Raw genomic sequence first — 72,089 nt, forward strand, 5'->3', positions numbered from 1 at the left:
TTTCAAGCCCCTTTCGCCCAACCAGAAGTGCCCCCAAAGGAAGGCTTTGGGTACAAGTGAACTCCCCAGGGGAGCCTTTATGCAGCCCCACATGCAACTGGACCCTCCGTATTCGCTCTTTCACAGCAACCCTAAATATAACCCTGGCCCGCCTGGCAGTCGACTTGAAACTCGGGCCCCAGAAAATGAATTAAAAGCCTAATTCTCCCATCCAAAAGTGCCCCCAGAGGAAGGCTTTGGGTACAACTGAACTCTCCAGGGGAGCCTTTACGCAGCCCCACATGCAACTGGACCCTCCTTGTTCACTGTTTACGAGCAACCTTAAATATACCCCTAGCCACCATGGCAGAAGACTGAAAACTCGGGCTCCAGAAAATGCGTTTCAAGCCCCATTCACCCATGCAGAAGTGCCCCCAATAGAAGGCTTTTGGGTACAACTGAGCTCCCCAGGGGAGCCTTTATGCAGCCCCACATGCAACTGGACCCTCCGGGTTCACTCTTTCACCGCAAGCCTAAATATAGCCCTAGCACGCCTGGCAGTCGACTGAAAGCTCGGGCCACATAAAATGTGTTAAGAGCCCCATTCTCCCATCCAAAAGTGCCACCAAAGGAAGGCTTTGGGTACATCTGAACTCCCCAGGGGAGCCTTAACACAGCCCCACATGCAACTGGACCCTCCTTGTTCACTGTTTACGAGCAACCCTAAATATACCCCTAGCCACCATGGCAGCAGACTGAAAACTAGGGCCACAGAAAAAGCGTTTCAAGCCCCATTTACCCATCCAGAAGTGCCCCCAAAGGAAGGCTTTGGGTACAACTGGACTCCCCAGGGGAGCCTTAACACAGCCCCACATGCAACTGGACCCTCCTTGTTCACTGTTTACGAGCAACCCTAAATATACCCCTAGCCACCATGGCAGAAGACTGAAAACTCAGGCCACAGAAAAAGCGTTTCAAGCCCCATTCACCCATCCAGAAGTGCCCCCAAAGGAAGGCTTTGGGTACAACTGAGCTCCCCAGGGGAGCCTTTATGCAGCCCCACATGCAACTGGACCCTCCGGGTTCACTCTTTCACCGCAAGCCTAAATATAGCCCTAGCACGCCTGGCAGTCGACTGAAAGCTCGGGCCACATAAAATGTGTTAAGAGCCCCATTCTCCCATCCAAAAGTGCCACCAAAGGAAGGCTTTGGGTACATCTGAACTCCCCAGGGGAGCCTTTATGCAGCCCCACATGCAACTGGACCCTCCGGGTTCACTCTTTCACCGCAAGCATAAATATAGCCCTCGGCGCAATGGGAGAAGTCTTAAAAAGCGGGCCTAAGAAAACGCATTGCGATTCCCCTTGGACCATCCCAAAGTGCACCCAGAGGAAGGCTTTGGGTACAAGTGAACTCCCCAGGGGAGCCTTTATGCAGCCCCACATGCAACTGGACCCTCCGGGTTCACTCTTTCATAGCAACCCTAAATATAGCCCTGGCCCGCCTGGCAGTCGACTGAAATCTCGGGCCACAGAAAATGTGTTAAAAGCCTAATTCGCCCATCCAAAAGTTCCCCCAGAGGAAGGCTTTGGGTACAAGTGAACTCCACAGGGGAGCCTTTATGCAGCCCCACATGCAACTGGACCCTCCTTGTTCACTGTTTACGAGCAACCCTAAATATACCCCTAGCCACCATGGCAGAAGACTGAAAACTCGGGCTCCAGAAAATGCGTTTCAAGCCCCATTCGCCCATCCAGAAGTGCCCCCAAAGGAAGTCTTTGGGTACAAGTGAACTCCCCAGGGGAGCCTTTATGCAGCCCCACATGCAACTGGACCCTCCGTATTCGCTCTTTCACAGCAACCCTAAATATAACCCTGGCCCGCCTGGCAGTCGACTTGAAACTCGGGCCCCAGAAAATGAATTAAAAGCCTAATTCTCCCATCCAAAAGTGCCCCCAGAGGAAGGCTTTGGGTACAACTGAACTCTCCAGGGGAGCCTTTACGCAGCCCCACATGCAACTGGACCCTCCTTGTTCACTGTGTACGAGCAACATTAAATATACCCCTAGCCACCATGGCAGAAGACTGAAAACTCGGGCTCCAGAAAATGCGTTTCAAGCCCCATTCACCCATGCAGAAGTGCCCCCAAAGGAAGGCTTTGGGTACAAGTGAACTCCCCAGGGGAGCCTTTATGCAGCCCCACATGCAACTGGACCCTCCGGGTTCACTCTTTCACCGCAAGCCTAAATATAGCCCTAGCACGCCTGGCAGTCGACTGAAAACTCGGGCCCCAGAAAATGCGTTAAAAGCCTAATTCGCCCATTCAAAAGTGCCCCCAGAGGAAGGCTTTGGGTACAACTGAACTCCCCAAGGGAGCCTTTACGCAGCCCCACATGCAACTTGACCCTCCGTATTCGCTCTTTCAGAGCAACCCTAAATATACCCCTAGCCACCATGGCAGAAGACTGAAAACTCGGGCTCCAGAAAATGCGTTTCAAGCCCCATTCACCCATCCAGAAGTGCCCCCAAAGGAAGGCTTTGGGTACAACTGAACTCCCCAGGGGAGCCTTTATGCAGCCCCACATGCAACTGGACCCTCCGGGTTCACTCTTTCACCGCAAGCCTAAATATAGCCCTCGGCACAATGGGAGAAGACTGAAAAAGCGGGCCTAAGAAAACGCATTACGATTCCCCTTGGACCATCCCAAAGTGCACCCAGAGGAAGGCTTTGGGTACAAGTGAACTCCCCAGGGGAGCCTATATGCAGCCCCACATGCAACTGGACCCTCCGGGTTCACTCTTTCATAGCAACCCTAAATATAGCCCTGGCCCGCCTGGCAGTCGACTGAAATCTCGGGCCACAGAAAATGCGTTAAAAGCCTAATTCGCCATCCAAAAGTGCCCCCAAAGGAAGGCTTTGGGTACATCTGAACTCCCCAGGGGAGCCTTTATGCAGCCCCACATGCAACTGGACCCTCCTTGTTCACTGTTTACGAGCAACCCTAAATATACCCCTAGCCACCATGGCAGAAGACTGAAAACTACGGCCACAGAAAAAGCGTTTCAAGCCCCATTTACCCATCCAGAAGTGCCCCCAAAGGAAGGCTTTGGGTACAACTGGACTCCCCAGGGGAGCCTTAACACAGCCCCACATGCAACTGGACCCTCCTTGTTCACTGTTTACGAGCAACCCTAAATATACCCCTAGCCACCATGGCAGAAGACTGAAAACTCAGGCCCCAGAAAAAGCGTTTCAAGCCCCATTCACCCATCCAGAAGTGCCCCCAAAGGAAGGCTTTGGGTACAACTGAACTCCCCAGGGGAGCCTTTACGCAGCCCCTCATGCAACTGGACCCTCCGTATTCGCTCTTTCACAGCAACCCTAAATATAGCCCTGCCCCCCTGGCAGTCGACTGAAAACTCGGGCCCCAGAAAATGCATTAAAAGCCTAATTCTCCCATCCAGAAGTGCCCCCAGAGGAAGGCTTTGGGTACAACTGAACTCCCCAGGGGAGCCTTTACGCAGCCCCACATGCAACTGGACCCTCCTTGTTCACTGTTTACGAGCAACCCTAAATATACCCCTAGCCACCATGGCAGAAGACTGAAAACTCGGGCTCCAGAAAATGCATTTCAAGCCCCATTCACCCATCCAGAAGTGCCCCCAAAGGAAGGCTTTGGGTACAAGTGAACTCCCCAGGGGAGCCTTTATGCAGCCCCACATGCAACTGGACCCTCCGGGTTCACTCTTTCACCGCAAGCCTAAATATAGCCCTAGCACGCCTGGCAGTCGACTGAAAGCTCGGGCCACAGAAAATGTGTTACGAGCCCCATTCGCCCATCCAAAAGTGTCCCCAAAGGAAGGCTTTGGGTACAAGTGAACTCCCCAGGGGAGCCTTTATGCAGCCCCACATGCAACTGGACCCTCCTTGTTCACTGTTTACGAGCAACCCTAAATATACCCCTAGCCACCATGGCAGAAGACTGAAAACTCGGGCCACAGAAAAAGCGTTTCAAGCCCCATTCACCCATCCAGAAGTGCCCCCAAAGGAAGGCTTTGGGTACAAGTGAACTCCCCAGGGGAGCCTTTATGCAGCCCCAAATGCAACTGGACCCTCCGGGTTCACTCTTTCACCGCAAGCCTAAATATAGCCCTGGCCCGCCTGGCAGTCGACTGAAAACTCGGGCCCCAGAAAATGCGTTAAAAGCCTAATTCGCCCATCCAGAAGTGCACCCAGAGGAAGGCTTTGGGTACAACTGAACTCCCCAGGGGAGCCTTTATGCAGCCCCACATGCAACTGGACCCTCCGGGTTCACTCTTTCACCGCAAGCCTAAATATAGCCCTAGCACGCCTGGCAGTCGACTGAAAGGTCGGGCCACAGAAAATGTGTTACGAGCCCCATTCGCCATCCAAAAGTGCCCCCAAAGGAAGGCTTTGGGTACATCTGAACTCCCCAGGGGAGCCTTTATGCAGCCCCACATGCAACTGGACCCTCCTTGTTCACTGTTTACAAGCAACCCTAAATATACCCCTAGCCACCATGGCAGAAGACTGAAAACTACGGCCACAGAAAAAGCGTTTCAAGCCCCATTTACCCATCCAGAAGTGCCCCCAAAGGAAGGCTTTGGGTACAACTGGACTCCCCAGGGGAGCCTTAACACAGCCCCACATGCAACTGGACCCTCCTTGTTCACTGTTTACGAGCAACCCTAAATATACCCCTAGCCACCATGGCAGAAGACTGAAAACTCAGGCCCCAGAAAAAGCGTTTCAAGCCCCATTCACCCATCCAGAAGTGCCCCCAAAGGAAGGCTTTGGGTACAACTGAACTCCCCAGGGGAGCCTTTACGCAGCCCCTCATGCAACTGGACCCTCCGTATTCGCTCTTTCACAGCAACCCTAAATATAGCCCTGCCCCCCTGGCAGTCGACTGAAAACTCGGGCCCCAGAAAATGCATTAAAAGCCTAATTCTCCCATCCAGAAGTGCCCCCAGAGGAAGGCTTTGGGTACAACTGAACTCCCCAGGGGAGCCTTTACGCAGCCCCACATGCAACTGGACCCTCCTTGTTCACTGTTTACGAGCAACCCTAAATATACCCCTAGCCACCATGGCAGAAGACTGAAAACTCGGGCTCCAGAAAATGCATTTCAAGCCCCATTCACCCATCCAGAAGTGCCCCCAAAGGAAGGCTTTGGGTACAAGTGAACTCCCCAGGGGAGCCTTTATGCAGCCCCACATGCAACTGGACCCTCCGGGTTCACTCTTTCACCGCAAGCCTAAATATAGCCCTAGCACGCCTGGCAGTCGACTGAAAGCTCGGGCCACAGAAAATGTGTTACGAGCCCCATTCGCCCATCCAAAAGTGTCCCCAAAGGAAGGCTTTGGGTACAAGTGAACTCCCCAGGGGAGCCTTTATGCAGCCCCACATGCAACTGGACCCTCCTTGTTCACTGTTTACGAGCAACCCTAAATATACCCCTAGCCACCATGGCAGAAGACTGAAAACTCGGGCCACAGAAAAAGCGTTTCAAGCCCCATTCACCCATCCAGAAGTGCCCCCAAAGGAAGGCTTTGGGTACAAGTGAACTCCCCAGGGGAGCCTTTATGCAGCCCCAAATGCAACTGGACCCTCCGGGTTCACTCTTTCACCGCAAGCCTAAATATAGCCCTGGCCCGCCTGGCAGTCGACTGAAAACTCGGGCCCCAGAAAATGCGTTAAAAGCCTAATTCGCCCATCCAGAAGTGCACCCAGAGGAAGGCTTTGGGTACAACTGAACTCCCCAGGGGAGCCTTTATGCAGCCCCACATGCAACTGGACCCTCCGGGTTCACTCTTTCACCGCAAGCCTAAATATAGCCCTAGCACGCCTGGCAGTCGACTGAAAGGTCGGGCCACAGAAAATGTGTTACGAGCCCCATTCGCCATCCAAAAGTGCCCCCAAAGGAAGGCTTTGGGTACATCTGAACTCCCCAGGGGAGCCTTTATGCAGCCCCACATGCAACTGGACCCTCCTTGTTCACTGTTTACGAGCAACCCTAAATATACCCCTAGCCACCATGGCAGAAGACTGAAAACTACGGCCACAGAAAAAGCGTTTCAAGCCCCATTTACCCATCCAGAAGTGCCCCCAAAGGAAGGCTTTGGGTACAACTGGACTCCCCAGGGGAGCCTTTATGCAGCCCCACATGCAACTGGACCCTCCTTGTTCACTGTTTACGAGCAACCCTAAATATACCCCTAGCCACCATGGCAGAAGACTGAAAACTCAGGCCCCAGAAAAAGCGTTTCAAGCCCCATTCACCCATCCAGAAGTGCCCCCAAAGGAAGGCTTTGGGTACAACTGAACTCCCCAGGGGAGCCTTTATGCAGCCCCTCATGCAACTGGACCCTCCGTATTCGCTCTTTCACAGCAACCCTAAATATAGCCCTGCCCCCCTGGCAGTCGACTGAAAACTCGGGCCCCAGAAAATGCGTTAAAAGCCTAATTCTCCCATCCAGAAGTGCCCCCAGAGGAAGGCTTTGGGTACAACTGAACTCCCCAGGGGAGCCTTTACGCAGCCCCACATGCAACTGGACCCTCCTTGTTCACTGTTTACGAGCAACCCTAAATATACCCCTAGCCACCATGGCAGAAGACTGAAAACTCGGGCTCCAGAAAATGCATTTCAAGCCCCATTCACCCATCCAGAAGTGCCCCCAAAGGAAGGCTTTGGGTACAAGTGAACTCCCCAGGGGAGCCTTTATGCAGCCCCAAATGCAACTGGACCCTCCGGGTTCACTCTTTCACCGCAAGCCTAAATATAGCCCTGGCCCGCCTGGCAGTCGACTGAAAACTCGGGCCCCAGAAAATGCGTTAAAAGCCTAATTCGCCCATGCAGAAGTGCACCCAGAGGAAGGCTTTGGGTACAACTGAACTCCCCAGGGGAGCCTTTATGCAGCCCCACATGCAACTGGACCCTCCGGGTTCACTCTTTCACCGCAAGCCTAAATATAGCCCTAGCACGCCTGGCAGTCGACTGAAAGGTCGGGCCACAGAAAATGTGTTACGAGCCCCATTCGCCATCCAAAAGTGCCCCCAAAGGAAGGCTTTGGGTACATCTGAACTCCCCAGGGGAGCCTTTATGCAGCCCCACATGCAACTGGACCCTCCTTGTTCACTGTTTACGAGCAACCCTAAATATACCCCTAGCCACCATGGCAGAAGACTGAAAACTCAGGCCCCAGAAAAAGCGTTTCAAGCCCCATTCACCCATCCAGAAGTGCCCCCAAAGGAAGGCTTTGGGTACAACTGAACTCCCCAGGGGAGCCTTTATGCAGCCCCTCATGCAACTGGACCCTCCGTATTCGCTCTTTCACAGCAACCCTAAATATAGCCCTGCCCCCCTGGCAGTCGACTGAAAACTCGGGCCCCAGAAAATGCGTTAAAAGCCTAATTCTCCCATCCAGAAGTGCCCCCAGAGGAAGGCTTTGGGTACAACTGAACTCCCCAGGGGAGCCTTTACGCAGCCCCACATGCAACTGGACCCTCCTTGTTCACTGTTTACGAGCAACCCTAAATATACCCCTAGCCACCATGGCAGAAGACTGAAAACTCGGGCTCCAGAAAATGCATTTCAAGCCCCATTAACCCATCCAGAAGTGCCCCCAAAGGAAGGCTTTGGGTACAAGTGAACTCCCCAGGGGAGCCTTTATGCAGCCCCACATGCAACTGGACCCTCCGGGTTCACTCTTTCACCGCAAGCCTAAATATAGCCCTAGCACGCCTGGCAGTCGACTGAAAGCTCGGGCCACAGAAAATGTGTTACGAGCCCCATTCGCCCATCCAAAAGTGCCCCCAAAGGAAGGCTTTGGGTACAAGTGAACTCCCCAGGGGAGCCTTTATGCAGTCCCACATGCAACTGGACCCTCCTTGTTCACTGTTTACGAGCAACCCTAAATATACCCCTAGCCACCATGGCAGAAGACTGAAAACTCGGGCCACAGAAAAAGCGTTTCAAGCCCCATTCACCCATCCAGAAGTGCCCCCAAAGGAAGGCTTTGGGTACAACTGAACTCCCCAGGGGAGCCTTTATGCAGCCCCAAATGCAACTGGACCCTCCGGGTTCACTCTTTCACCGCAAGCCTAAATATAGCCCTGGCCCGCCTGGCAGTCGACTGAAAACTCGGGCCCCAGAAAATGCGTTAAAAGCCTAATTCGCCCATCCCAAAGTGCACCCAGAGGAAGGCTTTGGGTACAAGTGAACTCCCCAGGGGAGCCTTTATGCAGCCCCACATGCAACTGGACCCTCCGGGTTCACTCTTTCATAGCAACCCTAAATATAGCCCTGGCTCGCCTGGCAGTCGACTGAAATCTCGGGCCACAGAAAATGTGTTAAAAGCCTAATTCGCCCATCCAAAAGTTCCCCCAGAGGAAGGCTTTGGGTACAAGTGAACTCCACAGGGGAGCCTTTACGCAGCCCCACATGCAACTGGACCCTCCTTGTTCACTGTTTACGAGCAACCCTAAATATACCCCTAGCCACCATGGCAGAAGACTGAAAACTCGGGCTCGAGAAAATGCGTTTCAAGCCCCATTCGCCCATCCAGAAGTGCCCCCAAAGGAAGTCTTTGGGTACAAGTGAACTCCCCAGGGGAGCCTTTATGCAGCCCCACATGCAACTGGACCCTCCGGGTTCACTCTTTCACCGCAAGCCTAAATATAGCCCTAGCACGCCTGGCAGTCGACTGAAAGGTCGGGCCACAGAAAATGTGTTACGAGCCCCATTCGCCATCCAAAAGTGCCCCCAAAGGAAGGCTTTGGGTACATCTGAACTCCCCAGGGGAGCCTTTATGCAGCCCCACATGCAACTGGACCCTCCTTGTTCACTGTTTACGAGCAACCCTAAATATACCCCTAGCCACCATGGCAGAAGACTGAAAACTACGGCCACAGAAAAAGCGTTTCAAGCCCCATTTACCCATCCAGAAGTGCCCCCAAAGGAAGGCTTTGGGTACAACTGGATTCCCCAGGGGAGCCTTAACACAGCCCCACATGCAACTGGACCCTCCTTGTTCACTGTTTACGAGCAACCCTAAATATACCCCTAGCCACCATGGCAGAAGACTGAAAACTCAGGCCCCAGAAAAAGCGTTTCAAGCCCCATTCACCCATCCAGAAGTGCCCCCAAAGGAAGGCTTTGGGTACAACTGAACTCCCCAGGGGAGCCTTTATGCAGCCCCTCATGCAACTGGACCCTCCGTATTCGCTCTTTCACAGCAACCCTAAATATAGCCCTGCCCCCCTGGCAGTCGACTGAAAACTCGGGCCCCAGAAAATGCGTTAAAAGCCTAATTCTCCCATCCAGAAGTGCCCCCAGAGGAAGGCTTTGGGTACAACTGAACTCCCCAGGGGAGCCTTTACGCAGCCCCACATGCAACTGGACCCTCCTTGTTCACTGTTTACGAGCAACCCTAAATATACCCCTAGCCACCATGGCAGAAGACTGAAAACTCGGGCTCCAGAAAATGCATTTCAAGCCCCATTTACCCATCCAGAAGTGCCCCCAAAGGAAGGCTTTGGGTACAAGTGAACTCCCCAGGGGAGCCTTTATGCAGCCCCACATGCAACTGGACCCTCCGGGTTCACTCTTTCACCGCAAGCCAAAATATAGCCCTAGCACGCCTGGCAGTCGACTGAAAGCTCGGGCCACAGAAAATGTGTTACGAGCCCCATTCGCCCATCCAGAAGTGCACCCAGAGGAAGGCTTTGGGTACAACTGAACTCCCCAGGGGAGCCTTTATGCAGCCCCACATGCAACTGGACCCTCCGGGTTCACTCTTTCACCGCAAGCCTAAATATAGCCCTAGCACGCCTGGCAGTCGACTGAAAGGTCGGGCCACAGAAAATGTGTTACGAGCCCCATTCGCCATCCAGAAGTGCCCCCAGAGGAAGGCTTTGGGTACAACTGAACTCCCCAGGGGAGCCTTTACGCAGCCCCACATGCAACTGGACCCTCCTTGTTCACTGTTTACGAGCAACCCTAAATATACCCCTAGCCACCATGGCAGAAGACTGAAAACTCGGGCTCCAGAAAATGCATTTCAAGCCCCACTCACCCATCCAGAAGTGCCCCCAAAGGAAGGCTTTGGGTACAAGTGAACTCCCCAGGGGAGCCTTTATGCAGCCCCACATGCAACTGGACCCTCCGGGTTCACTCTTTCACCGCAAGCCTAAATATAGCCCTGGCCCGCCTGGCAGTCGACTGAAAACTCGGGCCCCAGAAAATGCGTTAAAAGCCTAATTCGCCCATCCAAAAGTGCACCCAGAGGAAGGCTTTGGGTACAACTGAACTCCCCAGGGGAGCCTTAACGCAGCCCCACATGCAACTGGACCCTCCGGGTTCACTCTTTCACCGCAAGCCAAAATATAGCCCTAGCACGCCTGGCAGTCGACTGAAAGCTCGGGCCACAGAAAATGTGTTACGAGCCCCATTCGCCTATCCAAAAGTGCCCCCAAAGGAAGGCTTTGGGTACAAGTGAACTCCCCAGGGGAGCCTTTATGCAGCCCCACATGCAACTGGACCCTCCTTGTTCACTGTTTACGAGCAACCCTAAATATACCCCTAGCCACCATGGCAGAAGACTGAAAACTACGGCCACAGAAAAAGCGTTTCAAGCCCCATTTACCCATCGAGAAGTGCCCCCAAAGGAAGGCTTTGGGTACAACTGGACTCCCCAGGGGAGCCTTTATGCAGCCCCACATGCAACTGGACCCTCCTTGTTCACTGTTTACGAGCAACCCTAAATATACCCCTAGCCACCATGGCAGAAGACTGAAAACTCAGGCCCCAGAAAAAGCGTTTCAAGCCCCATTCACCCATCCAGAAGTGCCCCCAAAGGAAGGCTTTGGGTACAAGTGAACTCCCCAGGGGAGCCTTTATGCAGCCCCTCATGCAACTGGACCCTCCGTATTCGCTCTTTCACAGCAACCCTAAATATAGCCCTGCCCCCCTGGCAGTCGACTGAAAACTCGGGCCCCAGAAAATGCGTTAAAAGCCTAATTCTCCCATCCAGAAGTGCCCCCAGAGGAAGGCTTTGGGTACAACTGAACTCCCCAGGGGAGCCTTTACGCAGCCCCACATGCAACTGGACCCTCCTTGTTCACTGTTTACGAGCAACCCTAAATATACCCCTAGCCACCATGGCAGAAGACTGAAAACTCGGGCTCCAGAAAATGCATTTCAAGCCCCACTCACCCATCCAGAAGTGCCCCCAAAGGAAGGCTTTGGGTACAAGTGAACTCCCCAGGGGAGCCTTTATGCAGCCCCACATGCAACTGGACCCTCCGGGTTCACTCTTTCACCGCAAGCCTAAATATAGCCCTAGCACGCCTGGCAGTCGACTGAAAGCTCGGGCCACAGAAAATGTGTTACGAGCCCCATTCGCCCATCCAAAAGTGCCCCCAAAGGAAGGCTTTGGGTACAAGTGAACTCCCCAGGGGAGCCTTTATGCAGCCCCACATGCAACTGGACCCTCCTTGTTCACTGTTTACGAGCAACCCTAAATATACCCCTAGCCACCATGGCAGAAGACTGAAAACTACGGCCACAGAAAAAGCGTTTCAAGCCCCATTCACCCATCCAGAAGTGCCCCCAAAGGAAGGCTTTGGGTACAACTGAACTCCCCAGGGGAGCCTTTATGCAGCCCCAAATGCAACTGGACCCTCCGGGTTCACTCTTTCACCGCAAGCCTAAATATAGCCCTGGCCCGCCTGGCAGTCGACTGAAAACTCGGGCCCCAGAAAATGCGTTAAAAGCCTAATTCGCCCATCCAAAAGTGCACCCAGAGGAAGGCTTTGGGTACAACTGAACTCCCCAGGGGAGCCTTAACGCAGCCCCACATGCAACTGGACCCTCCGGGTTCACTCTTTCACCGCAAGCCTAAATATAGCCCTAGCACGCCTGGCAGTCGACTGAAAGGTCGGGCCACAGAAAATGTGTTACGAGCCCCATTCGCCATCCAAAAGTGCCCCCAAAGGAAGGCTTTGGGTACATCTGAACTCCCCAGGGGAGCCTTTATGCAGCCCCACATGCAACTGGACCCTCCTTGTTCACTGTTTACGAGCAACCCTAAATATACCCCTAGCCACCATGGCAGAAGACTGAAAACTACGGCCACAGAAAAAGCGTTTCAAGCCCCATTTACCCATCCAGAAGTGCCCCCAAAGGAAGGCTTTGGGTACAACTGGACTCCCCAGGGGAGCCTTAACACAGCCCCACATGCAACTGGACCCTCCTTGTTCACTGTTTACGAGCAACCCTAAATATACCCCTAGCCACCATGGCAGAAGACTGAAAACTCAGGCCCCAGAAAAAGCGTTTCAAGCCCCATTCACCCATCCAGAAGTGCCCCCAAAGGAAGGCTTTGGGTACAACTGAACTCCCCAGGGGAGCCTTTATGCAGCCCCTCATGCAACTGGACCCTCCGTATTCGCTCTTTCACAGCAACCCTAAATATAGCCCTGCCCCCCTGGCAGTCGACTGAAAACTCGGGCCCCAGAAAATGCGTTAAAAGCCTAATTCTCCCATCCAGAAGTGCCCCCAGAGGAAGGCTTTGGGTACAACTGAACTCCCCAGGGGAGCCTTTACGCAGCCCCACATGCAACTGGACCCTCCTTGTTCACTGTTTACGAGCAACCCTAAATATACCCCTAGCCACCATGGCAGAAGACTGAAAACTCGGGCTCCAGAAAATGCATTTCAAGCCCCATTTACCCATCCAGAAGTGCCCCCAAAGGAAGGCTTTGGGTACAAGTGAACTCCCCAGGGGAGCCTTTATGCAGCCCCACATGCAACTGGACCCTCCGGGTTCACTCTTTCACCGCAAGCCAAAATATAGCCCTAGCACGCCTGGCAGTCGACTGAAAGCTCGGGCCACAGAAAATGTGTTACGAGCCCCATTCGCCCATCCAGAAGTGCACCCAGAGGAAGGCTTTGGGTACAACTGAACTCCCCAGGGGAGCCTTTATGCAGCCCCACATGCAACTGGACCCTCCGGGTTCACTCTTTCACCGCAAGCCTAAATATAGCCCTAGCACGCCTGGCAGTCGACTGAAAGGTCGGGCCACAGAAAATGTGTTACGAGCCCCATTCGCCATCCAGAAGTGCCCCCAGAGGAAGGCTTTGGGTACAACTGAACTCCCCAGGGGAGCCTTTACGCAGCCCCACATGCAACTGGACCCTCCTTGTTCACTGTTTACGAGCAACCCTAAATATACCCCTAGCCACCATGGCAGAAGACTGAAAACTCGGGCTCCAGAAAATGCATTTCAAGCCCCACTCACCCATCCAGAAGTGCCCCCAAAGGAAGGCTTTGGGTACAAGTGAACTCCCCAGGGGAGCCTTTATGCAGCCCCACATGCAACTGGACCCTCCGGGTTCACTCTTTCACCGCAAGCCTAAATATAGCCCTGGCCCGCCTGGCAGTCGACTGAAAACTCGGGCCCCAGAAAATGCGTTAAAAGCCTAATTCGCCCATCCAAAAGTGCACCCAGAGGAAGGCTTTGGGTACAACTGAACTCCCCAGGGGAGCCTTAACGCAGCCCCACATGCAACTGGACCCTCCGGGTTCACTCTTTCACCGCAAGCCAAAATATAGCCCTAGCACGCCTGGCAGTCGACTGAAAGCTCGGGCCACAGAAAATGTGTTACGAGCCCCATTCGCCTATCCAAAAGTGCCCCCAAAGGAAGGCTTTGGGTACAAGTGAACTCCCCAGGGGAGCCTTTATGCAGCCCCACATGCAACTGGACCCTCCTTGTTCACTGTTTACGAGCAACCCTAAATATACCCCTAGCCACCATGGCAGAAGACTGAAAACTACGGCCACAGAAAAAGCGTTTCAAGCCCCATTTACCCATCGAGAAGTGCCCCCAAAGGAAGGCTTTGGGTACAACTGGACTCCCCAGGGGAGCCTTTATGCAGCCCCACATGCAACTGGACCCTCCTTGTTCACTGTTTACGAGCAACCCTAAATATACCCCTAGCCACCATGGCAGAAGACTGAAAACTCAGGCCCCAGAAAAAGCGTTTCAAGCCCCATTCACCCATCCAGAAGTGCCCCCAAAGGAAGGCTTTGGGTACAAGTGAACTCCCCAGGGGAGCCTTTATGCAGCCCCTCATGCAACTGGACCCTCCGTATTCGCTCTTTCACAGCAACCCTAAATATAGCCCTGCCCCCCTGGCAGTCGACTGAAAACTCGGGCCCCAGAAAATGCGTTAAAAGCCTAATTCTCCCATCCAGAAGTGCCCCCAGAGGAAGGCTTTGGGTACAACTGAACTCCCCAGGGGAGCCTTTACGCAGCCCCACATGCAACTGGACCCTCCTTGTTCACTGTTTACGAGCAACCCTAAATATACCCCTAGCCACCATGGCAGAAGACTGAAAACTCGGGCTCCAGAAAATGCATTTCAAGCCCCACTCACCCATCCAGAAGTGCCCCCAAAGGAAGGCTTTGGGTACAAGTGAACTCCCCAGGGGAGCCTTTATGCAGCCCCACATGCAACTGGACCCTCCGGGTTCACTCTTTCACCGCAAGCCTAAATATAGCCCTAGCACGCCTGGCAGTCGACTGAAAGCTCGGGCCACAGAAAATGTGTTACGAGCCCCATTCGCCCATCCAAAAGTGCCCCCAAAGGAAGGCTTTGGGTACAAGTGAACTCCCCAGGGGAGCCTTTATGCAGCCCCACATGCAACTGGACCCTCCTTGTTCACTGTTTACGAGCAACCCTAAATATACCCCTAGCCACCATGGCAGAAGACTGAAAACTACGGCCACAGAAAAAGCGTTTCAAGCCCCATTCACCCATCCAGAAGTGCCCCCAAAGGAAGGCTTTGGGTACAACTGAACTCCCCAGGGGAGCCTTTATGCAGCCCCAAATGCAACTGGACCCTCCGGGTTCACTCTTTCACCGCAAGCCTAAATATAGCCCTGGCCCGCCTGGCAGTCGACTGAAAACTCGGGCCCCAGAAAATGCGTTAAAAGCCTAATTCGCCCATCCAAAAGTGCACCCAGAGGAAGGCTTTGGGTACAACTGAACTCCCCAGGGGAGCCTTAACGCAGCCCCACATGCAACTGGACCCTCCGGGTTCACTCTTTCACCGCAAGCCTAAATATAGCCCTAGCACGCCTGGCAGTCGACTGAAAGCTCGGGCCACAGAAAATGTGTTACGAGCCCCATTCGCCATCCAAAAGTGCCCCCAAAGGAAGGCTTTGGGTACATCTGAACTCCCCAGGGGAGCCTTTATGCAGCCCCACATGCAACTGGACCCTCCTTGTTCACTGTTTACGAGCAACCCTAAATATACCCCTAGCCACCATGGCAGAAGACTGAAAACTACGGCCACAGAAAAAGCGTTTCAAGCCCCATTTACCCATCCAGAAGTGCCCCCAAAGGAAGGCTTTGGGTACAACTGGACTCCCCAGGGGAGCCTTAACACAGCCCCACATGCAACTGGACCCTCCTTGTTCACTGTTTACGAGCAACCCTAAATATAACCCTAGCCACCATGGCAGAAGACTGAAAACTCAGGCCCCAGAAAAAGCGTTTCAAGCCCCATTCACCCATCCAGAAGTGCCCCCAAAGGAAGGCTTTGGGTACAACTGAACTCCCCAGGGGAGCCTTTATGCAGCCCCTCATGCAACTGGACCCTCCGTATTCGCTCTTTCACAGCAACCCTAAATATAGCCCTGCCCCCCTGGCAGTCGACTGAAAACTCGGGCCCCAGAAAATGCATTAAAAGCCTAATTCTCCCATCCAGAAGTGCCCCCAGAGGAAGGCTTTGGGTACAACTGAACTCCCCAGGGGAGCCTTTACGCAGCCCCACATGCAACTGGACCCTCCTTGTTCACTGTTTACGAGCAACCCTAAATATACCCCTAGCCACCATGGCAGAAGACTGAAAACTCGGGCTCCAGAAAATGCATTTCAAGCCCCATTCACCCATCCAGAAGTGCCCCCAAAGGAAGGCTTTGGGTACAAGTGAACTCCCCAGGGGAGCCTTTATGCAGCCCCACATGCAACTGGACCCTCCGGGTTCACTATTTCACAGCAACCCTAAATATAGCCCTGCCCCCCTGGCAGTCGACTGAAAACTAGGGCCCCAGAAAATGCATTAAAAGCCTAATTCTCCCATCCAGAAGTGCCCCCAGAGGAAGGCTTTGGGTACAACTGAACTCCCCAGGGGAGCCTTCATGCAGCCCCACATGCAACTGGACCCTCCTTGTTCACTGTTTACGAGCAACCCTAAATATACCCCTAGCCACCATGGCAGAAGACTGAAAACTCGGGCTCCAGAAAATGCATTTCAAGCCCCATTCACCCATCCAGAAGTGCCCCCAAAGGAAGGCTTTGGGTACAAGTGAACTCCCCAGGGGAGCCTTTATGCAGCCCCACATGCAACTGGACCCTCCGGGTTCACTCTTTCACCGCAAGCCTAAATATAGCCCTAGCACGCCTGGCAGTCGACTGAAAGCTCGGGCCACAGAAAATGTGTTACGAGCCCCATTCGCCGATCCAAAAGTGCCCCCAAAGGAAGGCTTTGGGTACAAGTGAACTCCCCAGGGGAGCCTTTATGCAGCCCCACATGCAACTGGACCCTCCTTGTTCACTGTTTACGAGCAACCCTAAATATACCCCTAGCCACCATGGCAGAAGACTGAAAACTCGGGCCACAGAAAAAGCGTTTCAAGCCCCATTCACCCATCCAGAAGTGCCCCCAAAGGAAGGCTTTGGGTACAACTGAACTCCCCAGGGGAGCCTTTATGCAGCCCCAAATGCAACTGGACCCTCCGGGTTCACTCTTTCACCGCAAGCCTAAATATAGCCCTGGCCCGCCTGGCAGTCGACTGAAAACTCGGGCCCCAGAAAATGCGTTAAAAGCCTAATTCGCCCATCCAAAAGTGCCCCCAGAGGAATGCTTTGGGTACAACTGAACTCCCCAGGGGAGCCTTAACGCAGCCCCACATGCAACTGGACCCTCCGTATTTGCTCTTTCACAGCAACCCTAAGTATAGCCCTGGACCGCCTGGCAGTCGACTGAAAACTCGGGCCCCAGAAAATGCGTTAAAAGCCTAATTCGCCCATCCAAAAGGGCCCCTGAGAAAGGCTTTGGGTACAACTGAAATCCCCAGGGGAGCCTTTACGCAGCCCCACATGCAACTGGACCCTCCTTGTTCACTGTTTACGAGCAACCCTAAATATACCCCTAGCCACGATGGCAGAAGACTGAAAACTCGGGCCACAGAAAAAGCGTTTCAAGTCCCATTCACCCATCCAGAAGAGCCCCCAAAGGAAGGCTTTGGGTACAAGTGAACTCCACAGGGGAGCCTTTATGCAGCCCCAAATGCAACTGGACCCTCCGGGTTCACTCTTTCACCGCAAGCCTAAATATAGCCCTGGCCCGCCTGGCAGTCGACTGAAAACTCGGGCCCCAGAAAATGCGTTAAAAGCCTAATTCGCCCATCCAAAAGTGCCCCCAGAGGAAGGCTTTGGGTACAACTGAACTCCCCAGGGGAGCCTTAACGCAGCCCCACATGCAACTGGACCCTCCGTATTTGCTCTTTCACAGCAACCCTAAGTATATCCATGGCCCGCCTGGCAGTCGAATGAAAACTCGGGCCCCAGAAAATGCATTAAAAGCCTAATTCGCTCATCCAAAAGGGACCCAGAGGAAGGCTTTGGGTACAACTGAACTCCCCAGGGGAGCCTTTATGCAGCCCCACATGCAACTGGACCCTCCTTGTTCACTGTTTACGAGCAACCCTAAATATACCCCTAGCCACCATGGCAGAAGACTGAAAACTCGGGCCACAGAAAAAGCGTTTCAAGCCCCATTTACCCATCCAGAAGTGCCCCCAAAGGAAGGCTTTGGGTACAACTGAGCTCCCCAGGGGAGCCTTTATGCAGCCCCACATGCAACTGGACCCTCAGGTTTCACTCTTTCACAGCAAGCCTAAATATAGCCCTAGCATGCCTGGCAGTCGACTGAAAGCTCGGGCCACAGAAAATGTGTTACGAGCCCCATTCGCCCATCCAAAAGTGCCCCCAAAGGAAGGCTTTGGGTACATCTGAACTCCCCAGGGGAGCCTTTACGCAGCCCCACATGCAACAGGACCCTCCTTGTTCACTGTTTACGAGCAACCCTAAATATAACCCGAGCCAGCATGGCAGAAGACTGAAAACTAGGGCCACAGAAAAAGCGTTGCAAGCCCCATTTACCCATCCAGAAGTGCCCCCAAAGGAAGGCTTTGGGTACAACTGGACTCCCCAGGGGAGCCTTAACACAGCCCCACATGCAACTGGACCCTCCGTATTCGCTCTTTCACAGCAACCCTAAATATAGCCCTGGCCCGCCTGGCAGTCGACTGAAAACTCGGGTCCCAGAAAAACTGTTAAAAGCCTAATTCGCCCATACAAAAGTGCCCCCAAAGGAAGGCTTTGGGTACAAGTGAACTCCCCAGGGGAGCCTTTACGCAGCCCCACATGCAACTGGACCCTCCTTGTTCACTGTTTACGAGCAACCCTAAATATACCCCTAGCCACCATTGCAGAAGACTGAAAACTCGGGCCACAGAAAAAGCGTTTCAAGCCCCTTTCGCCCATCCAGAAGTGCCCCCAAAGGAAGGCTTTGGGTACAAGTGAACTCCCCAGGGGAGCCTTTATGCAGCCCCACATGCAACTGGACCCTCCTTGTTCACTGTTTACGAGCAACCCTAAATATACCCCTAGCCACCATGGCAGAAGACTGAAAACTCGGGCTCCAGAAAAAGCGTTTCAAGCCCCATTTACCCATCCAGAAGTGCCCCCAAAGGAAGGCTTTGGGTACAAGTGAACTCCCCATGGGAGCCTTAACACAGCCCCACATGCAATTGGACCCTCCGGGTTCACTCTTTCACCGCAAGCCTAAATATAGCCCTCGGCGCAAGGGGAGAAGACTGAAAAAGCGCACCTAAGAAAACGCATTGGGAATCCCCTTGGACAATCCAAAAGTGCCCCAAAAAAAGGCTTTGGGTACAACTGGACTCCCCAGGGGAGCCTTAACGCAGCCCCACATGCAACTGGACCCTCCGTATTCGATCTTTCACAGCAACCCTAAATATAGCCCTGGCCCGCCTGGCAGTCGACTGAAAACTCGGGCCCCAGAAAATGCATTAAAAGCCTAATTCGCCCATCCAAAAGTGCCCCCAGAGGAAAGGCTTTGGGTACAAGTGAACTCCCCAGGGGAAACTTTACGCAGCCCCACATGCAACTGGACCCTCCGTGTTCGCTCTTTACAGCAACCCTAAATATAAACCTAGCCAGCATGGCAGAAGACTGAAAACTCGGGCCAAAGAAAAAGCGTTTCAAGCCCCTTTCGCCCATCCAGAAGTGCCCCCAAAGGAAGGCTTTGGGTACAAGTGAACTCCCCAGGGGAGCCTTTATGCAGCCCCACATGCAACTGGACCCTCCTTGTTCACTCTTTCACCGCAAGCCTAAATATAGCCCTCGGCGCAATGGGAGAAGACTGAAACCTCGGACTCCAGAAAATGCCTTTCAAGCCCCATTCACCCATGCAGAAGTGCCCCCAAAGGAAGGCTTAGGGTACAACTGAACTCCCCAGGGGAGCCTTTATGCAGCCCCACATGCAACTGGACCCTCCGGGTTCACTCTTTCACCGCAAGACTAAATATAGCCCTAGAACGCATGGCAGACGATTGAAAGCTCGGGCCACAGAAAATGTGTTACGAGCCCCATTCGCCCATCCAAAAGTGCCCCCAAAGGAAGGCTTTGGGTACATCTGAACTCCCCAGGGGAGCCTTTACACAGCCCCACATGCAACTGGACCCTCCGTGTTCGCTCTTTACAGCAACCCTAAATATAACCCTAGCCACCATGGCAGAAGACTGAAAACTCGGGCCCCAGAAAATGCTTTTCAAGCCACTTTCGCCCATCCAGAAGTGCCCCCAAAGGAAGGCTTTGGGTACATCTGAACTCCCCAGGGGAGCCTTTATGCAGCCCCACATGCAACTGGACCCGCCGGGTTCACTCTTTCACAGCAACCCTAAATATAGCCCTGGCCCGCCTGGCAGTCGACTGAAAACTTGGGCTCCAGAAAATGCGTTAAAAGCCTAATTCGCCCATCCAGAAGTGCCCCCAAAGGAAGGCTTTGGGTACAACTGAACTCCCCAGGGGAGCCTTTACGCAGCCCCACATGCAACTGGACCCTCCTTGTTCACTGTTTACGAGCAACCCTAAATATAACCCTAGCCACCATGGTAGAAAACTGAAAACTCGGGCTCCAGAAAATGCGATTCAAGCCCCATTCACCCATCCAGAAGTGCCCCCAAAGGAAGGCTTTGGGTACAAGTGAACTCCCCAGGGGAGCCTTTATGCAGCCCCACATGCAACTGGACCCTCCGGGTTCACTCTTTCACCGCAAGCCTAAATATAGCCCTAGCACGCCTGGCAGTCGACTGAAAACTCAGGCCACAGAAAATGTGTTACGAGCCCCATTCGCCCATCCAAAAGTGCCCCCAAAGGAAGGCTTTGGGTACATCTGAACTCCCCAGGGGAGCCTTTACGCAGCCCCACATGCAACTGGACCCTCCGTGTTCGCTCTTTACAGCAACACTAAATATAACCCTAGCCAGCATGGCAGAAGACTGAAAACTCGGGCCACAGAAAAAGCGTTTCAAGCCCCATTCGCCCATCCAGAAGTGCCCCCAAAGGAAGGCTTTGAGTACAAGTGAACTCCCCAGGGGAGCCTTTATGCAGCCCCACATGCAACTGGACCCTCCGGGTTCACTCTTTCACCGCAAGCCTAAATATAGCCCTCGGCGCAATGGGAAAAGACTGAAAAAGCGGGCCTAAGAAAACGCATTACGATTCCCCTTGGACCATCCCAAAGTGCACCCAGAGGAAGGCTTTGGGTACAAGTGAACTCCCCAGGGGAGCCTATATGCAGCCCCACATGCAACTGGACCCTCCGGGTTCACTCTTTCATAGCAACCCTAAATATAGCCCTGGCCCGCCTGGCAGTCGACTGAAATCTCGGGCCACAGAAAATGCGTTAAAAGCCTAATTCGCCCATCCAAAAGTGCCCCCAGAAGAAGGCTTTGGGTACAACTGAACTCCCCAGGGGAGCCTTTATGCAGCCCCACATGCAACTGGACCCTCCGTATTCGCTCTTTCACCGCAAGCCTAAATATAGCCCTAGCACGCCTGGCAGTAGACTGAAAGCTCGGGCCACAGAAAATGTGTTACGAGCCCCATTCGCCCATCCCAAAGTGCCCCCAAAGGAAGGCTTTGGGTACATCTGAACTCCCCAGGGGAGCCTTTACGCAGCCCCACATGCAACTGGACCCTCCGTGTTCGCTCTTTACAGCAACCCTAAATATAACCCTAGCCACCATGGCAGAAGACTGAAAACTCGGGCCACAGAAAAACTGTTAGAAGCCTAATTCGCCCATCCAAAAGTGCCCCCAGAAGAAGGCTTTGTGTACAACTGAACTCCCCAGGGGAGCCTTTATGCAGCCCCACATGCAACTGGACCCTCCGTATTCGCTCTTTCACCGCAAGCCTAAATATAGCCCTAGCACGCCTGGCAGTCGACTGAAAACTCGGGCCACAGAAAATGTGTTACGAGCCCCATTCGCCCATCCAAAAGTGCCCCCAAAGGAAGGCTTTGGGTACATCTGAACTCCCCAGGGGAGCCTTTATGCAGCCCCACATGCAACTGGACCCTCCTTGTTCACTGTTTACGAGCAACCCTAAATATACCCCTAGCCACCATGGCAGAAGACTGAAAACTACGGCCACAGAAAAAGCGTTTTAAGCCCCATTTACCCATCCAGAAGTGCCCCCAAAGGAAGGCTTTGGGTACAACTGAACTCCCCAGGGGAGCCTTTATGCAGCCCCACATGCAACTGGACCCTCCGGGTTCACTCTTTCACCGCAAGCCTAAATATAGCCCTCGGCGCAATGGGAGAAGACTGAAAAAGCGGGCCTAAGAAAACGCATTGCGATTCCCCTTGGACCATCCCAAAGTGCACCCAGAGGAAGGCTTTGGGTACAAGTGAACTCCCCAGGGGAGCCTATATGCAGCCCCACATGCAACTGGACCCTCCGGGTTCACTCTTTCATAGCAACCCTAAATATAGCCCTGGCCCGCCTGGCAGTCGACTGAAATCTCGGGCCACAGAAAATGCGTTAAAAGCCTAATTCGCCCATCCAAAAGTGCCCCCAGAAGAAGGCTTTGGGTACAAGTGAACTCCCCAGGGGAGCCTTTACGCAGCCCCACATGCAACTGGACCCTCCTTGTTCACTGTTTACGAGCAACCCTAAATATACCCCTAGCCACCATGGCAGAAGACTGAAAACTCGGGCTCCAGAAAATACGTTTCAAGCCCCTTTCGCCCAACCAGAAGTGCCCCCAAAGGAAGGCTTTGGGTACAAGTGAACTCCCCAGGGGAGCCTTTATGCAGCCCCACATGCAACTGGACCCTCCGTATTCGCTCTTTCACAGCAACCCTAAATATAGCCCTGGCCCGCCTGGCAGTCGACTTGAAACTCGGGCCCCAGAAAATGAATTAAAAGCCTAATTCTCCCATCCAAAAGTGCCCCCAGAGGAAGGCTTTGGGTACAAGTGAACTCTCCAGGGGAGCCTTTACGCAGCCCCACATGCAACTGGACCCTCCTTGTTCACTGTTTACGAGCAACCTTAAATATACCCCTAGCCACCATGGCAGAAGACTGAAAACTCGGGCTCCAGAAAATGCGTTTCAAGCCCCATTCACCCATGCAGAAGTGCCCCCAAAGGAAGGCTTTGGGTACAACTGAACTCCCCAGGGGAGCCTTTATGCAGCCCCACATGCAACTGGACCCTCCGGGTTCTCTCTTTCACCGCAAGCCTAAATATAGCCCTAGCACGCCTGGCAGTCGACTGAAAGCTCGGGCCACAGAAAATGTGTTAAGAGCCCCATTCTCCCATCCAATAGTGCCACCAAAGGAAGGCTTTGAGTACATCTGAACTCCCCAGGGGAGCCTTAACACAGCCCCACATGCAACTGGACCCTCCTTGTTCACTGTTTACGAGCAACCCTAAATATACCCCTAGCCACCATGGAAGCAGACTGAAAACTAGGGCCACAGAAAAAGCGTTTCAAGCCCCATTTACCCATCCAGAAGTGCCCTCAAAGGAAGGCTTTGGGTACAACTGGACTCCCCAGGGGAGCCTTAACACAGCCCCACATGCAACTGGACCCTCCTTGTTCACCGTTTACGAGCAACCCTAAATATACCCCTAGCCACCATGGCAGAAGACTGAAAACTCAGGCCACAGAAAAAGCGTTTCAAGCCCCATTCACCCATACGGAAGTGCCCCCAAAGGAAGGCTTTGGGTACAAGTGAACTCCCCAGGGGAGCCTTTATGCAGCCCCACATGCAACTGGACCTTCTGGGTTCACTCTTTCACCGCAAGCCTAAATATAGCCCTGGCCCGCCTGGAAGTCGACTGAAAACTCGGGCCCCAGAAAAACTCTTAAAAGCCTAATTCTCCCATTCAAAAGTGCCCCCAAAGGAAGGCTTTGGGTACAACTGAACTCCCCAGGGGAGCCTTTATGCAGCCCCACATGCAACTGGACCCTCCGGGTTCACTCTTTCACCGCAAGCCTAAATATAGCCCTAGCAAGCCTGGCAGTCGACTGAAAACTCGGGCCCCTGAAAATGCGTTAAAAGCCTAATTCGCCCATCCAGAAGTGCCCCCAGAGGAAGGCTTTGGGTACAACTGAACTCCCCAGGGGAGCCTTAACACAGCCCCACATGCAACTGGACCCTCCGTATTTGCTCTTTCACAGCAACTCTAAATATAGCCCTGTTCCGCCTGGCAGTCGACTGAAAACTCGGGCCCCAGAAAATGCGTTAAAAGCCTAATTTGCCCATCCAAAAGTGCCCCCAGAGGAAGGCTTTGGGTACAACTGAACTCCCCAGGGGAGCCTTTACGCAGCCCCACATGCAACTGGACCCTTCTTGTTCACTGTTTACGAGCAACCCTAAATATACCCCTAGCCACCATGGCAGAAGACTGAAAACTCGGGCCCCAGAAAAAGCGTTTCAAGCCCCTTTCGCCCATCCAGAAGTGCACCCAAAGGAAGGCTTTGGGTACAAGTGAACTCCCCAGGGGAGCCTTTATGCAGCCCCACATGCAACTGGACCCTCCGTATTCGCTCTTTCACAGCAACCCTAAATATAGCCCTGGCCCGCCTGGCAGTCGACTGAAAACTCGGGCCCCTGAAAATGCATTAAAAGCCTAATTCGCCCATCCAAAAGTGCCCCCAGAGGAAGGCTTTGGGTACAAGTGAACTCCCCAGGGGACCCTTTATGCAGCCCCACATGCAACTGGACCCTCCGGGTTCACTCTTTCACCGCAAGCCTAAATATACCCCTCGGCGCAATGGGAGAAGACTGAAAAAGCGGGCCTCAGAAAACGCATTGCGATTCCACTTGGACCATCCAAAAGTGCCCCCAAAGGAAGGCTTTGGGTACAACGGGACTCCCCAGGGGAGCCTTTATGCAGCCCCACATGCAACTGGACCCTCCGTATTCGCTCTTTCACAGCAACCCTAAATATAGCCCTAGCACGCCTGGCAGTCGACTGAAAGCTCGGGCCACAGAAAAAGTGTTACGAGCCCCATTCGCCCATCCAAAAGTGCCCCCAAACGAAGGCTTTGGGTACATCTGAACTCCCCAGGGGAGCCTTTATGCAGCCCCACATGCAACTGGACCCTCCTTGTTCACTGTTTACGAGCAACCCTAAATATACCCCTAGCCACCATGGCAGAAGACTGAAAACTACGGCCACAGAAAAAGCGTTTCAAGCCCCATTTACCCATCCAGAAGTGCCCCCAAAGGAAGGCTTTGGGTACAAGTGAACTCCCCAGGGGAGCCTTTATGCAGCCCCACATGCAACTGGACCCTCCGGGTTCACTCTTTCACCGCAAGCCTAAATATAGCCCTCGGCGCAATGGGAGAAGACTGAAAAAGCGGGCCTAAGAAAACGCATTGCGATTCCCCTTGGACCATCCAAAAGTGCCCCCAAAGGAAGGCTTTGGGTACAACTGGACTCCCCAGGGGAGCCTTTATGCAGCCCCACATGCAACTGGACCCTCCGTATTCGCTCTTTCACAGCAACCCTAAATATAGCCCTGGCCCGCCTGGAAGTCGACTGAAAAATCGGGCCCCAGAAAAACTGTTAAAAGCCTAATTCGCCCATCCAAAAGTGCCCCCAGAAGAAGGCTTTGGGTACAACTGAACTCCCCAGGGGAGCCTTTATGCAGCCCCACATGCAACTGGACCCTCCGTATTCGCTCTTTCACCGCAAGCCTAAATATAGCCCTAGCACGCCTGGCATTCGACTGAAAACTCGGGCTCCAGAAAATGCGTTAAAAGCCTAATTCGCCCATCCAAAAGTGCCCCCAAAGGAAGGCTTTGGGTACAACTGAACTCCCCAGGGGAGCCTTTACGCAGCCCCACATGCAACTGGACCTTCCGTGTTCGCTCTTTACAGCAACCCTAAATATAACCCTAGCCAGCATGGCAGAAGACTGAAAACTCGGGCCACAGAAAAAGCGTTTCAAGCCCCTTTCGCCCATCCAGAAGTGCACCCAAAGGAAGGCTTTGGGTACAAGTGAACTCCCCAGGGGAGCCTTTATGCAGCCCCACATGCAACTGGACCCTCCGTATTCGCTCTTTCACAGCAACCCTAAATATAGCCCTGGCCCGCCTGGCAGTCGACTGAAAACTCGGGCCCCTGAAAATGCATTAAAAGCCTAATTCGCCCATCCAAATGTGCCCCCAGAGGAAGGCTTTGGGTACAACTGAACTCCCCAGGGGACCCTTTATGCAGCCCCACATGCAACTGGACCCTCCGGGTTCACTCTTTCACCGCAAGCCTAAATATACCCCTCGGCGCAATGGGAGAAGACTGAAAAAGCGGGCCTCAGAAAACGCATTGCGATTCCCCTTGGACCATCCCAAAGTGCCCCCAAAGGAAGGCTTTGGCTACAACTGGACTCCCCAGGGGAGCCTTAACGCAGCCCCACATGCAACTGGACCCTCCGAATTCGCTCTTTCACAGCAACCCTAAATATAGCCCTGGCCCGCCTGGCAGTCGACTGAAAACTCGGGCCCCAGAAAAACTGTTAAAAGCCTAATTCGCCCATCCAAAAGTGCCCCCAGAGGAAGGCTTTGGGTACAGCTGAACTCCCCAGGGGAGCCTTTACGCAGCCCCACATGCAACTGGACCCTCCTTGTTCACTGTTTACGAGCAACCCTAAATATACCCCTAGCCACCATGGCAGAAAACTGAAAACTCGGGCTCCAGAAAATGCGTTTCAAGCCCCATTCACCCATCCAGAAGTGCCCCCAAAGGAAGGCTTTGGGTACAAGTGAACTCCCCAGGGGAGCCTTTACGCAGCCCCACATGCAACTGGACCCTCCGTATTCGCTCTTTCACAGCAACCCTAAATATACCCCTAGCCACCATGGCAGAAGACTGAAAACTACGGCCACAGAAAAAGCGTTTCAAGCCCCATTTACCCATCCAGAAGTGCCCCCAAAGGAAGGCTTTGGGTACAAGTTAACTCCCCAGGGGAGCCTTTATGCAGCCCAACATGCAACTGGACCCTCCGGGTTCACTCTTTCACCGCAAGCCTAAATATAGCCCTCGGCGCAATGGGAGAAGACTGAAAAACGGGCCTAAGAAAACGCATTGCGATTCCCCTTGGCCATCCAGAAGTGCCCCCAAAGGAAGGCTTTGGGTACAAGTGAACTCCCCATGGGAGCCTTAACGCAGCCCCACATGCAACTGGACCCTCCGTATTCGCTCTTTCACCGCAAGCCTAAATATAGCCCTAGCACGCCTGGCAGTTGACTGAAAACTCGGGCCTCAGAAAAACTGTTAAAAGCCTAATTCGCCCATCCAAAAGTGCCCCCAGAGGAAGGCTTTGGGTACAACTGAACTCCCCAGGGGAGCCTTTATGCAGCCCCACATGCAACTGGACCCTCCGTATTCGCTCTTTCACAGCAACCCTAAGTATAGCCCTGGCCCGCCTGGCAGTCGACTGAAAACTCGGGCCCCAGAAAATGCGTTAAAAGCCTAATTTGCCCATCCAAAAGGGCCCCAGAAGAAGGCTTTGGGTACAAGTGAACTCCCCAGGGGAGCCTTTATGCAGCCCCACATGCAACTGGACCCTCCTTGTTCACTGTTTACGAGCAACCCTAAATATACCCCTAGCCACCATGGCAGAAGACTGAAAACTGGGGCTCCAGAAAATGCATTCAAAGCCCCATTCACCCATCCAGAAGTGCCCCCAAAGGAAGGCTTTGGGTACAACTGAACTCCCCAGGGGAGCCTTTATGCAGCCCCACATGCAACTGGACCCTCCGGGTTCACTCTTTCACCGCAAGCCTAAATATAGCCCTAGCACGCCTGGCAGTCGACTGAAAGCTCGGGCCACAGAAAAAGTGTTACGAGCCCGATTCGACCATCAAAAAGTGCCCCCAGAGGAAGGCTTTGGGTACATCTGAACTCCCCAGGGGAGCCTTTACGCAGCCCCACATGCAACTGGACCCTCCTTGTTCACTGTTTACGAGTAACCCTAAATATACCCCTAGCCACCATGGCAGAAGACTGAAAACTCGGGCCACAGAAAAAGCGTTTCAAGCCCCATTCACCCATCCAGAAGTGCCCCCAAAGGAAGGCTTTGGGTACAAGTGAACTCCCCAGGGGAGCCTTTACGCAGCCCCACATGCAACTGGACCCTCCTTGTTCACTGTTTACGAGCAACCCTAAATATACCCCTAGCCACCATGGCAGAAGACTGAAAACTCAGGCCACAGAAAAAGCGTTTCAAGCCCCATTTACCCATCCAGAAGTGCCCCCAAAGGAAGGCTTTGGGTACAAGTGAACTCCCCAGGGGAGCCTTTATGCAGCCCCACATGCAACTGGACCCTCCGGGTTCACTCTTTCACCGCAAGCCTAAATATAGCCCTCGGCGCAATGGGAGAAGACTGAAAAAGCGCACCTAAGAAAACGCATTGGGAATCCCCTTGGACAATCCAAAAGTGCCCCCAAAAAAAGGCTTTGGGTACAACTGGACTCCCCAGGGGAGCCTTAACGCAGCCCCACATGCAACTGGACCCTCCGTATTCGATCTTTCACAGCAACCCTTAATATAGCCCTGGCCCGCCTGGCAGTCGACTGAAAACTTGGGCCCCAGAAAAACTGTTAAAAGCCTAATTCGCCCATCCAAAAGTGCCCCCAGAGGAAGGCTTTGGGTACAAGTGAACTCCCCAGGGGAGCCTTTACGCAGCCCCACATGCAACTGGACCCTCCGTGTTCGCTCTTTACAGCAACCCTAAATATAACCCTAGCCAGCATGGCAGAAGACTGAAAACTCGGGCCAAAGAAAAAGCGTTTCAAGCCCCTTTCGCCCATCCAGAAGTGCCCCCAAAGGAAGGCTTTGGGTACAAGTGAACTCCCCAGGGGAGCCTTTATGCAGCCCCACATGCAACTGGACCCTCCTTGTTCACTCTTTCACCGCAAGCCTAAATATAGCCCTCGGCGCAATTGGAGAAGACTGAAACCTCGGACTCCAGAAAATGCGTTTCAAGCCCCATTCACCAAACCAGAAGTGCCCCCAAAGGAAGGCTTAGGGTACAACTGAACTCCCCAGGGGAGCCTTTATGCAGCCCCACATGCAACTGGACCCTCCGGGTTCACTCTTTCACCGCAAGCCTAAATATAGCCCTAGCACGCCTGGCAGTCGACTGAAAGCTCGGGCCACAGAAAATGTGTTACGAGCCCCATTCGCCCATCCCAAAGTGCCCCCAAAGGAAGGCTTTGGGTACATCTGAACTCCCCAGGGGAGCCTTTACGCAGCCCCACATGCAACTGGACCCTCCGTGTTCGCTCTTTACAGCAACCCTAAATATAACCCTAGCCACCATGGCAGAAGACTGAAAAATGGGGCCACAGAAAAACTGTTAAAAGCCTAATTCGCCCATCCAAAAGTGCCCCCAGAAGAAGGCTTTGGGTACAACTGAACTCCCCAGGGGAGCCTTTATGCAGCCCCACATGCAACTGGACCCTCCGTATTCGCTCTTTCACCGCAAGCCTAAATATAGCCCTAGCACGCCTGGCAGTCGACTGAAAGCTCGGGCCACAGAAAATGTGTTACGAGCCCCATTCGCCCATCCAAAAGTGCCCCCAAAGGAAGGCTTTGGGTACATCTGAACTCCCCAGGGGAGCCTTTACGCAGCCCCACATGCAACTGGACCCTCCGTGTTCGCTCTTTACAGCAACACTAAATATAACCCTAGCCAGCATGGCAGAAGACTGAAAACTCGGGCCACAGAAAAAGCGTTTCAAGCCCCATTCGCCCATCCAGAAGTGCCCCCAAAGGAAGGCTTTGGGTACAAGTGAACTCCCCAGGGGAGCCTTTATGCAGCCCCACATGCAACTGGACCCTCCGGGTTCACTCTTTCACAGCAACCCTAAATATAGCCCTGGCCCGCCTGGCAGTCGACTGAAAACTCGGGCTCCAGAAAATGCGTTAAAAGCCTAATTCGCCCATCCAAAAGTGCCCCCAAAGGAAGGCTTTGGGTACAAATGAACTCCCCAGGGGAGCCTTTACGCAGCCCCACATGCAACTGGACCCTCCGTGTTCGCTCTTTACAGCAACCCTAAATATAACCCTAGCCAGCATGGCAGAAGACTGAAAACTCGGGCCACAGAAAAAGCGTTTCAAGCCCCTTTCGCCCATCCAGAAGTGCACCCAAAGGAAGGCTTTGGGTACAAGTGAACTCCCCAGGGGAGCCTTTATGCAGCCCCACATGCAACTGGACCCTCCGTATTCGCTCTTTCACAGCAACCCTAAATATATCCCTGTCCCGCCTGGCAGTCAACTGAAAACTCGGGCTCCATAAAATGCATTAAAAGCCTAATTCGCCCATCCAAAAGTGCCCCCAGAGGAAGGCTTTGGGTACAAGTGAACTCCCCAGGGGAGCCTTTACGCAGCCCCACATGCAACTGGACCCTCCGGGTTCACTCTTTCACCGCAAGCCTAAATATACCCCTCGGCGCAATGGGAGAAGACTGAAAAAGCGGGCCTCAGAAAACGCATTGCGATTCCCCTTGGACCATCCAAAAGTGCCCCCAAAGGAAGGCTTTGGGTACAACTGGACTCCCCAGGGGAGCCTTAACGCAGCCTCACATGCAACTGGACCCTCCGTATTCGCTCTTTCACAGCAACCCTAAATATAGCCCTGGCCCGCCTGGCAGTCGACTGAAAACTCGGGCCCCAGAAAAACTATTAAAAGCCTAATTCGCCCATCCAAAAGTGCCCCAGAGGAAGGCTTTGGGTACAAGTGAACTCCCCAGGGGAGCCTTTACACAGCCCCACATGCAACTGGACCCTCCTTGTTCACTCTTTACGAGCAACCCTAAATATACCCCTAGCCACCATGGCAGAAAACTGAAAACTCGGGCTCCAGAATATGCGTTTCAAGCCCCATTCACCCATGCAGAAGTGCCCCCAAAGGAAGGCTTTGGGTACAAGTGAACTCCCCAGGGGAGCCTTTATGCAGCCCCACATGCAACTGGACCCTCCGTATTCGCTCTTTCACAGCAACCCTAAATATACCCCTAGCACGCCTGGCAGTCGACTGAAAGCTCGGGCCACAGAAAAAGTGTTACGAGCCCCATTCGCCCATCCAAAAGTGCCCCCAAAGGAAGGCTTTGGGTACATCTGAACTCCCCAGGGGAGCCTTTATGCAGCCCCACATGCAACTGGACCCTCCTTGTTCACTGTTTACGAGCAACCCTAAATATACCCCTAGCCACCATGGCAGAAGACTGAAAACTACGGCCACAGAAAAAGCGTTTCAAGCCCAATTTACCCATCCAGAAGTGCCCCCAAAGGAAGGCTTTGGGTACAAGTGAACTCCCCAGGGGAGCCTTTATGCAGCCCCACATGCAACTGGACCCTCCGGGTTCACTCTTTCACCGCAAGCCTAAATATAGCCCTCGGCGCAATGGGAGAAGACTGAAAAACCGGCCTAAGAATACGCATTGCGATTCCCCTTGGACCATCCAGAAGTGCCCCCAAAGGAAGGCTTTGGGTACAAGTGAACTCCCCAGGGGAGCCTTAACGCAGCCCCACATGCAACTGGACCCTCCGTATTCGCTCTTTCACCGCAAGCCTAAATATAGCCCTAGCACGCCTGGCAGTTGACTGAAAACTCGGGCCTCAGAAAAACTGTTAACAGCCTAATTCGCCCATCCAAAAGTGCCCCAAGAGGAAGGCTTTGGGTACAACTGAACTCCCCAGGGGAGCCTTTATGCAGCCCCACATTCAACTGGACTCTCCGGGTTCACTCTTTCACAGCAACCCTAAATATAACCCTAGCCAGCATGGCAGAAGACTGAAAACTCGGGCTCCAGAAAATGCGTTTCAAGCCCAATTCACCCATCCAGAAGTGCCCCCAAAGGAAGACTTTGGGTACAAGTGAACTCCCCAGGGGGCCTTTTTGCAGCCCCACATGCAACTGGACCCTCCTTGTTCACTGTTTACGAGCAACCCTAAATATACCCCTAGCCACCATGGCAGAAGACTGAAAACTCGGGCTCCAGAAAAAGCGTTTCAAGCCCCATTTACCCATCCAGAAGTGCCCCCAAAGGAAGGCTTTTAGTACAACTGAACTCCCCAGGGGAGCCTTTATGCAGCCCCACATGCAACTGGACCCTCCGGGTTCACTCTTTCACCGCAAGCCTAAATATAGCCCTCGGCGCAATGGGAGAAGACTGAAAAACGGGCCTAAGAAAACGCATTGCGATTCCCCTTGGACCATCCCAAAGTGCCCCCAAAGGAAGGCTTTGGGTACAACTGGACTCCCCAGGGGAGCCTTAACGCAGCCCCACATGCAACTGGACCCTCCGTATTCGCTCTTTCACAGCAACCCTAAATATCACCCTGGCCCGCCTGGCAGTCGACTGAAAACTCGGGCCACAGAAAATCTGTTAAAAGCCCAATTCGCCCATCCAAAAGTGCCCCCAGAGGAAGGCTTTGGGTACAAGTGAACTCCCCAGGGGAGCCTTTACGCAGCCCCACATGCAACTGGACCCTCCTTGTTCACTGTTTACGAGCAACCCTAAATATACCCCTAGCCACCATGGCAGAAGACTGAAAACTCGGGCTCCAGAAAATGCGTTTCAAGCCCCATTCACCCATCCAGAAGTGCCCCCAATGGAAGGCTTTGGGTACAACTGAACTCCCCAGTGGAGCCTTTATGCAGCCCCACATGCAACTGGACCCTCCGGGTTCACTCTTTCACCGCAAGCCTAAATATAGCCCTAGCACGCCTGGCAGTCTACTGAAATCTCGGGCCACAGAAAAAGTGTTTCGAGCCCCATTCGCCCATCCAAAAGTGCCCCCAAAGGAAGGCTTTGGGTACATCTGAACTCCCCAGGGGAGCCTTTACGCAGCCCCACATGCAACTGGACCCTCCGTGTTCGCTCTTTACAGCAACCCTAAATATAACCCTAGCCACCATGGCAGAAGACTGAAAACTGGGGCCACAGAAAAACTGTTAAAAGCCTAATTCGCCCATCCAAAAGTGCCCCCAGAAGAAGGCTTTGGGTACAACTGAACTCCCCAGGGGAGCCTTTATGCAGCCCCACATGCAACTGGACCCTCCGTATTCGCTCTTTCACCGCAAGCCTAAATATAGCCCTAGCACGCCTGGCAGTCGACTGAAAGCTCGGGCCACAGAAAATGTGTTACGAGCCCCATTCGCCCATCCAAAAGTGCCCCCAGAGGAAGGCTTTGGGTACATCTGAACTCCCCAGGGGAGCCTTTACGCAGCCTCACATGCAACTGGACCCTCCGTGTTCGCTCTTTACAGCAACACTAAATATAACCCTAGCCAGCATGGCAGAAGACTGAAAACTCGGGCCACAGAAAAAGCGTTTCAAGCCCCATTCGCCCATCCAGAAGTGCCCCCAAAGGAAGGCTTTGGGTACAAGTGAACTCCCCAGGGGAGCCTTTATGCAGCCCCACATGCAACTGGACCCTCCGGGTTCACTCTTTCACAGCAACCCTAAATATAGCCCTGGCCCGCCTGGCAGTCGACTGAAAACTCGGGCTCCAGAAAATGCGTTAAAAGCCTAATTCGCCCATCCAAAAGTGCCCCCAAAGGAAGGCTTTGGGTACAAATGAACTCCCCAGGGGAGCCTTTACGCAGCCCCACATGCAACTGGACCCTCCGTGTTCGCTCTTTACAGCAACCCTAAATATAACCCTAGCCAGCATGGCAGAAGACTGAAAACTCGGGCCACAGAAAAAGCGTTTCAAGCCCCTTTCGCCCATCCAGAAGTGCACCCAAAGGAAGGCTTTGGGTACAAGTGAACTCCCCAGGGGAGCCTTTATGCAGCCCCACATGCAACTGGACCCTCCGTATTCGCTCTTTCACAGCAACCCTAAATATATCCCTGTCCCGCCTGGCAGTCAACTGAAAACTCGGGCTCCATAAAATGCATTAAAAGCCTAATTCGCCCATCCAAAAGTGCCCCCAGAGGAAGGCTTTGGGTACAACTGAACTCCCCAGGGGAGCCTTTACGCAGCCCCACATGCAACTGGACCCTCCGGGTTCACTCTTTCACCGCAAGCCTAAATATACCCCTCGGCGCAATGGGAGGAGACTGAAAAAGCGGGCCTCAGAAAACGCATTGCGATTCCCCTTGGACCATCCAAAAGTGCCCCCAAAGGAAGGCTTTGGGTACAACTGGACTCCCCAGGGGAGCCTTAACGCAGCCTCACATGCAACTGGACCCTCCGTATTCGCTCTTTCACAGCAACCCTAAATATAGCCCTGGCCCGCCTGGCAGTCGACTGAAAACTCGGGCCCCAGAAAAACTGTTAAAAGCCTAATTCGCCCATCCAAAAGTGCCCCAGAGGAAGGCTTTGGGTACAAGTGAACTCCCCAGGGGAGCCTTTACACAGCCCCACATGCAACTGGACCCTCCTTGTTCACTCTTTACGAGCAACCCTAAATATACCCCTAGCCACCATGGCAGAAAACTGAAAACTCGGGCTCCAGAATATGCGTTTCAAGCCCCATTCACCCATGCAGAAGTGCCCCCAAAGGAAGGCTTTGGGTACAAGTGAACTCCCCAGGGGAGCCTTTATGCAGCCCCACATGCAACTGGACCCTCCGTATTCGCTCTTTCACAGCAACCCTAAATATACCCCTAGCACGCCTGGCAGTCGACTGAAAGCTCGGGCCACAGAAAAAGTGTTACGAGCCCCATTCGCCCATCCAAAAGTGCCCCCAAAGGAAGGCTTTGGGTACATCTGAACTCCCCAGGGGAGCCTTTATGCAGCCCCACATGCAACTGGACCCTCCTTGTTCACTGTTTACGAGCAACCCTAAATATACCCCTAGCCACCATGGCAGAAGACTGAAAACTACGGCCACAGAAAAAGCGTTTCAAGCCCAATTTACCCATCCAGAAGTGCCCCCAAAGGAAGGCTTTGGGTACAAGTGAACTCCCCAGGGGAGCCTTTATGCAGCCCCACATGCAACTGGACCCTCCGGGTTCACTCTTTCACCGCAAGCCTAAATATAGCCCTCGGCGCAATGGGAGAAGACTGAAAAACGGGCCTAAGAATACGCATTGCGATTCCCCTTGGACCATCCAGAAGTGCCCCCAAAGGAAGGCTTTGGGTACAAGTGAACTCCCCAGGGGAGCCTTAACGCAGCCCCACATGCAACTGGACCCTCCGTATTCGCTCTTTCACCGCAAGCCTAAATATAGCCCTAGCACGCCTGGCAGTTGACTGAAAACTCGGGCCTCAGAAAAACTGTTAACAGCCTAATTCGCCCATCCAAAAGTGCCCCAAGAGGAAGGCTTTGGGTACAAGTGAACTCCCCAGGGGAGCCTTTATGCAGCCCCACATTCAACTGGACTCTCCGGGTTCACTCTTTCACAGCAACCCTAAATATAACCCTAGCCAGCATGGCAGAAGACTGAAATCTCGGGCTCCAGAAAATGCGTTTCAAGCCCAATTCACCCATCCAGAAGTGCCCCCAAAGGAAGACTTTGGGTACAAGTGAACTCCCCAGGGGGCCTTTTTGCAGCCCCACATGCAACTGGACCCTCCTTGTTCACTGTTTACGAGCAACCCTAAATATACCCCTAGCCACCATGGCAGAAGACTGAAAACTCGGGCTCCAGAAAAAGCGTTTCAAGCCCCATTTACCCATGCAGAAGTGCCCCCAAAGGAAGGCTTTTAGTACAACTGAACTCCCCAGGGGAGCCTTTATGCAGCCCCACATGCAACTGGACCCTCCGGGTTCACTCTTTCACCGCAAGCCTAAATATAGCCCTCGGCGCAATGGGAGAAGACTGAAAAACGGGCCTAAGAAAACGCATTGCGATTCCCCTTGGACCATCCCAAAGTGCCCCCAAAGGAAGGCTTTGGGTACAACTGGACTCCCCAGGGGAGCCTTAACGCAGCCCCACATGCAACTGGACCCTCCGTATTCGCTCTTTCACAGCAACCCTAAATATCACCCTGGCCCGCCTGGCAGTCGACTGAAAACTCGGGCCACAGAAAATCTGTTAAAAGCCCAATTCGCCCATCCAAAAGTGCCCCCAGAGGAAGGCTTTGGGTACAAGTGAACTCCCCAGGGGAGCCTTTACGCAGCCCCACATGCAACTGGACCCTCCTTGTTCACTGTTTACGAGCAACCCTAAATATACCCCTAGCCACCATGGCAGAAGACTGAAAACTCGGGCTCCAGAAAATGCGTTTCAAGCCCCATTTACCCATCCAGAAGTGCCCCCAATGGAAGGCTTTGGGTACAAGTGAACTCCCCAGGGGAGCCTTTATGCAGCCCCACATGCAACTGGACCCTCAGGGTTCACTCTTTCACCGCAAGCCTAAATATAGCCCTAGCACGCCTGGCAGTCTACTGAAATCTCGGGCCACAGAAAAAGTGTTTCGAGCCCCATTCGCCCATCCAAAAGTGCCCCCAAAGGAAGGCTTTGGGTACATCTGAACTCCCCAGGGGAGCCTTTACGCAGCCCCACATGCAACTGGACCCTCCGTGTTCGCTCTTTACAGCAACCCTAAATATAACACTAGCCAGCATGGCAGAAGACTGAAAACTCGGGCCACAGAAAAAGCGTTTCAAGCCCCTTTCGCCCATCCAGAAGTGCCCCCAAAGGAATGCTTTGGGTACAAGTGAACTCCCCAGGGGAGCTTTAATGCAGCCCCACATGCAACTGGACCCTCCGTATTCGCTCTTTCACAGCAACCCTAAATATATCCCTGGCCTGCATGGCAGACGACTGAAAAATCGGGCCCCAGAAAACGTGCTACAAGCCCCATTCGACCATCCAAAAGTGCCCCCAAAGGAAGGCTTTGGGTACAACTGAACTCCCCAGGGGAGCCTTTATGCAGGCCCATACGCAACTGGACCCCCCGTGTTCGCTGTTTACAAGCAACCCTAAATATAACACTAGCCAGCATGGCAGAAAACTGAAAACTCGGGCCCCAGAAAAACTGTTAAAAGCCTAATTCGCCCATCCAGAAGTGCCCCCAAAGGAAGGCTTTGGGTAGAAGTGAACTCCCCAGGGGAGCCTTTATGCAGCCCCACATGCAACTGGACCCTCCGGGTTCACTCTTTCACCGCAAGCCTAAATATAGCCCTAGCACGCCTGGCAGTCGACTGAAAGCTCGGGCCACAGAAAATGTGTTACGAGCCCCATTCGCCCATCCAAAAGTGCCCCCAAAGGAAGGCTTTGGGTACATCTGAACTCCCCAGGGGAGCCTTTACGCAGCCCCACATGCAACTGGACCCTCCGTGTTCGCTCTTTACAGCAACCCTAAATATAACCCTAGCCAGCATGGCAGAAGACTGAAAACTCGGGCCACAGAAAAAGCATTTCAAGCCCCTTTCGCCCATCCAGAAGTGCACCCAAAGGAAGGTTTTGGGTACAAGTGAACTCCCCAGGGGAGCCTTTATGCAGCCCCACATGCAACTGGACCCTCCTTGTTCACTGTTTACGAGCAACCCTAAATATACCCCTAGCCACCATGGCAGAAGACTGAAAACTCGGGCTCCAGAAAAAGCGTTTCAAGCCCCATTCACCCATCCAGAAGTGCCCCCAAAGGAAGGCTTTGGGTACAAGTGAACTCCCCAGGGGAGCCTTTATGCAGCCCCACATGCAACTGGACCCTCCGGGTTCACTCTTTCACCGCAAGCCTAAATATAGCCCTCGGCGCAATGGGAGAAGACTGAAAAAGCGGGCCTCAGAAAACGCATTGCGATTCCCCTTGGACCATCCAAAAGTGCCCCCAAAGGAAGGCTTTGGGTACAACTGGACTCCCCAGGGGAGCCTTAACGCAGCCCCACGTGCAACTGGACCCACCGTATTCGCTCTTTCACAGCAACCCTATATATAGCCCTGGCCCGCCTGGCAGTCGACTGAAAACTCGGGCCCCAGAAAATGCATTAAAAGCCTAATTCGCCCATCCAAAAGTGCCCCCAGAGGAAGGCTTTGGGTACAAGTGAACTCCCCAGAGGAGCCTTTACGCAGCCCCACATGCAACTGGACCCTCCTTGTTCACTGTTTACGAGCAACCCTAAATATACCCCTAGCCACCATGGCAGAAGACTGAAAACTCGGGCTCCAGAAAATGCGATTCAAGCCCCATTCACCCATCCAGAAGTGCCCCCAAAGGAAGGCTTTGGGTACAACTGAACTCCCCAGGGGAGCCTTTATGCAGGCCCATACGCAACTGGACCCCCCGTGTTCGCTGTTTACAAGCAACCCTAAATATATCACTAGCCAGCATGGCAGAAAACTGAAAACTCGGGCCCCAGAAAAACTGTTAAAATCCTAATTCACCCATCCAAAAGTGCCCCCAAAGGAAGGCTTTGGGTACAAGTGAACTCCCCAGGGGAGCCTTTATGCAGCCCCACATGCAACTGGACCCTCCGGGTTCACTCTTTCACCGCAACCATAAATATAGCCCTAGCACGCCTGGCAGTCGACTGAAAGCTCGGGACACAGAAAATGTGTTACGAGCCCCATTCGCCCATCCAAAAGTGCCCCCAAAGGAAGGCTTAGGGTACAACTGAACTCCCCAGGGGAGCCTTTATGCAGCCCCACATGCAACTGGACCCTCCTTGTTCACTGTTTACGAGCAACCATAAATATACCCCTAGCCACCATGGCAGAAGACTGAAAACTCGGGCTCCAGAAAATGCGTTTCAAGCCCCATTCACCCATCCAGAAGTGCCCCCAAAGGAAGGCTTTGGGTACAAGTGAACTCCCCAGGGGAGCCTTTATGCAGCCCCACATGCAACTGGACCCTCCGCGTTCACTCTTTCAACGCAAGTCTAAATATAACCCTAGCACGCCTCGCAGTCGACTGAAAGCTCGGGCCCCAGAAAAAGCGTTTCAAGCCCCTTTCGCCCATCCAGAAGTGCCCCCAAAGGAAGGCTTTGGGTACAAGTGAACTCCCCAGGGGAGCCTTTATGCAGCCCCACATGGAACTGGACCCTCCGGGTTCACTCTTTCACCGCAAGCCTAAATATAGCCCTGGGCGCAATGGGAGATGACTGAAAAAGCGGGCCTAAGAAAACGCATTGCAATTCCCCTTGGACCATCCCAAAGTGCCCCCAAAGGAAGGCTTTGGGTACAACTGGACTCCCCAGGGGAGCCTTAACGCAGCCCCACATGCAACTGGACCCTCCGTATTCGCTCTTTCACAGCAACCCTAAATATAGCCCTGGCCCGCCTGGCAGTCGACTGAAAACTCGGGCCCCAGAAAAACTGTTAAAAGCCTAATTCGCCCATCCAAAAGTGCCCCCAGAGGAAGGCTTTGGGTACAAGTGAACTCCCCAGGGGAGCCTTTACGCAGCCCCACATGCAACTGGACCCTCCTTGTTCACTGTTTACGAGCAACCCTAAATATACCCCTATCCACCATGGCAGAAAACTGAAAACTCGGGCTCCAGAAAATGCGTTTCAAGTCTCATTCACCCATCCAGAAGTGCCCCCAATGGAAGGCTTTGGGTAAAAGTGAACTCCCCAGGGGACCTTTATGCAGCCCCACATGCAACTGGACCCTCCGTATTCGCTCTTTCACAGCAACCCTAAATATAGCCCTGGCCCGCCTGGCAGTCGACTGAAAACTTGGGCCACAGAAAATCTGTTAAAAGCCCAATTCGCCCATCCAAAAGTGCCCCCAGAGGAAGGCTTTGGGTACAAGTGAACTCCCCAGGGGAGCCTTTACGCAGCCCCACATGCAACTGGACCCTCCTTGTTCACTGTTTACGAGCAACCCTAAATATACCCCTAGCCACCATGGCAGAAGACTGAAAACTCGGGCTCCAGAAAATGCGTTTCAAGCCCCATTCACCCATACAGAAGTGCCCCCAAAGGAAGGCTTTGGGTACAACTGAACTCCCCAGGGGAGCCTTTATGCAGCCCCACATGCAACTGGACCATCCGGGTTCACTCTTTCACCGCAAGCCTAAATATAGCCCTAGCCCACCTGGCAGTCGACTGAAAACTCGGGCCCCAGAAAATGCGTTAAAAGCCTAATTTGCCCATCCAAAAGTGCCCCCAAAGGAAGGCTTTGGGTACAAGTGAACTCCCCAGGGGAGCCTTTATGCAGCCCCACATGCAACTGGACCCTCCGTGTTCGCTCTTTACAGCAACCCTAAATATAACCCTAGCCAGCATGGCAGAAGACTGAAAACTCGGGCTCCAGAAAATGCGTTTCAAGCCCCATTCACCCATCCAGAAGTGCCCCCAAAGGAAGGCTTTGGGTACAAGTGAACTCCCCAGGGGAGCCTTTACGCAGCCCCACATGCAACTGGACCCTCCTTGTTCACTGTTTACGAGCAACCCTAAATATACCCCTAGCCACCATGGCAGAAGACTGAAAACTCGGGCTCCAGAAAAAGCGTTTCAAGCCCCTTTCGCCCATCCAGAAGTGGCCCCAAAGGAAGGCTTTGGGTACAACTGAACTCCCCAGGGGAGCTTTTATGCAGCCCCACATGCAACTGGACCCTCCGTATTCGCTCTTACACAACAACCCTAAATATAACCCTGGCCCGCATGGCAGACGACTGAAAAATCGGACCCCAGAAAACGTGCTACAAGCCCCATTCGACCATCCAAAAGTGCCCCCAAACGAAGGCTTTGGGTACAACTGAACTCCACAGGGGAGCCTTTATGCAGGCCCATACGCAACTGGACCCCCCGTGTTCGCTGTTTACAAGCAACCCTAAATATAACACTAGCCAGCATGGCAGAAAACTGAAAACTCGGGCCACAGAAAAAGCGTTTCAAGCCCCATTCACCCATCCAGAAGTGCCCCCAAAGGAAGGCTTTGGGTACAACTGAACTCCCCAGGGGAGCCTTTATGCAGCCCCACATGCAACTGGACCCTCCTTGTTCACTGTTTACGAGCAACCCTAAATATACCCCTAGCCACCATGGCAGAAGACTGAAAACTCGGGCTCCAGAAAATGCGTTTCAAGCCCCATTCACCCATCCAGAAGTGCCCCCAAAGGAAGGCTTTGGGTACAACTGAACTTCCCAGGGGAGCCTTTACGCAGCCCCACATGCAACTGGACCCTCCGTGTTCGCTCTTTACAGCAACCCTAAATATAACCCTAGCCAGAATGGCAGAAGACTGAAAACTCGGGCCCCAGAAAATGCGTTAAAAGCCCCTTTTGCCCATCCAGAAGTGCCCCCAAAGGAAGGCTTTGGGTACAAGTGGACTCCCCAGGGGAGCCTTAATGCAGCCCCACATGCAACTGGACCCTCCGTATTCGCTCTTTCACAGCAACCCTAAATATAGCCCTGGCCCGCCTGGCAGTCGACTGAAAACTCGGGCCCCTGAAAATGCATTAAAAGCCTAATTCGCCCATCCAAAAGTGCCCCCAAAGGAAGGGTTTGGGTACAAGTGAACTCCCCAGGGGAGCCTTTACGCAGCCCCACATGCAACTGGACCCTCCTTGTTCACTGTTTACGAGCAACCCTAAATATACCCCTAGCCACCATGGCAGAAGACTGATAACTCGGGCTCCAGAAAATGCGTTAAAAGCCCCTTTCGCCCATCCAGAAGTGCCCCCAAAGGAAGGCTTTGGGTACAAGTGAACTCCCCAGGGGAGACTTTATGCAGCCCCACATGCAACTGGACCCTCCGTATTCGCTCTTTCACAGCAACCCTAAATATAACCCTGGCCCGCATGGCAGACGACTGAAAAATCGGGCCACAGAAAACGTGCTACAAGCCCCATTCGACCATCCAAAAGTGCCCCCAAACGAAGGCTTTGGGTACAACTGAACTCCCCAGGGGAGCCTTTATGCAGGCCCATACGCAACTGAACCCCCCGTGTTCGCTGTTTACAAGCAACCCTATATATAACACTAGCCAGCATGGCAGAAAACTGAAAACTCGGGCCACAGAAAAAGCGTTTCAAGCCCCTTTCGCCCATCCAGAAGTGCCCCCAAAGGAAGGCTTTGGGTACATCTGAACTCCCCAGGGGAGCCTTTATGCAGCCCCACATGCAACTGGACCCTCCGTATTCGCTCTTTCACAGCAACCCTAAATATAACCCTGGCCCGCATGGCAGACGACTGAAAAATCGGGCCCAAGAAAACGTGCTACAAGCCCCATTCGACCATCCAAAAGTGCCCCCAAACGAAGGCTTTGGGTACAAGTGAACTCCCCAGGGGAGCCTTTATGCAGGCCCATACGCAACTGGACCCCCCGTGTTCGCTGTTTACAAGCAACCCTATATATAACACTAGCCAGCATGGCAGAAAACTGAAAACTCGGGCCACAGAAAAAGCGTTTCAAGCCACATTCACCCATCAAGAAGTGCCCCCAAAGGAAGGCTTTGGGTACAAGTGAACTCCCCAGGGGAGCATTTATGCAGCCCCACATGCAACTGGACCCTCCGGGTTCACTCTTTCACAGCAACCCTAAATATAGCCCTGGCCCGCCTGGCAGTCGACTGAAAACTCGGGCCCCAGAAAATGCGTTAAAAGCCTAATTCGCCCATCCAAAAGTGCCCCCAGAGGAAGGCTTTGGGTACAAGTGAACTCCCCAGGGGAGCCTTTATGCAGCCCCACATGCAACTGGACCCTCCGGGTTCACTCTTTCACTGCAACCCTAAATATAACCCTGGCACTCCTGGCAGTTGACTGAAAGCTCGGGCCACAGAAAATGTGTTACGAGCCCCATTCGCCCATCCAAAAGTGCCCCCAAAAGAAGGCTTTGGGTACAAGTGAACTCCCCAGGGGAGCATTTATGCAGCCCCACATGCAACTGGACCCTCCGGGTTCACTCTTTCACAGCAACCCTAAATATAGCCCTGGCCCGCCTGGCAGTCGACTGAAATCTCGGGCCCCAGAAAATGCGTTAAAAGCCTAATTCGCCCATCCAAAAGTGCCCCCAGAGGAAGGCTTTGGGTACAACTGAACTCCCCAGGGGAGCCTTTACGCAGCCCCACATGCAACTGGACCCTCCGTGTTCTCTGTTTACGAACAACCCTAAATATACCCCTAGCCACCATGGCAGAAGACTGAAAACTCGGGCTCCAGAAAATGCGTTTCAAGCCCCATTCACCCATCCAGAAGTGCCCCCAAAGGAAGGCTTTGGGTACAACTGAACTCCCCAGGGGAGCCTTTATGCAGCCCCACATGCAACTGGACCCTCCGGGTTCACTCTTTCACAGCAACCCTAAATATAGCCCTGGCCCGCCTGGCAGTCGACTGAAAACTCGGGCCCCAGAAAATGCGTTAAAAGCCTAATTCGCCCATCCAAAAGTGCCCCCAGAGGAAGGCTTTGGGTATATCTGAACTCCCCAGGGGAGCCTTTATGCAGCCCCACATGCAACTGGACCCTCCGGGTTCACTGTTTACGAGCAACCCTAAATATACCCCTAGCCACCATGGCAGTCGACTGAAAACTCGGGCGCCAGAAAATGCGTTAAAAGCCTAATTCGCCCATCCAAAAGTGACCCAAATAAAAGGCTTTGGGTACAACTGAACTCCCCAGGGGAGCCTTTATGCAGCCCCACATGCAACTGGACCCTCCGGGTTCACTGTTTACGAGCAACCCTTAATATACCCCTAGCCACCATGGCAGAAGACTGAAAACCTGGACTCCAGAAAATGCGTTTCAAGCCCCATTCACCCATCCAGAAGTGCTCCCAAAGGAAGGCTTTGGGTACAAGTGAACTCCCCAGGGGAGCCTTTATGCAGCCCCACATGCAACTGGACCCTCCGGGTTCACTCTTTCACAGCAACCCTAAATATAGCCCTGGCCCGCCTGGCAGTCGACTGAAAACTCGGGCCCCAGAAAATGCGTTAAAAGCCTAATTCGCCCATCCAAAAGTGCCCCCAGAGGAAGGCTTTGGGTACAAGTGAACTCCCCAGGGGAGCCTTTATGCAGCCCCACATGCAACTGGACCCTCCGGGTTCACTCTTTCACCGCAAGCCTAAATATAGCCCTCGGCGCAATGGGAGAAGACTGAAAAAGTGGGCCTCAGATAACGCATTGCGATTCCCCTTGGACCATCCAAAAGTGCCCCCAAAGGAAGGCTTTGGGTACAACTGGACTCCCCAGGGGAGCCTTAACGCAGCCCCACATGCAACTGGACCCTCCGTATTCGCTCTTTCACAGCAACCCTAAATATAGCCCTGGCCCGCCTGGCAGTCGACTGAAAGCTCGGGCCACAGAAAATGTGTTACGAGCCCCATTCGCCCATCCAGAAGTGCCCCCAAAGGAAGGCTTTGGGTACAAGTGAACTCCCCAGGGGAGCCTTTACGCAGCCCCACATGCAACTGGACCCTCCGTGTTCGCTCTTTACAGCAACCCTAAATATAACCCCAGCCAGCATGGCAGAAGACTGAAAACTCGGGCTCCAGAAAAAGCATTTCAAGCCCCTTTCGCCCATCCAGAAGTGCCCCCAAAGGAAGGCTTTGGGTACAAGTGAACTCCCCAGGGGAGCCTTTATGCAGCCCCACATGCAACTGGACCCTCCGTATTCGCTCTTTCACAGCAACCCTAAATATTACCCTGGCCCGCATGGCAGACGACTGAAAAATCGGGCCCCAGAAAACGTGCTACAAGCCCCATTCGACCATCCAAAAGTGTCCCCAAACGAAGGCTTTGGGTACAACTGAACTCCCCAGGGGAGCCTTTATGCAGGCCCATACGCAACTGGACCCCCCGTGTTCGCTGTTTACAAGCAACCCTAAATGTAACACTAGCCAGCATGGCAGAAGACTGAAAACTCGGGCCACAGAAAAAGCGTTTCAAGCCCCATTCACCCATCCAGAAGTGCTCCCAAAGGAAGGCTTTGGGTACAAGTGAACTCCCCAGGGGAGCCTTTATGCAGCCCCACATGCAACTGGACCCTCCGGGTTCACTCTTTCACAGCAACCCTAAATATAGCCCTGGCCCGCCTGGCAGTCGACTGAAAACTCAGGCCCCAGAAAATGCGTTAAAAGCCTAATTCGCCCATCCAAAAGTGCCCCCAAAGGAAGGCTTTGGGTATATCTGAACTCCCCAGGGGAGCCTTTATGCAGCCCCACATGCAACTGGACCCTCCGGGTTCACTGTTTATGAGAAACCCTAAATATACCCCTAGCCACCATGGCAGAAGACTGAAAACCTGGACTCCAGAAAATGCGTTTCAAGCCCCATTCACCCATCCAGAAGTGCTCCCAAAGGAAGGCTTTGGGTACAAGTGAACTCCCCAGGGGAGCCTTTATGCAGCCCCACATGCAACTGGACCCTCCGGGTTCACTCTTTCACAGCAACCCTAAATATAGCCCTGGCCCGCCTGGCAGTCAACTGAAAACTCGGGCCCAAGAAAATGCGTTAAAAGCCTAATTCGCCCATCCAAAAGTGCCCCCAGAGGAAGGCTTTGGGTACAAGTGAACTCCCCAGGGGAGCCTTTATGCAGCCCCACATGCAACTGGACCCTCCGGGTTCACTCTTTCACCGCAAGCCTAAATATAGCCCTCGGCGCAATGGGAGAAGACTAAAAAAGCGGGCCTCAGATAACGCAATGCGATTCCCCTTGGACCATCCCAAAATGCCCCCAAAGGAAGGCTTTGGGTACAACTGGACTCCCCAGGGGAGCCTTAACGCAGCCCCACATGCAACTGGACCCTCCGTATTCGCTCTTTCACAGCAACCCTAAATATAGCCCTGGCCCGCCTGGCAGTCGACTGAAAGCTCGGGCCACAGAAAATGTGTTACGAGCCCCATTCGCCCATCCAAAAGTGCCCCCAAAGGAAGGCTTTGGGTACATCTGAACTCCCCAGGGGAGCCTTTACGCAGCCCCACATGCAACTGGACCCTCCGTGTTCGCTCTTTACAGCAACCCTAAATATAACCCTAGCCAGCATGGCAGAAGACTGAAAACTCGGGCCACAGAAAAAGCGTTTCAAGCCCCTTTCGCCCATCCAGAAGTGCCCCCAAAGGAAGGCTTTGGGTACAAGTGAACTCCCCAGGGGAGCCTTTATGCAGCCCCACATGCAACTGGACCCTCCGTATTCGCTCTTTCACAGCAACCCTAAATATAACCCTGGCCCGCATGGCAGACGACTGAAAAATCGGGCCCCAGAAAACGTGCTACAAGCCCCATTCGACCATCCAAAAGTGTCCCCAAACGAAGGCTTTGGGTACAACTGAACTCCCCAGGGGAGCCTTTATGCAGGCCCATACGCAACTGAACCCCCCGTGTTCGCTGTTTACAAGCAACCCTAAATATAACACTAGCCAGCATGGCAGATGACTGAAAACTCGGGCCACAGAAAAAGCGTTTCAAGCCCCATTCACCCATCCAGAAGTGCCCCCAAAGGAAGGCTTTGGGTACAAGTGAACTCCCCAGGGGAGCATTTATGCAGCCCCACATGCAACTGGACCCTCCGGGTTCACTCTTTCACAGCAACCCTAAATATAGCCCTGGCCCGCCTGGCAGTCGACTGAAAACTCAGGCCCCAGAAAATGCGTTAAAAGCCTAATTCGCCCATCCAGAAGTGCCCCCAAAGGAAGGCTTTGGGTACAAGTGAACTCCCCAGGGGAGCCTTTATGCAGCCCCACATGCAACTGGACCCTCCGGGTTCACTCTTTCACAGCAACCCTAAATATAGCCCTGGCCCGCCTGGCAGTCGACTGAAAACTCGGGTCCAAGAAAATGCGTTAAAAGCCTAATTCGCCCATCCAAAAGTGCCCCCAGAGGAAGGCTTTGGGTACAAGTGAACTCCCCAGGGGAGCCTTTATGCAGCCCCAAATGCAACTGGACCCTCCGGGTTCACTCTTTCACCGCAAGCCTAAATATAGCCCTCGGCGCAATGGGAGAAGACTGAAAAAGCGGGCCTCAGAAAACGCATTGCGATTCCCCTTGGACCATCCCAAAGTGCCCCCAAAGGAAGGCTTTGGGTACAACTGGACTCCCCAGGGGAGCCTTAACGCAGCCCCACATGCAACTGGACCCTCCGTATTCGCTCTTTCACAGCAACCCTAAATATAGCCCTGGCCCAGCTGGCAGTCGACTGAAAGCTCGGGCCACAGAAAATGTGTTACGAGCCCCATTCGCCCATCCAAAAGTGCCCCCAAAGGAAGGCTTTGGGTACATCTGAACTCCCCAGGGGAGCCTTTACGCAGCCCCACATGCAACTGGACCCTCCGTGTTCGCTCTTTACAGCAACCCTAAATATAACCCTAGCCAGCATGGCAGAAGACTGAAAACTCGGGCCACAGAAAAAGCGTTTCAAGCCCCTTTCGCCCATCCAGAAGTGCCCCCAAAGGAAGGCTTTGGGTACAAGTGAACTCCCCAGGGGAGCCTTTATGCAGCCCCACATGCAACTGGACCCTCCGTATTCGCTCTTTCACAGCAACCCTAAATATTACCCTGGCCCGCATGGCAGACGACTGAAAAATCGGGCCCCAGAAAACGTGCTACAAGCCCCATTCGACCATCCAAAAGTGTCCCCAAACGAAGGCTTTGGGTACAACTGAACTCCCCAGGGGAGCCTTTATGCAGGCCCATACGCAACTGGACCCCCCGTGTTCGCTGTTTACAAGCAACCCTAAATATAACACTAGCCAGCATGGCAGAAAACTGAAAACTCGGGCCACAGAAAAAGCGTTTCAAGCCCCATTCACCCATCCAGAAGTGCCCCCAAAGGAAGGCTTTGGGTACAAGTGAACTCCCCAGGGGAGCATTTATGCAGCCCCACATGCAACTGGACCCTCCGTGTTCACTCTTTCACAGCAACCCTAAATATAGCCCTGGCCCGCCTGGCACTCGACTGAAAACTCGGGCCCCAGAAAATGCGTTAAAAGCCTAATTCGCCCATCCAAATGTGCCCCCAAAGGAAGGCTTTGGGTATATCTGAACACCCCAGGGGAGCCTTTATGCAGCCCCACATGCAACTGGACCCTCCGGGTTCACTGTTTACGAGCAACCCTAAATATACCCCTAGCCACCATGGCAGAAGACTGAAAACCTGGACTCCAGAAAATGCGTTTCAAGCCCCATTCACCCATCCAGAAGTGCCCCCAAAGGAAGGCTTTGGGTACAACTGAACTCCCCAGGGGAGCCTTTACGCAGCCCCACATGCAACTGGACCCTCCGTGTTCGCTCTTTACAGCAACCCTAAATATAACCCTAGCCAGCATGGCAGAAGACTGAAAACTCGGGCCACAGAAAAAGCGTTTCAAGCCCCTTTCGCCCATCCAGAAGTGCCCCCAAAGGAAGGCTTTGGGTACAAGTGAACTCCCCAGGGGAGCCTTTATGCAGCCCCACATGCAACTGGACCCTCCGTATTCGCTCTTTCACAGCAACCCTATATATAGCCCTGGCCCGCAAGGCAGACGACTGAAAAATCGGGCCCCAGAAAACGTGCTTCAAGCCCCATTCGACCATCCAAATGTGCCCCCAAAGGAAGGCTTTGGGTACAACTGAACTCCCCAGGGGAGCCTTAATGCAGGCCCATACGCAACTGGACCCCCCGTGTTCGCTGTTTACAAGCAACCCTAAATATAACACTAGCCAGCATGGCAGAAAACTGAAAACTCGGGCTCCAGAAAATGCGTTTCAAGCCCCATTCACCCATCCAGAAGTGCCCCCAAAGGAAGGCTTTGGGTACAAGTGAACTCCCCAGGGGAGCATTTATGCAGCCCCACATGCAACTGGACCCTCCGGGTTCACTCTTTCACAGCAACCCTAAATATAGCCCTGGCCCGCCTGGCAGTCGACTGAAAACTCGGGCCCCAGAAAATGCGTTAAAAGCCTAATTCACCCATCCAAAAGTGCCCCCAGAGGAAGGCTTTGGGTACAAGTGAACTCCCCAGGGGAGCCTTAACGCAGCCCCACATGCAACTGGACCCTCCGGGTTCACTGTTTACGAGCAACCCTAAATATAGCCCTAGCCACCATGGCAGAAGACTGAAAACCTGGACTCCAGAAAATGCGTTTCAAGCCCCATTCACCCATCCAGAAGTGCCCCCAAAGGAAGGCTTTGGGTACAAGTGAACTCCCCAGGGGAGCCTTTATGCAGCCCCACATGCAACTGGACCCTCCGGGTTCACTCTTTCACAGCAACCCTAAATATAGCCCTGGCCCGCCTGGCAGTCGACTGAAAACTCGGGCCCAAGAAAATGCGTTAAAAGCCTAATTCGCCCATCCAAAAGTGCCCCCAGAGGAAGGCTTTGGGTACAACTGAACTCCCCAGGGGAGCCTTTATGCAGCCCCACATGCAACTGGACCCTCCGGGTTCACTCTTTCACAGCAAGCCTAAATATAACCCTCGGCGCAATGGGAGAAGACTGAAAAAGCGGGCCTCAGATAACGCATTGCGATTCCCCTTGGACCATCCAAAAGTGCCCCCAAAGGAAGGCTTTGGGTACAACTGGACTCCCCAGGGGAGCCTTAACGCAGCCCCACATGCAACTGGACCCTCCGTATTCGCTCTTTCACAGCAACCCTAAATATAGCCCTGGCCCGCCTGGCAGTCGACTGAAAGCTCGGGCCACAGAAAATGTGTTACGAGCCCCATTCGCCCATTCAAAGTGCCCCCAAACGAAGGCTTTGGGTACATCTGAACTCCCCAGGGGAGCCTTTATGCAGCCCCACATGCAACTGGACCCTCCGTATTCGCTCTTTCACAGCAACCCTAAATATAACCCTGGCCCGCATGGCAGACGACTGAAAAATCGGGCCACAGAAAACGTGCTACAAGCCCCATTCGACCATCCAAAAGTGTCCCCAAACGAAGGCTTTGGGTACAACTGAACTCCCCAGGGGAGCCTTTATGCAGGCCCATACGCAACTGGACCCCCCGTGTTCGCTGTTTACAAGCAACCCTAAATGTAACACTAGCCAGCATGGCAGATGACTGAAAACTCGGGCCACAGAAAAAGCGTTTCAAGCCCCATTCACCCATCCAGAAGTGCCCCCAAAGGAAGGCTTTGGGTACAAGTGAACTCCCCAGGGGAGCCTTTATGCAGCCCCACATGCAACTGGACCCTCCGGGTTCACTCTTTCACAGCAACCCTAAATATAGCCCTGGCCCGCCTGGTAGTCGACTGAAAACTCGGGCCCCAGAAAATGCGTTAAAAGCCTAATTCGCCCATCCAGAAGTGCCCCCAGAGGAAGGCTTTGGGTACAAGTGAACTCCCCAGGGGATCCTTTATGCAGCCCCACATGCAACTGGACCCTCCGGGTTCACTCTTTTACAGCAACCCTAAATATAGCCCTGGCCCGCCTGGCAGTCGACTGAAAACTCGGGCCCCAGAAAAACTGTTAAAAGCCTAATTCGCCCATCCAAAAGTGCCCCCAGAGGAAGGCTTTGGGTACAAGTGAACTCCCCAGGGGAGCCTTTATGCAGCCCCACATGCAACTGGACCCTCCGGGTTCACTCTTTCACAGCAAGCCTAAATATAGCCCTCGGCGCAATGGGAGAAGACTGAAAAAGCGGGCCTCAGAAAACGCATTGCGATTCCCCTTGGACCATCCAAAAGTGCCCCCAAAGGAAGGCTTTGGGTACAACTGGACTCCCCAGGGGAGCCTTAACGCAGCCCCACATGCAACTGGACCCTCCGAATTCGCTCTTTCACAGCAACCCTAAATATAGCCCTGGCCCGCCTGGCAGTCGACTGCAAGCTCGGGCCACAGAAAATGTGTTACGAGCCCCATTCGCCCATCCAAAAGTGACCCCAAACGAAGGCTTTGGGTACATCTGAACTCCCCAGGGGAGCCTTTACGCAGCCCCACATGCAACTGGACCCTCCGTGTTCGCTCTTTACAGCAACCCTAAATATAACCCTAGCCAGCATGGCAGAAGACTGAAAACTCGGGCCACAGAAAAAGCGTTTCAAGCCCCTTTCGCCCATCCAGAAGTGCCCCCAAAGGAAGGCTTTGGGTACAAGTGAACTCCCCAGGGGAGCCTTTATGCAGCCCCACATGCAACTGGACCCTCCGTATTCGCTCTTTCACAGCAACCCTAAATATAACCCTGGCCCGCATGGCAGACGACTGAAAAATCGGGCCCCAGAAAACGTGCTACAAGCCCCATTCGACCATCCAAAAGTGTCCCCAAACGAAGGCTTTGGGTACAACTGAACTCCCCAGGGGAGCCTTTATGCAGGCCCATACGCAACTGGACCCCCCGTGTTCGCTGTTTACAAGCAACCCTAAATATAACACTAGCCAGCATGGCAGAAAACTGAAAACTCGGGCCACAGAAAAAGCGTTTCAAGCCCCATTCACCCATCCAGAAGTGCCCCCAAAGGAAGGCTTTGGGTACAAGTGAACTCCCCAGGGGAGCCTTTATGCAGGCCCATACGCAACTGGACCCTCCGGGTTCACTCTTTCACAGCAACCCTAAATATAGCCCTGGCCCGCCTGGCAGTCGACTGAAAACTCGGGCCACAGAAAATGCGTTAAAAGCTTAATTCGCCCATCCAGAAGTGCCCCCAAAGGAAGGCTTTGGGTATATCTGAACTCCCCAGGGGAGCCTTTATGCAGCCCCACATGCAACTGGACCCTCCGGGTTCACTCTTTCACCGCAACCCTAAATATAGCCCTGGCCCGCCTGGCAGTCGACTGAAAACTCGGGCCCCAGAAAATGCGTTAAAAGCCTAATTCGCCCATCCAGAAGTGCCCCCAGAGGAAGGCTTTGGGTACAAGTGAACTCCCCAGGGGAGCCTTTATGCAGCCCCACATGCAACTGGACCCTCCGGGTTCACTCTTTCACAGCAATCCTAAATATAGCCCTGGCCCGCCTGGCAGTCGACTGAAAACTCGGGTCCAAGAAAATGCGTTAAAAGCCTAATTCGCCCATCCAAAAGTGCCCCCAGAGGAAGGCTTTGGGTACAAGTGAACTCCCCAGGGGAGCCTTTATGCAGCCCCACATGCAACTGGACCCTCCGGGTTCACTCTTTCACCGCAAGCCTAAATATAGCCCTCGGCGCAATGGGAGAAGACTGAAAATGCGGGCCTCAGAAAACGCATTGCGATTCCCCTTGGACCATCCAAAAGTGCCCCCAAAGGAAGGCTTTGGGTACAACTGGACTCCCCAGGGGAGCCTTAACGCAGCCCCACATGCAACTGGACCCTCCGTATTCGCTCTTTCACAGCAACCCTAAATATAGCCCTGGCCCGCCTGGCAGTCGACTGAAAGCTCGGGCCACAGAAAATGTGTTACGAGCCCCATTCGCCCATCCAAAAGTGCCCCCAAACGAAGGCTTTGGGTACATCTGAACTCCCCAGGGGAGCCTTTACGCAGCCCCACATGCAACTGGACCCTCCGTGTTCGCTCTTTACAGCAACCCTAAATATAACCCTAGCCAGCATGGCAGAAGACTGAAAACTCGGGCCACAGAAAAAGCGTTTCAAGCCCCTTTCGCCCATCCAGAAGTACCCCCAAAGGAAGGCTTTGGGTACAAGTGAACTCCCCAAGGGAGCCTTTATGCAGCCCCACATACAACTGGACCCTCCGTATTCGCTCTTTCACAGCAACCCTAAATATAACCCTGGCCCGCATGGCAGACGACTGAAAAATCGGGCCCCAGAAAACGTGCTACAAGCCCCATTCGACCATCCAAAAGTGTCCCCAAACGAAGGCTTTGGGTACAACTGAACTCCCCAGGGGAGCCTTTATGCAGGCCCATACGCAACTGGACCCCCCGTGTTCGCTGTTTACAAGCAACCCTAAATATAACACTAGCCAGCATGGCAGAAAACAGAAAACTCGGGCCACAGAAAAAGCGTTTCAAGCCCCATTCACCCATCCAGAAGTGCCCCCAAAGGAAGGCTTTGGGTACAAGTGAACTCCCCAGGGGTGCCTTTATGCAGCCCCACATGCAACTGGACCCTCCGGGTTCACTCTTTCACAGCAACCCTAAATATAGCCCTGGCCCGCCTGGCAGTCGACTGAAAGCTCGGGCCCAAGAAAATGCGTTAAAAGCCTAATTCGCCCATCCAAAAGTGCCCCCAGAGGAAGGCTTTGGGTACAAGTGAACTCCCCAGGGGAGCCTTTATGCAGCCCCACATGCAACTGGACCCTCCGGGTTCACTCTTTCACAGCAACCCTAAATATACCCCTAGCCACCATGGCAGAAGACTGAAAACTCGGGCCACAGAAAATGCATTTCAAACCCCATTCACCCATCCAGAAGTGCCCCCAAAGGAAGGCTTTGGGTACAACTGAACTCCCCAGGGGAGCCTTTATGCAGCCCCACATGCAACTGGACCCTCCGGGTTCACTCTTTCACAGCAACCCTAAATATAGCCCTGGCCCGCCTGGCAGTCGACTGAAAACTCGGGCCCAAGAAAATGCGTTAAAAGTCTAATTCGCCCATCCAAAAGTGCCCCCAGAGGAAGGCTTTGGGTACAACTGAACTCCCCAGGGGAGCCTTTATGCAGCCCCACATGCAACTGGACCCTCCGGGTTCACTCTTTCACCGCAAGCCTAAATATAGCCCTCGGCGCAATGGGAGAAGCCTGAAAAAGCGGGCCTCAGAAAACGCATTGCGATTCCCCTTGGACCATCCAAAAGTGCCCCCAAAGGAAGGCTTTGGGTACAACTGGACTCCCCAGGGGAGCCTTAACGCAGCCCCACATGCAACTGGACCCTCCGTATTCGCTCTTTCACAGCAACCCTAAATATAGCCCTGGCCCGCCTGGCAGTCGACTGAAAGCTCGGGCCACAGAAAATGTGTTATGAGCCCCATTCGCCCATCCAAAAGTGCCCCCAAACGAAGGCTTTGGGTACATCTGAACTCCCCAGGGGAGCCTTTACGCAGCCCCACATGCAACTAGACCCTCCGTGTTCGCTCTTTACAGCAACCCTAAATATAACCCTAGCCAGCATGGCAGAAGACTGAAAACTCGGGCCACAGAAAAAGCGTTTCAAGCCCCTTTCGCCCATCCAGAAGTGCCCCCAAAGGAAGGCTTTGGGTACAAGTGAACTCCCCAGGGGAGCCTTTATGCAGCCCCACATGCAACTGGACCCTCCGTATTCGCTCTTTCACAGCAACCCTAAATATAACCCTGGCCCGCATGGCAGACGACTGAAAAATCGGGCCCCAGAAAACGTGCTACAAGCCCCATTCGACCATCCAAAAGTGTCCCCAAACGAAGGCTTTGGGTACAACTGAACTCCCCAGGGGAGCCTTTATGCAGGCCCATACGCAACTGGACCCCCCGTGTTCGCTGTTTACAAGCAACCCTAAATATAACACTAGCCAGCATGGCAGAAAACTGAAAACTCGGGCCACAGAAAAAGCGTTTCAAGCCCCATTCACCCATCCAGAAGTGCCCCCAATGGAAGGCTTTGGGTACAACTGAACTCCCCAGGGGAGCCTTTATGCAGCCCCACATGCAACTGGACCCTCCTTGTTCACTGTTTACGAGCAACCCTAAATATACCCCTAGCCACCATGGCAGAAGACTGAAAACTCGGGCTCCAGAAAATGCGTTTCAAGCCCCATTCACCCATCCAGAAGTGCCCCCAGAGGAAGGCTTTGGGTACAAGTGAACTCCCCAGGGGAGCCTTTATGCAGCCCCACATGCAACTGGACCCTCCGGGTTCACTCTTTCACCGCTACCCTAAATATAGCCCTGGCCCGCCTGGCAGTCGACTGAAAACTCGGGCCCCAGAAAATGCGTTAAAAGCCTAATTCGCCCATCCAAAAGTGCCCCCAGAGGAAGGCTTTGGGTACAACTGAACTCCCCAGGGGAGCCTTTATGCAGCCCCACATGCAACTGGACCCTCCGGGTTCACTCTTTCACAGCAACCCTAAATATAGCCCTGGCCCGCCTGGCAGTCGACTGAAAACTCGGGCCCCAGAAAATGCGTTAAAAGCCTAATTCGCCCATCCAAAAGTGCCCCCAGAGGAAGGCTTTGGGTACAAGTGAACTCCCCAGGGGAGCCTTTATGCAGCCCCACATGCAACTGGACCCTCCTTGTTCACTGTTTATGAGCAACCCTAAATATACCCCTAGCCACCATGGCAGAAGACTGAAAACTCAGGCTCCAGAAAATGCGTTTCAAGCCCCATTCACCCATCCAGAAGTGCCCCCAAAGGAAGGCTTTGGGTACAACTGAACTCCCCAGGGGAGCCTTTATGCAGCCCCACATGCAACTGGACCCTCCGGGTTCACTCTTTCACCGCAAGCCTAAATATAGCCCTCGGCGCAGTGGGAGAAGACTGAAAAAGCGGGCCTCAGAAAACGCATTGCGATTCCCCTTGGACCATCCCAAAGTGCCCCCAAAGGAAGGCTTTGGGTACAACTGGACTCCCCAGGGGAGCCTTAACGCAGCCCCACATGCAACTGGACCCTCCGTATTCGCTCTTTCACAGCAACCCTAAATATAGCCCTGGCCCGCCTGGCAGTCGACTGAAAACTCGGGCCCCAGAAAATGCATAAAAGCCTAATTTGCCCATCCAAAAGTGCCCCCAGAGGAAGGCTTTGGGTACATCTGAACTCCCCAGGGGAGCCTTTACGCAGCCCCACATGCAACTGGACCCTCCTTGTTCACTGTTTAAGAGCAACCCTAAATATAGGCCTAGCACGCCTGGCAGTCGACTGAAAACTCGGGCTCCAGAAAATGCGTTTCAAGCCCCATTCACCCATCCAGAAGTGCCCCCAAAGGAAGGCTTTGGGTACAACTGAACTCCCCAGGGGAGCCTTTATGAAGCCCCACATGCAACTGGACCCTCCGTATTTGCTCTTTCACAGCAACCCTAAATATAACCCTGTCCCGCATGGCAGACGACTGAAAAATCGGGCCCCAGAAAACGTGCTACAAGCCCCATTCACCCATCCAGAAGTGCCCCCAAAGGAAGGCTTTGGGTACAACTGAACTCCCCAGGGGAACATTTATGCAGGCCCATACGCAACTGGACCCCCCGTGTTCGCTGTTTACAAGCAACCCTAAATATAACACTAGCCAGCATGGCAGAAAACTGAAAACTCGGGCCACAGAAAAAGCGTTTCAAGCCCCATTCACCCATCCAGAAGTGCCCCCAATGGAAGGCTTTGGGTACAAGTGAACTCCCCAGGGGAGCCTTTATGCAGCCCCACATGCAACTGGACCCTCCGGGTTCACTCTTTCACAGCAACCCTAAATATAGCCCTGGCCCGCCTGGCAGTCGACTGAAAACTCGGGCCCCAGAAAATGCGTTAAAAGCCTAATTCGCCCATCCAAATGTGCCCCCAGAGGAAGGCTTTGGGTACAACTGAACTCCCCAGGGGAGCCTTTATGCAGCCCCACATGCAACTGGACCCTCCGGGTTCACTCTTTCACAGCAACCCTAAATATAGCCCTGGCCCGCCTGGCAGTCGACTGAAAACTCGGGCCCCAGAAAATGCGTTAAAAGCCTAATTCGCCCATCCAGAAGTGCCCCCAGAGGAAGGCTTTGGGTACAACTGAACTCCCCAGGGGAGCCTTTACGCAGCCCCACATGCAACTGGACCCTTCTTGTTCACTGTTTATGAGCAACCCTATATATACCCCTTGCCACCATGGCAGAAGACTGAAAACTCGGGCTCCAGAAAATGCGTTTCAAGCCCCATTCACCCATCCAGAAGTGCCCCCAAAGGAAGGCTTTGGGTACAACTGAAGTCCCCAGGGGAGCCTTTATGCAGCCCCACATGCAACTGGACCCTCCGGGTTCACTCTTTCACCGCAAGCCTAAATATAGCCCTCTGCGCAATGGGAGAAGACTGAAAAAGCGAGCCTCAGAAAACGCCTTGCGATTCCACTTGGACCATCCAAAAGTGCCCCCAAAGGAAGGCTTTGGGTACAAGTGGACTCCCCAGGGGAGCCTTAACGCAGCCCCACATGCAACTGGACCCTCCGTATTCGCTCTTTCACAGCAACCCTAAATATAGCCCTGGCCCGCCTGGCAGTCGACTGAAAACTTGGGCCCCAGAAAATGCATTAAAAGCCTAATTTGCCCATCCAAAAGTGCCCCCAGAGGAAGGCTTTGGGTACAAGTGAACTCCCCACGGGAGCCTTTACGCAGCCCCACATGCAACTGGACCCTCCTTGTTCACTGTTTACGAGCAACCCTAAATATACCCCTAGCCACCATGGCAGAAGACTGAAAACTTGGGCTCCAGAAAATGCGTTTCAAGACCCATTCACCCATCCAGAAGTGCCCCCAAAGGAAGGCTTTGGGTACAAGTGAACTCCCCAGGGGAGCCTTTATGCAGCCCCACATGCAACTGGACCCTCCGGGTTCACTCTTTCATCGCAAGCCTAAATATAGCCCTAGCACGCCTGGCAGTCGACTGAAAGCTCGGGCCACAGAAAATGTGTTACGAGCCCCATTCGCCCATCCCAAAGTGCCCCCAGAGGAAGGCTTTGGGTACATCTGAACTCCCCAGGGGAGCCTTTACGCAGCCCCACATGCAACTGGACCCTCCTTGTTCACTGTTTACGAGCAACCCTAAATATACCCCTAGCCACCATGGCAGAAGACTGAAAACTCGGGCTCCAGAAAATGCGTTTAAGCCCCATTCACCCATCCAGAAGTGCCCCCAAAGGAAGGCTTTGGGTACAAGTGAACTCCCCAGGGGACCCTTTTTGCAGCCCCACATGCAACTGGACCCTCCGGGTTCACTCTTTCACCACAAGCCTAAATATAGGCCTAGCACGCCTGGCAGTCGACTGAAAGCTCGGGCCACAGAAAATGTGTTACGAGCCCCATTCGCCCATCCAAAAGTGCCCCCAAAGGAAGGCTTTGGGTACATCTGAACTCCCCAGGGGAGCCTTTACGCAGCCCCACATGCAACTGGACCCTCCGTGTTCGCTCTTTACAGCAACCCTAAATATAACCCTAGCCAGCATGGCAGAAGACTGAAAACTCGGGCCACAGAAAAAGCGTTTCAAGCCCCTTTCGCCCATCCAGAAGTGCCCCCAAAGGAAGGCTTTGGGTACAACTGAACTCCCCAGGGGAGCCTTTATGCAGCCCCACATGCAACTGGACCCTCCGTATTCGCTCTTTCACAGCAACCCTAAATATAACCCTGGCCCGCATGGCAGACGACTGAAAAATCGGGCCCCAGAAAACGTGCTACAAGCCCCATTCGACCATCCAAAAGTGCCCCCAAACGAAGGCTTTGGGTACAACTGAACTCCCCAGGGGAACCTTTATGCAGGCCCATACGCAACTGGACCCCTTGTGTTCGCTGTTTACAAGCAACCCTAAATATAACACTAGCCAGCATGGCAGAAAACTGAAAACTCGGGCCACAGAAAAAGCGTTTCAAGCCCCATTCACCCATCCAGAAGTGCCCCCAATGGAAGGCTTTGGGTACAAGTGAACTCCCCAGGGGAGCATTTATGCAGCCCCACATGCAACTGGACCCTCCGGGTTCACTCTTTCACAGCAACCCTAAATATAGCCCTGGCCCGCCTGGCAGTCGACTGAAAACTCGGGCCCCAGAAAATGCGTTAAAAGCCTAATTCGCCCATCCAAAAGTGCCCCCAGAGGAAGGCTTTGGGTACAAGTGAACTCCCCAGGGGAGCCTTTATGCAGCCCCACATGCAACTGGACCCTCCTTGTTCACTGTTTATGATCAGCCCTATATATACCCCTAGCCACCATGGCAGAAGACTGAAAACTCGGGCTCCAGAAAATGCGTTTCAAGCCCCATTCACCCATCCAAAAGTGCCGCCAGAGGAAGGCTTTGGGTACAAGTGAACTCCCCAGGGGACCCTTTTTGCAGCCCCACATGCAACTGGACCCTCCGGGTTCACTCTTTCACAGCAACCCTAAATATAGCCCTGGCCCGTCTGGCAGTCGACTGAAAACTCAGGCCCCAGAAAATGCGTTAAAAGCCTAATTCGCCCATCCAGAAGTGCCCCCAGAGGAAGGCTTTGGGTACAAGTGAACTCCCCAGGGGAGCCTTTATGCAGCCCCACATGCAACTGGACCCTCCTTGTTCACTGTTTACGAGCAACCCTAAATATACCCCTAGCCACCATGGCAGAAGACTGAAAACTCGGGCTCCAGAAAATGCGTTTCAAGCCCCATTCACCCATCCAGAAGTGCCCCCAAAGGAAGGCTTTGGGTACAACTGAACTCCCCAGGGGAGCCTTTATGCAGCCCCACATGCAACTGGACCCTCCGGGTTCACTCTTTCACCGCAAGCCTAAATATAGCCCTAGCACGCCTGGCAGTCGACTGAATGCTCGGGCCACAGAAAATGTGTTACGAGCCCCATTCGCCCATCCAAAAGTGCCCCCAAAGGAAGGCTTTGGGTACAAGTGAACTCCCCAGGGGAGCCTTTACGCAGCCCCACATGCAACTGGACCCTCCGTGTTCGCTCTTTACAGCAACCCTAAATATAACCCTAGCCAGCATGGCAGAAGACTGAAAACTCGGGCCACAGAAAAAGCGTTTCAAGCCCCTTTCGCCCATCCAGAAGTGCCCCCAAAGGAAGGCTTTGGGTACAACTGAACTCCCCAGGGGAGCCTTTATGCAGCCCCACATGCAACTGGACCCTCCGTATTCGCTCTTTCAGAGCAACCCTAAATATAACCTTGGCCCGCATGGCAGACAACTGAAAAATCGGGCCCCAGAAAACGTGCTGCAAGCCCCATTCGACCATCCAAAAGTGCCACCAATCGAAGGCTTTGGGTACAACTGAACTCCCCAGGGGAACCTTTATGCAGGCCCATACGCAACTGGACCGCCGTGTTCGCTGTTTACAAGCAACCCTAAATATAACACTAGCCAGCATTGCAGAAAACTGAAAAGTCGGGCTCCAGAAAATGCGTTTCAAGCCCCATTCACCCATCCAAAAGTGCCCCCAGAGGAAGGCTTTGGGTACAAGTGAAGTCCCCAGGGGAGCCTTTATGCAGCCCCACATGCAACTGGACCCTCCGGGTTCACTCTTTCACAGCAACCCTAAATATAACCCTCGGCGCAATGGGAGAAGACTGAAAAAGCGGGCCTCAGAAAACGCATTGCGATTCCCCTTGGACCATCCAAAAGTGCCCCCAAAGGAAGGCTTTGGGTACAACTGGACTCCCCAGGGGAGCCTTAACACATCCCCACATGCAACTGGACCCTCCGTATTCGCTCTTTCACAGCAACCCTAAATATAGCCCTGGCCCGCCTGGCAGTCGACTGAAAACTCGGGCCCCAGAAAATGCATTAAAAGCCTAATTTGCCCATCCAAAAGTGCCCCCAGAGGAAGGCGTTGGGTACAAGTGAACTCCCCAGGGGAGCCTTTACGCAGCCCCACATGCAACTGGACCCTCCTTGTTCACTGTTTACGAGCAACCCTAAATATACCCCTAGCCACCATGGCAGAAGACTGAAAACTCGGGCTCCAGAAAATGCGTTTCAAGCCCCATTCACCCATCCAGAAGTGCCCCCAATGGAAGGCTTTGGGTACAACTGAACTCCCCAGGGGAGCCTTTATGCAGCCCCACATGCAACCGGACCCTCCGGGTTCACTCTTTCACAGCAACCCTAAATATAACCCTGGCCCGTCTGGCAGTGGACTGAAAACTCGGGCCCCAGAAAATGCGTTAAAAGCCTAATTCGCCCATCCAGAAGTGCCCCCAGAGGAAGGCTTTGGGTACAAGTGAACTCCCCAGGGGAGCCTTTACGCAGCCCCACATGCAACTGGACCCTCCTTGTTCACTGTTTACGAGCAACCCTAAATATACCCCTAGCCACCATGGCAGAAGACTGAAAACTCGGGCTCCAGAAAATGCGTTTCAAGCCCCATTCACCCATCCAAAAGTGCCCCCAGATGAAGGCTTTGGGTACAAGTGAACTCCCCAGGGGAACTTTACGCAGCCCCACATGCAACTGGACACTCCGTGTTCGCTCTTTACAGCAAACCTAAATATAACCCTAGCCAGCATGGCAGAAGACTGAAAACTCGGGCTCCAGAAAAAGCGTTTCAAGCCCCTTTCGCCCATCCAGAAGTGCCCCCAAAGGAAGGCTTTGGGTACAAGTGAACTCCCCAGGGGAGCCTTTATGCAGCCCCACATGCAACTGGACCCTCCGGGTTCACTCTTTCACCGCAAGCCTAAATATAGCCCTCGGCGCAATGGGAGAAGACTGAAAAAGCGGGCCTCAGAAAACGCATTGCGATTCCCCTTGGACCATCCCAAAGTGCCCCCAAAGGAAGGCTTTGGGTACAACTGGACTCCCCAGGGGAGCCTTAACGCAGCCCCACATGCAACTGGACCCTCCGGGTTCACTCTTTCATAGCAACCCTATATATAATCCTGGCCCGCCTGGCAGTCGACTGAAAACTCGGGCCCCAGAAAATTCATTAAAAGCCTAATTCGCCCAACCAAATGTGCCCGCAGAGGAAGGCTTTGGGTACAACTGAACTCCCCAGGGGAGCCTTTATGCAGCCCCACATGCAACTGGACCCTCCGGGTTCACTCTTTCACAGCAACCCTAAATATAGCCCTGGCCCGCCTGGCAGTCGACTGAAAACTCGGGCCCCAGAAAATGCGTTAAAAGCCTAATTCGCCCATCCAAAAGTGCCCCCAGAGGAAGGCTTTGGGTACAACTGAACTCCCCAGGGGAGCCTTTATGCAGCCCCACATGCAACTGGACCCTCCTTGTTCACTGTTTATGATCAACCCTATATATACCCCTAGCCACCATGGCAGAAGACTGAAAACTCGGGCTCCAGAAAATGCGTTTCAAGCCCCATTCACCCATCCAGAAGTGCCCCCAAAGGAAGGCTTTGGGTACAAGTGAACTCCCCAGGGGAACCTTTATGCAGCCCCACATGCAACTGGACCCTCCGGGTTCACTCTTTCACAGCAACCCTAAATATAGCCCTGGCCCGCCTGGCAGTCGACTGAAAACTCGGGCCCCAGAAAATGCGTTAAAAGCCTAATTCGCCCATCCAGAAGTGCCCCCAAAGGAAGGCTTTGGGTACAACTGAACTCCCCAGGGGAGCCTTTATGCAGCCCCACATGCAACTGGACCCTCCGGGTTCACTCTTTCACCGCAAGCCTAAATATAGCCCTAGCACGCCTGGCAGTCGACTGAAAGCTCGGGCCACAGAAAATGTGTTACGAGCCCCATTCGCCCATCCAAAAGTGCCCCCAAAGGAAGGCTTTGGGTACAAGTGAACTCCCCAGGGGAGCCTTTACGCAGCCCCACATGCAACTGGACCCTCCGTGTTCGCTCTTTACAGCAACCCTAAATATAACCCTAGCCAGCATGGCAGAAGACTGAAAACTCGGGCCACAGAAAAAGCGTTTCAAGCCCCTTTCGCCCATCCAGAAGTGCCCCCAAAGGAAGGCTTTGGATACAAGTGAACTCCCCAGGGGAGCCTTTATGCAGCCCCACATGCAACTGGACCCTCCGTATTCGCTCTTTCAGAGCAACCCTAAATATAACCTTGGCCCGCATGGCAGACAACTGAAAAATCGGGCCCCAGAAAACGTGCTGCAAGCCCCTTTCGGCCATCCAGAAGTGCTCCTAAAGGAAGGCTTTGGGTACAACTGAACTCCCCAGGGAAGCCTTTATGCATCCCCACATGCAACTGGAACCTCCGGGTTCACTGTTTACGAGCAACCCTAAATATACCCCTAGGCACCATGGCAGAAGACTGAAAACTCGGGCTCCAGAAAATGCGTTTCAAGTCCCATTCACCCATCCAAATGTGCGCCCAGAGGAAGGCTTTCGGTACAAGTGAACTCCCCAGGGGAGCCTTTATGCAGCCCCACATGCAACTGGACCCTCCGGGTTCACTCTTTCACCGCAAGCCTAAATATAGCCCTCGGCGCAATGGGAGAAGACTGAAAAAGCGGGCCTCAGAAAACGCATTGCGATTCCCCTTGGACCATCCAAAAGTGCCCCCAAAGGAAGGCTTTGGGTACAACTGAATTCCCCAGGGGAGCCTTTACGCAGCCCCACATGCAACTGGACCCTCCTTGTTCACTGTTTAAGAGCAACCCTAAATATACCCCTAGCCAGCATGGCAGAAGACTGAAAACTCGGGCTCCAGAAAATGCGTTTCAAGCCCCATTCGCCCATCCAGAAGTGCCCCCAAAGGAAGGCTTTGGGTACAACTGAACTCCCCAGGGGAGCCTTTATGCAGCCCCATATGCAGCTGGACCCTCCGGGTTCACTCTTTCACCGCAAGCCTAAATATAGCCCTAGCACGCCTGGCAGTCGACTGAAAGCTCGGGCCACAGAAAAAATGTTACGAGCCCCATTCGCCCATCCAGAAGTGCCCCCAAAGGAAGGCTTTGGGTACAAGTGAACTCCCCAGGGGAGCCTTTATGCAGCCCCACATGCAACTGGACCCTCCGTATTCGCTCTTTCACAGCAACCCTAAATATAACCCTGGCCCGCATGGCAGACGACTGAAAAATCGGGCCCCAGAAAACGTGCTACAAGCCGCATTCGACCATCCAAAAGTGCCCCCAAACGAAGGCTTTGGGTACAACTGAACTCCCCAGGGGAACCTTTATGCAGGCCCATACGCAACTGGACCCCCCGTGTTCGCTGTTTACAAGCAACCCTAAATATAACACTAGCCAGCATGGCAGAAAACAGAAAACTCGGGCCCCAGAAAACGCGTTAAAAGCCTAATTCGCCCATCCAAATGTGCCCCCAGAGGAAGGCTTTGGGTACAACTGAACTCCCCAGGGGAGCCTTTATGCAGCCCCACATGCAACTGGACCCTCCGGGTTCACTCTTTCACAGCAACCCTAAATATAGCCCTGGCCTCCTGGCAGTCGACTGAAAACTCGGGCCCAACAAAATGCGTTAAAAGCCTAATTCGCCCATCCAGAAGTGCCCCCAGAGGAAGGCTTTGGGTACAAGTGAACTCCCCAGGGGAGCCTTTACGCAGCCCCACATGCAACTGGACCCTCCTTGTTCACTGTTTATGAGCAACCCTTTATATACCCCTAGCCACCATGGCAGAAGACTGAAAACTCGGGCTCCAGAAAATGCGTTTCAAGCCCCATTCACCCATCCAAAAGTGCTCCCAGAGGAAGGCTTTGGGTACAAGTGAACTCCCCAGGGGAGCCTTTATGCAGGCATATACGCAACTGGACCCTCCTTGTTCACTGTTTACGAGCAACCCTAAATATACCCCTGCCACCATGGCAGAAGACTGAAAACTCGGGCTCCAGAAAATGCGTTTCAAGCCCCATTCACCCATCCAGAAGTGCCCCCAAAGGAAGGCTTTGGGTACAAGTGAACTCCCCAGGGGAGCCTTTATGCAGCCCCACATGCAACTGGACCCTCCGGGTTCACTCTTTCACCGCAAGCCTAAATATAGCCATGGGCGCAATGGGAGAAGACTGAAAAAGCGGGCCTCAGAAAACGCATTTCGATTCCCCTTGGACCATCCAAAAGTGCCCCCAAAGGAAGGCTTTGGGTACAACTGGACTCCCCAGGGGAGCCTTAACGCAGCCCCACATGCAACTGGACCCTCCGTATTCACTCTTTCACAGCAACCCTAAATATAGCCCTGGCCCGACTGGCAGTCGACTGAAAACTCGGGCCCCAGAAAATGCGTTAAAATCCTAATTTGCCCATCCAAATGTGCCCCCAGAGGAAGGCTTTGGGTACAACTGAATTCCCCAGGGGAGCCTTTACGCAGCCCCACATGCAACTGGACCCTCCTTGTTCACTGTTTAAGAGCAACCCTAAATATACCCCTAGCCAGCATGGCAGAAGACTGAAAACTCGGGCTCCAGAAAATGCGTTTCAAGCCCCATTCACCCATCCAGAAGTGCCCCCAAAGGAAGGCTTTGGGTACAACTGAACTCCCCAGGGGAGCCTTTATGCAGCCCCACATGCAACTGGACCCTCCGGGTTCACTCTTTCACCGCAAGCCTAAATATAGCCCTAGCACGCCTGGCAGTCGACTGAAAGGTCGGGCCACAGAAAATGTGTTACGAGCCCCATTCGACCATCCAAAAGTGCCCCCAAACGAAGACTTTGGGTACAACTGAACTCCCCAGGGGAGCCTTTATGCAGGCCCATACGCAACTGGACCCCCCGTGTTCGCTGTTTACAAGCAACCCTAAATATAACACTAGCCAGCATGGCAGAAAACAGAAAACTCGGGCCACAGAAAAAGCGTTTCAAGCCCCATTCACCCATCCAGAAGTGCCCCCAAAGGAAGGCTTTGGGTCCAAGTGAACTCCCCAGGGGAGCCTTTATGCAGCCCCACATGCAACTGGACCCTCCGGGTTCACTCTTTCAGAGCAACCCTAAATATAGCCCTGGCTCGCCTGGCAGTCGACTGAAAACTCGGGCCCCAGAAAATGCGTTAAAAGCCTAATTCGCCCATCCAAATGTGCCCCCAGAGGAAGGCTTTGGGTACAAGTGAACTCCCCAGGGGAGCCTTTACGCAGCCCCACAGGCAACTGGACCCTCCTTGTTCACTGTTTATGAGCAACCTTATATATACCCCTAGCCACCATGGCAGAAGACTGAAAACTCGGGCTCCAGAAAATGCGTTTCAAGCCCCATTCACCCATCCAAAAGTGCCCCCAGAGGAAGGCTTTGGGTACAAGTGAACTCCCCAGGGGAGCCTTTATGCAGGCATATACGCAACTGGACCCCCTGTGTTCGCTGTTTACAAGCAACCCTAAATATAACACTAGCCAGCATGGCAGAAAACTGAAAACTCGGGCCACAGAAAAAGCGTTTCAAGCCCCATTCACCCATCCAGAAGTGCCCCCAATGGAAGGCTTTGGGTACAAGTGAACTCCCCAGGGGAGCCTTTATGCAGCCCCACATGCAACTGGACCCTCCGGTTCACTCTTTCACAGCAACCCTAAATATAGCCCTGGCCCGCCTGGCAGTCGACTGAAAACTCGGGCCCCAAGAAAATGCGTTAAAAGCCTAATTCGCCATCCAAAAGTGCCCCCAGAGGAAGGCTTTGGGTACAACTGAACTCCCCAGGGGAGCCTTTATGCAGCCCCACATGCAACTGGACCCTCCGGGTTCACTGTTTACGAGCAACCCTTTATATACCCCTAGCCACCATGGCAGAAGACTGAAAACTCGGGCTCCAGAAAATGCGTTTCAAGCCCCATTCACCCATCCAGAAGTGCCCCCAAAGGAAGGCTTTGGGTACAACTGAACTCCCCAGGGGAGCCTTTATGCAGCCCCACATGCAACTGGACCCTCCGGGTTCACTCTTTCACCGCAAGCCTAAATATAGCCCTAGCAAGTCTGGCAGTCGACTGAAAGCTTGGGCCCCAGAAAATGTGTTACGAGCCCCATTCGCCCACCCAAAAGTGCCCCCAAACGAAGGCTTTGGGTACATCTGAACTCCCCAGCGGAGCCTTTACGCAGCCCCACATGCAACTGGACCGTCCGTGTTCGCTCTTTACAGCAACCCTAAATATAACCCTAGCCAGCATTGCAGAAGACTGAAAACTCGGGCCACAGAAAAAGCGTTTCAAGCCCCTTTCGCCCATCCAGAAGTGCCCCCAAAGGAAGGCTTTGGGTACAAGTGAACTCCCCAGGGGAGCCTTTATGCAGCCCCACATGCAACTGGACCCTCCGTATTCGCTCTTTCACAGCAACCCTAAATATAACCCTGGCCCGCATGGCAGACGACTGAAAAATCGGGCCCCAGAAAACGTGCTACAAGCCCCATTCGACCATCCAAAAGTGCCCCCAAACGAAGGCTTTGGGTACAACTGAACTCCCCAGGGAAACCTTTATGCAGGCCCATACGCAACTGGACCCCCCGTGTTCGCTGTTTACAAGCAACCCTAAATATAACACTAGCCAGCATGGCAGAAAACAGAAAACTCGGGCCACAGAAAAAGCGTTTCAAGCCCCATTCACCCATCCAGAAGTGCCCCCAAAGGAAGGCTTTGGGTACAACTGAACTCCCCAGGGGAGCCTTTATGCAGCCCCACATGCAACTGGACCCTCCGGGTTCACTCTTTCACAGCAACCCTAAATATATCCCTGGCCCGCCTGGCAGTCGACTGAAAACTCGGGCCCCAGAAAATGCGTTAAAAGCCTAATTCGCCCATCCAAAAGTGCCCCCAGAGGAAGGCTTTGGGTACAAGTGAACTCCCCAGGGGAGCCTTTACGCAGCCACACATGCAACTGGACCCTCCGGGTTCACTATTTATGAGCAACCCTTTATATACCCCTAGCCACCATGGCAGAAGACTGAAAACTCGGGCTCCAGAAAATGCGTTTCAAGCCCCATTCACCCATCCAAAAGTGCCCCCAGAGGAAGGCTTTGGGTACAACTGAACTCCCCAGGGGAGCCTTTATGCAGCCCCACATGCAACTGGACCCTTAGGGTTCACTCTTTCACCGCAAGCCTAAATATAGCCCTCGGCGCAATGGGAGAAGACTGAAAAAGCGGGCCTCAGAAAACGCATTGCGATTCCCCTTGGACCATCCAAAAGTGCCCCCAAAGGAAGGCTTTGGGTACAACTGAACTCCCCAGGGGAGCCTTTATGCAGCCCCACATGCAACTGGACCCTCCGGGTTCACTGTTTACGAGCAACCCTAAATATACCCCTAGCCACCATGGCAGAAGACTGAAAACTGGGGCTCCAGAAAATGCGTTTCAAGCCCCATTCACCCATCCAGAAGTGCCCCCAAAGGAAGGCTTTGGGTACAACTGAACTCCCCAGGGGAGCCTTTATGCAGCCCCACATGCAACTGGACCCTCCGGGTTCACTCTTTCACCGCAAGCCTAAATATAGCCCTAGCACGCCTGGCAATCGACTGAAAGCTCGGGACACAGAAAATGTGTTACGAGCCCCATTCGCCCATCCAAATGTGCCCCCAAAGGAAGGCTTTGGGTACATCTGAACTCCCCAGGGGAGCCTTTACGCAGCACCACATGCAACTGGACCCTCCGTGTTCGCTCTTTACAGCAACCCTAAATATAACCCTAGCCAGCATGTCAGAAGACTGAAAACTCGGGCCACAGAAAAAGCGTTTCAAGCCCCTTTCGCCCATCCAGAAGTGCCCCCAAAGGAAGGCTTTGGGTACAAGTGAACTCCCCAGGGGAGCCTTTATGCAGCCCCACATGCAACTGGACCCTCCGTATTCGCTCTTTCACAGCAACCCTAAATATAACCCTGGCCCGCATGGCAGACGACTGAAAAATCGGGCCCCGGAAAACGTGCTACAAGCCCCATTCGACCATCCAAAAGTGCCCCCAAACGAAGGCTTTGGGTACAACTGAACTCCCCAGGGGAACCTTTATGCAGGCCCATACGCAACTGGACCCCCCGTGTTCGCTGTTTACAAGCAACCCTAAATATAACACTAGCCAGCATGGCAGAAAACAAAAAACTCGGGCCACAGAAAAAGCGTTTCAAGCCCCATTTACCCATCCAGAAGTGCCCCCAAAGGAAGGCTTTGGGTACAAGTGAACTCCCCAGGGGAGCCTTTATGCAGCCCCACATGCAACTGGACCCTCCGGGTTCACTCTTTCACAGCAACCCTAAATATAGCCCTGGCCCGCCTGGCAGTCGACTGAAAACTCGGTCCCCAGAAAATGCGTTAAAGCCTAATTCGCCCATCCAAATGTGCCCCCAGAGGAAGGCTTTGGGTACAAGTGAACTCCCCAGGGGAGCCTTTATGCAGCCCCACATGCAACTGGACCCTCCGGGTTCACTGTTTACGAGCAACCCTAAATATACCCCTAGCCAGCATGGCAGAAGACTGAAAACTCGGGCTCCAGAAAATGCGTTTCAAGCCCCATTCACCCATCCAGAAGTGCCCCCAAAGGAAGGCTTTGGGTACAACTGAACTCCCCAGGGGAGCCTTTATGCAGCCCCACATGCAACTGGACCCTCCGGGTTCACTCTTTCACCGCAAGCCTAAATATAGCCCTAGCACGCCTGGCAGTCGACTGAAAGCTTGGGCCACAGAAAATGTGTTACGAGCCCCATTCGCCCATCCAAAAGTGCCCCCAAAGGAAGGCTTTGGGTACATCTGAACTCCCCAGGGGAGCCTTTACGCAGCCCCACATGCAACTGGACCCTCCGTGTTCGCTCTTTACAGCAACCCTAAATATAACCCTAGCCAGCATGGCAGAAGACTGAAAACTCGGGCCACAGAAAAAGCGTTTCAAGCCCCTTTCGCCCATCCAGAAGTGCCCCCAAAGGAAGGCTTTGGGTACAAGTGAACTCCCCAGGGGAGCCTTTATGCAGCCCCACATGCAACTGGACCCTCCAGGTTCACTCTTTCACAGCAACCCTAAATATAGCCCTGGCCCGCCTGGCAGTCACTGAAAACTCGGGCTCCAGAAAATGCGTTAAAAGCCTAATTCGCCCATCCAAAAGTGCCCCCAGAGGAAGGCTTTGGGTACAAGTGAACTCCCCAGGGGAGCCTTTATGCAGCCCCACATGCAACTGGACCCTCCTTGTTCACTGTTTACGAGCAACCCAAATATACCCCTGCCACCATGGCAGAAGACTAAAAACTCGGGCTCCAGAAAATGGGTTTCAAGCCCCATTCACCCATCCAGAAGTGCCCCCAAAGGAAGGCTTTGGGTACAACTGAACTCCCCAGGGGAGCCTTTATGCAGCCCCACATGCAACTGGACCCTTAGGGTTCACTCTTTCACCGCAAGCCTAAATATATCCCTCGGCGCAATGGGAGAAGACTGAAAAAGCGGGCCTCAGAAAACGCATTGCGATTCCCCTTCGACCATCCAAAAGTGCCCCCAAAGGAAGGCTTTGGGGACAACTGGACTCCCCAGGGGAGCCTTAACGCAGCCCCACATGCAACTGGACCCTCCGTATTCACTCTTTCACAGCAACCCTAAATATAGCCCTGGCCCGCCTGGCAGTCGACTGAAAACTCGGGCCCCAGAAAATGCATTAAAAGCCTAATTTGCCCATCCAAAAGTGCCCCCAAAGGAAGGCTTTGGGTACAACTGAATTCCCCAGGGGAGCCTTTACGCAGCCCCACATGCAACTGGACCCTCCTTGTTCACTGTTTAAGAGCAACCCTAAATATACCCCTAGCCACCATGGCAGAAGACTGAAAACTCGGGCTCCAGAAAATGCGTTTCAAGCCCCATTCACCCATCCAGAAGTGCCCCCAAAGGAAGGCTTTGGGTACAAGTGAACTCCCCAGGGGAGCCTTTATGCAGCCCCACATGCAACTGGACCCTCCGGGTTCACTCTTTCACCGCAAGCCTAAATATAGCCCTAGCACGCCTGGCAGTCGACTGAAAGGTCGGGCCACAGAAAATGTGTTACGAGCCCCATTCGACCATCCAAAAGTGCCCCCAAACGAAGACTTTGGGTACAACTGAACTCCCCAGGAGAGCCTTTATGCAGGCCCATACGCAACTGGACCCCCCGTGTTCGCTGTTTACAAGCAACCCTAAATATAACACTAGCCAGCATGGCAGAAAACAGAAAACTCGGGCCACAGAAAAAGCGTTTCAAGCCCCATTCACCCATCCAGAAGTGCCCCCAAAGGAAGGCTTTGGGTACAAGTGAACTCCCCAGGGGAGCCTTTATGCAGCCCCACATGCAACTGGACCCTCCGGGTTCACTCTTTCACAGCAACCCTAAATATAGCCCTGGCTCGCCTGGGAGTCGACTGAAAACTCGGGCCCCAGAAAATGCGTTAAAAGCCTAATTCGCCCATCCAAAAGTGCCCCCAGAGGAAGGCTTTGGGTACAACTGAACTCCCCAGGGGAGCCTTTACGCAGCCCCACATGCAACTGGACCCTCCTTGTTCACTGTTTATGAGCAACCCTATATATACCCCTAGCCACCATGGCAGAAGACTGAAAACTCGGGCTCCAGAAAATGCGTTTCAAGCCCCATTCACCCATCCAAAAGTGCCCCCAGAGGAAGGCTTTGGGTACAAGTGAACTCCCCAGGGGAGCCTTTATGCAGGCGCATACGCAACTGGACCCCCTGTGTTCGCTGTTTACAAGCAACCCTAAATATAACACTAGCCAGCATGGCAGAAAACTGAAAACTCGGGCCACAGAAAAAGCGTTTCAAGCCCCATTCACCCATCCAGAAGTGCCCCCAAAGGAAGGCTTTGGGTACAAGTGAACTCCCCAGGGGAGCCTTTATGCAGCCCCACATGCAACTGGACCCTCCGTATTCACTCTTTCAGAGCAACACTAAATATATCCCTGGCCCGCATAGCCAGACGACTGAAAAATCGGGCCCCAGAAAACGTGCTACAAGCCCCATTTGACCATCCAAAAGTGCCCCCAAAGGAAGGCTTTGGGTCCAAGTGAACTCCCCAGGGGAGCCTTTATGCAGCCCCACATGCAACTGGACCCTCCGGGTTCACTCTTTCACAGCAACCCTAAATATAGCCCTGGCCCGCCTGGCAGTCGACTGAAAACTCGGGCCCCAGAAAATGCGTTAAAAGCCTAATTCGCCCATCCAAAAATGCCCCCAGAGGAAGGCTTTGGATACAAGTGAACTCCCCAGGGGAGCCTTTACACAGCCCCACATGCAACTGGACCCTCCTTGTTCACTGTTTATGAGCAACCCTATATATACCCCTAGCCACCATGGCAGAAGACTGAAAACTCGGGCTCCAGAAAATGCGTTAAAAGCCCATTCACCCATCCAAAAGTGCCCCCAGAGGAAGGCTTTGGGTACAACTGAACTCCCCAGGGGAGCCTTTATGCAGTCCCACATGCAACTGGACCCTCCGGGTTCACTCTTTCACAGCAACCCTAAATAAACCCTGGACCGCCTGTCAGTCGACTGAAAACACGGGCCACAGAAAATGCGTTAAAAGCCTAAATCGCCCATCCAGAAGTGCCCCCAGAGGAAGGCTTTGGGTACAACTGAACTCCCCAGGGGAGCCTTTATGCAGCCCCACATGCAACTGGACCCTCCTTGTTCACTGTTTATGAGCAACCCTATATATAGCCCTAGCCACCATGGCGGAAGACTGAAAACTCGGGCTCCAGAAAATGCGTTTCAAGCCCCATTCACCCATCCAAAAGTGCCCCCAGAGGAAGGCTTTGGGTACAAATGAAGTCCCCAGGGGAGCCTTTATGCAGCCCCACATGCAACTGGACCCTCCTTGTTCACTGTTTATGAGCAACCCTATATATACCCCTAGCCACCATGGCAGAAGACTGAAAACTCGGGCTCCAGAAAATGCGTTTCAAGCCCCATTCACCCATCCAAAAGTGCCCCCAGAGGAAGGCTTTGGGTACAAATGAACTCCCCAGGGGAGCCTTTATGCAGGCCCATACGCAACTGGACCCCCCGTGTTCACTGTTTACGAGCAACCCTAAATATACCCCTAGCCAGCATGGCAGAAGACTGAAAACTCGGGCTCCAGAAAATGCGTTTCAAGCCCCATTCACCCATCCAGAAGTGCCCCCAAAGGAAGGCTTTGGGTACAACTGAACTCCCCAGGGGAGCCTTTATGCAGCCCCACATGCAACTGGACCCTCCGGGTTCACTCTTTCACCGCAAGCCTAAATATAGCCCTAGCACGCCT

Source organism: Anas platyrhynchos, chromosome 20 (genome assembly GCF_047663525.1).
Source record: "Anas platyrhynchos isolate ZD024472 breed Pekin duck chromosome 20, IASCAAS_PekinDuck_T2T, whole genome shotgun sequence".
In the NCBI taxonomy this organism is placed as follows: domain Eukaryota; kingdom Metazoa; phylum Chordata; class Aves; order Anseriformes; family Anatidae; genus Anas; species Anas platyrhynchos.